Source organism: Argopecten irradians, unplaced genomic scaffold (genome assembly GCF_041381155.1).
Source record: "Argopecten irradians isolate NY unplaced genomic scaffold, Ai_NY scaffold_0478, whole genome shotgun sequence".
Classification (NCBI taxonomy): domain Eukaryota; kingdom Metazoa; phylum Mollusca; class Bivalvia; order Pectinida; family Pectinidae; genus Argopecten; species Argopecten irradians.
The window spans coordinates 1-55,184 of NW_027187945.1; the positions used below are offsets into that span (position 1 = coordinate 1).

A 55,184-nucleotide genomic window follows, 5' to 3' on the forward strand; every position below is an offset into this window, starting at 1 on the left:
ATTCCCTAACTCAGTACTAGATAAGCCAATTTTAGAATTACAATTTAAATGTTTCAAAGTATATCTTGTATAATGTGCAACCGATAAATAAATGAAAATAAATGTGATATTATAATGTATAAATTTCCTGTCGTTCGCTTTCGTCTGATCCAGATGAGATCCCATCAGTATACTTCCGACCTGCGTTTTGCATATGAAATATATATGGGAAAAAATAATACATTTTCTCTTATTTTGCTATAATTAATCGTTGTATGCTTTATTATAGTCTACAAATTTTGACCCCTTGTGGCCCCACACCTTAGGCCCCTTGAGGTCAGTCGTGGAAAAAGTTTTAATAGGATTCAGTGACCATCTCATACGGATATTTCTAACAAAATTTGATTCATTTCCAGTGAAAATTGAGCAAATAATGCTCATACATGTGCTTTTCCTATATAATCTGTAGTAAACTTGACCCCCTCCCCAGATGAAAATGTGAGACCCCAGCGTGATAAAATTCACTTTTTTGGAAAGAACTTTAAGACCTTTTAATCTATGAAGATACGCACCTCGCACTTCATACACACTACACTCCGCATACATGGGAGGCTGTCCTTACATGACCTTGTCTGTTAATAGGACATTAATTAATCAAACACTTTCCTGCGCCTATAGTTAAGGAGGAAATTTCCTTCCCCCCATGTCACTAAATGTCCTATATATTTAAATAAAAAATAATACATTTACTCTTATTTTGTTATTATTAATCATTAATCATCGTATGCTTTATCGTCTACAAAGTGTGTTGCTATGTTTTTAGCCTACCATCTGATGACGGTGGGCTATTCCAATCGCCTTTCGTCCGTCGTCCGTCCGTTTTAAATTCTTGTTACCGCTATTTCTCAGAAAGTACTGAAGGGATCTTTCTCAAATTTCATATGTAGGTTCCCCTAGGACCCAAGTTGTGCATATTGCATTTTGGGACTGATCGGTCAACAAGATGGCCGCCAGGTAGCCATCTTGGATTTTGATAGTTAAAGTTTGTTACCGCTATTTCTCAGAAAGTATTGAAGGGATTGCTCTCAAATTTCATATGTAGGTTCCCCAAGGACTTAGTTCTGCCTATTGCATTTTGGGACCAATTGGTCAACAAGATGGCCGACCACCATCTTGGGTTTTGATAGTTTAAAGTTTGAAAAGCAGAGGAAAGAAGTTTAAGTTTGGAAAGCAGAGAAAAGATCCCTCTTTCATTTGTCAGACATAGATCAATCTTTGGTGGGCGCCAAGATCCCTCTGGGATCTCTTGTTTAGCAATACCGATCTCTTTATCTGATGACAACTGATCTAGATGTAAACCGACCAGTATTATCGGTGACGTTCCTCCAGGATGTCCGGACTCTTTAATCGCATATGTTGCAATGTTTTTCATCCACTGCTCCTTGATATCAATTTTAACGTAAAAAAGTCATAACCCAGGATTATATCAGTTATACTAATGTCAAAACAATGTGACTGTTGTTTTTTGTTCTTCATTCATCTTCGTATGCTTTGTCGTAAGAGTGAGTTGTGAGAACTATATTTTTCCCCGTCACCCAAATATTAACATCAATACCCTATCTATTTAAATAAAAAAACAATGCATTTATAATTCAGTCATTTTTCTCTTTAATTATTGATATGCAATACACATCTGTTCTCTGTATCTGAAGTACCAGGTCCAGATGTGAACCGATCAGTATTATTGGTGGAGTTCTTTCACCATGTGCGTAGGTGGCTATGTTTTTCAACCACTGCTCAATGAGGTCCATCTTCACGTAAAAAATAGATTTCCTAACTCAGTACTAGATAAGCCAATTTTAGAATTACAATTAAAATGTTTCAAAGTATATCTTGTATAAAGTGCGACCGATAAATAAATGAAAATAAATGTGATATTATATAGTATAAATATCCTGTCGTTCGCTTCCGTCTGATCCAGATGAGATCCCATCAGTATACCGCCGACCTGCGTTTTGCATATGAAATATATATGAAAAAAATAATACTTTTTCTCTTATTTTGCTATAATTAGTCGTTGTATGCTTTATTATAGTCTACTCATTTTGACCCCTTGTGGCCCCATACCTTAGGCCCCTGGAGGTCGGTCGTGGAAAAAGTTTTAATAGGATTAAGTGACCATCTCATACGGATATTTCTATCAAAATTTGATTCATTTCCAGTGAAAATTGAGCAAATAATGCTCATACATGTGCTTTTCCTATATAATCTGTAGTAAACTTGACCCCCTCCCCAGATGAAAATGTGAGACCCCAGCGTGATAAATTCACTGTTTGGAAAGAACTTAAAAACCTTTTAATCTATGAAGATACGCACCTCGCACTTCATACACACTACACTCCGCATACATGGGAGGCTGTCCTTACATGACCTTGTCTGTTAATAGGACATTAATTAATCAAACACTTTCCTGCGCCTATAGTTAAGGAGGAAATTCCCCCTCCCTCCATGTCACTAAATGTCCTATATATTTAAATAAAAATAATACATTTACTCTTATTTTGTTATTATTAATCATTAATCATCGTATGCTTTATCGTCTACAAAGTGTGTTGCTACGTTTTTAGCCAACCATCATCAGATGGTGGGCTATTCCAATCGCCTTTCGTCCGTTGTCCGTCGTTCGTCCGTTATCAATTCTTGTTACCGCTATTTCTTAAAAAGTATAATAGGGATCTTTCTCAAATTTCATATGTAGGTTCCCCTAGGACCCTAGTAGTGCATATTGCATTTTGGGACTGATCGGTCAACAAGATGGCCGACCAGCCGCCATCTTGGATTTTGAAAAGTTTGTTACCGCAAATACTCGGAAAATACTGAAGGGATTGTTCTCAATTTTCATATGTAGGTTCCCCTAGGACCCTAGTAGTGCATATTGCATTTTGGGACTGATCGGTCATCAAGATGGGCGCCAGGTTGCCATGTTGGATTTTGATAGTTGAAGTTTGTTACCGCTATTTCTCAGAAAGTTTTGAAGGGGTTGTTCTCAAATTTCATATTTAGGTTCCCTTAAACCTAGTTCTGCCTATTGCATTTTGGGACCAATTGGTCAACAAGATGGCCGACCACCATCTTGGGTTTTGATAGTTTAAAGTTTGAAAAGCAGAGGAAAGAAGTTTAAGTTTGAAAAGTAGAAAAAAGAAGTGTAAGTTTGAAAAGCAGAGAAAAGATCCCTCTTTCATTTGTCAGACATAGATCAATCTTTGGTTGGCGCCAAGATCCTTCTGGGATCTCTTGTTTAGCAATACCGATCTCTTTATCTGATGACAACTGATCTAGATGTGAACCGACCAGTATTATCGATGGCGTTCCTCCAGAATGTCCGGACTCTTTAATCGCATATGTTGCGATGTTTCTCATCCACTGCTCCTTGATATAAATTTTAACGTAAAAAAGTCATAACCCAGGATTATATCAGTTATACTAATGTCAAAACAATGTGACTGTTGTTTTTTGTTCTTCATTCATCTTCGTATGCTTTGTCGTAAGAGTGAGTTGTGAGAACTATATTTTTCCCCGTCACCAACATATTAACATCAATACCCTATCTATTTAAATAAAGAACAATGGTTTTTCTCATTTTATTGATATGCAATACACATCTGTTCTCTGTATCTGAAGACACCAGGTCCAGATGTGAACCGATCAGTATTATTGGTGGCGTTCTTTCACCATGTGCGTAGGTGGCAATGTTTTTCAACCACTGCTCAATGATGTCCATCTTAACGTAAAAAATAGATTCCCTAACTCAGTACTAGATAAGCCAATTTTATAATTACAATTAAAATGTTTCAAAGTATATCTTGTATAAATGTGCGACCGATAAATAAATGAAAATAAATGTGATATTATAAAGTAAAAATATCCTGTCGTTCGCTTTTGTCTGATCCAGATATGATCCCATCAGTATACCTCCGACCTGCGTTTTGCATATGAAATATATATGAAAAAAATAATACATTTTCTCTTATTTTGCTATAATTAATCGTTGTATGCTTATTATAGTCTACAAATTTTGACTCCTTGTGGCCCCACACCTTAGGCCCCTGGAGGTCAGTCGTGGAAAAAGTTTTAATATGATTCAGTGACCATCTCCTACTGATATATCTAACAAAATTTGATTCATTGAGCAAATAATGCTCTTACATGTGCTTTTCCTATATAATCTAGTAAACTTGACCCCCTCCCAAGATGAAAATATGAGACCCCAGCGTGATATAATTCACTGTTTAGAAAGAACTTCAAGACCTTTTAATCTATGAAGATACACACCTCGAACTTCATACACGCTACACTCCGCATACATGGGAGGCTGTCCTTACATGACCTTGTCTGCTAATAGGACATTAATTAATCAGACAAACACTTTCCTGCGCCTATAGTTAAGGAGGAAATTCCCTCCCCCCCCATGTCACTTAATATGCTATATATTTAAATGAAAATAATACATTTACTCTTATTTTGTTATTATTAATCATTAATCATCGTATGCTTTATCGTCTACAGAGTGTGTTGCTTTGTTTTTTTAGCAATACCGATCTCTTTGTCTGATGACAACTGATCTAGATGTGAACCGACCAGTATTATCGGCGGCGTTCCTCCAGGATGTCCGGACTCTTTCATCGCATATGTTGCAATGTTTTTCATCCACTGCTCCTTGATATCAATTTTAACGTAAAAAAGTCATAACCCAGGATTATATCAGTTATATTAATGTCAAAACAATGTGACTGTTGTTTTTTGTTCTTCATTAATCGTCGTACTCTTTATCGTAAGAGTGAATTGTGAGAACTATATTTTCCCCTGTCACCTTAATATCACAATCAATACGCTATATTTTTAAATAAAAAAACAGTTTTATAATTCAGTCGTTTTTTCTCTTTAATTATTGATTTGCAATACACACCTGTTCTCTTTATCTGAAGACACCCGGTCTAGATGTGAACCGATCAGTATTATTGGTGGCGTTCTTTCACCATGTGCGTAGGTGGCTATGTTTTTCAACCACTGCTCAATGAGGTCCATCTTCACGTAAAAAATAGATTTCCTAACTCAGTACTAGATAAGCCAATTTTAGAATTACAATTAAAATGTTTCAAAGTATATCTTGTATAAAATGCGACAGTGCGACCGATAAATAAATGAAAATAAATGTGATATTATATAGTATAAATATCCTGTCGTTCGCTTCCGTCTGATCCAGATGAGATCCCATCAGTATACCGCCGACCTGCGTTTTGCATATGAAATATATATGAAAAAAATAATACTTTTTCTCTTATTTTGCTATAATTAGTCGTTGTATGCTTTATTATAGTCTACTCATTTTGACCCCTTGTGGCCCCATACCTTAGGCCCCTGGAGGTCGGTCGTGGAAAAAGTTTTAATAGGATTAAGTGACCATCTCATACGGATATTTCTATCAAAATTTGATTCATTTCCAGTGAAAATTGAGCAAATAATGCTCACATACATGTGCTTTTCCTATATAATCTGTAGTAAACTTGACCCCCTCCCCAGATGAAAATGTGAGACCCCAGCGTGATAAATTCACTGTTTGGAAAGAACTTAAAAACCTTTTAATCTATGAAGATACGCACCTCGCACTTCATACACACTACACTCCGCATACATGGGAGGCTGTCCTTACATGACCTTGTCTGTTAATAGGACATTAATTAATCAAACACTTTCCTGCGCCTATAGTTAAGGAGGAAATTCCCCCTCCCTCCATGTCACTAAATGTCCTATATATTTAATTAAAAATAATACATTTACTCTTATTTTGTTATTATTAATCATTAATCATCGTAGGCTTTATCGTCTACAAAGTGTGTTGCTACGTTTTTAGCCAACCATCATCAGATGGTGGGCTATTCCAATCGCCTTTCGTCCGTTGTCCGTCGTTCGTCCGTTATCAATTCTTGTTACCGCTATTTCTTAAAAAGTATTGAAGGGATCTTTCTCAAATTTCATATGTAGGTTCCCCTAGGACCCTAGTAGTGCATATTGCATTTTGGGACTGATCGGTCAACAAGATGGCCGCCAGGTTGCCATGTTGGATTTTGATAGTTAAAGTTTGTTACCGCTATTTCTCAGAAAGTTTTGAAGGGATTGTTCTCAAATTTCATATTTAGGTTCCCCTAGGACCTAGTTCTGCCAATTGCATTTTGGGACCAATTGGTCAACAAGATGGCCGACCACCATCTTGGTTTTGATAGTTTAAAGTTTGAAAAGCAGAAGAAAGAAGTTTAAGTTTAGAAGAAGCAGAAAAAAGAAGTGTAAGTTTGAAAAGCAGAGAAAAGATCCCTCTTTCATTTGTCAGACATAGATCAATCTTTGGTGGGCGCCAAGATCCCTCTGGGATCTCTTGTTAGCAATACCGATCTCTTTATCTGATGACAACTGATCTAGATGTGAACCGACCAGTATTATCGGTGGTGTTCCTCCAGAATGTCCGGACTCTTTAATCGCATATGTTGCGATGTTTTTCATCCACTGCTCCTTGATATCAATTTTAACGTAAAAAAGTCATAACCCAGGATTATATCAGTTAATTAATGTCAAAACAATGTAATTGTTGTTTTTTGTTCTTCATTCATCTTCGTATGCTTTATCGTAAGAGTGAATTGTGAGAACTATATTCTCCCCTGTCACCTGAATATTACAATCAATACCCTATCTATTTAAATAAAAAAAACCAATGCATTTATAATTCAGTCATTTTTATCTTTAATTATTGATATGCAATACAAACCTGTTCTCTGTATCTGAAGACACCAGGTCCAGATGTGAACCGATCAGTATTATTGGTGGCGTTCTTTCACCATGTGCGTAGGTGGCAATGTTTTTCAACCACTGCTCAATGATGTCCATCTTAACGTAAAAATAGATTTCCTAACTCAGTATTAGATAAGCCAATTTTAGAATTACAATTAAAATGTTTCAAATTATATCTTGTATAATGTGCGACCGATAAATGAATGAAAATAAATGTGATATTATAAAGTAAAATATCCTGTCGTTCGCTTTTGTCTGATCCAGATATGATCCCATCAGTATACCTCCGACCTGCGTTTTGCATATGAAATATATATGAAAAAAATAATACATTTTTTCTTATTTTGCTATAATTAATCGTTGTATGCTTTATTATAGTCTACAAATTTTGACCCCTTGTGGCCCCACACCTTAAGCCCCTGGAGGTCAGTCATGGAAAAAGTTTTAATAGGATTCAGTGACCATCTCATACGGATATTTCTAACAAAATCCGATTCATTTCCAGTGAAAATTGAGCAAATAATGCTCATACATGTACTTTTCCTATATAATCTGTAGTAAACTTGACCCCCTCCCCAAATGAAAATGTGAGACCCCAGCGTGATAAAATTCACTTTATGGAAAGAACTTTAAGACCTTTTAATCTATGAAGATACGCACCTCGCACTTCATACACGCTACACTCCGCATACATGGGAGGCTGTTCTTACATAACCTTGTCTGTTAATAGGACATTAATTAATCAAACACTTTCCTGCGCCTATAGTTAAGGAGGAAATTCCCCCTCCCTCCATGTCACTAAATGTCCTATGTATTTAATTAAAAATAATACATTTACTCTTATTTTGTTATTGTTAATCATTAATCATCGTATGCTTTATCGTCTACAAAAGTGTGTTGCTATGTTTTTAGCCCACCATCTGATGATGGTGGGCTATTCCAATCGCCTTTCGTCCGTGGTCCGTCGTCCGTCCGTTTTAAGTTCTTGTTACCGCTATTTCTCAAATTTCATATATAGGTTACCCTAGGACCCTAGTTGTGCATTTTGCATTTTGGGACTGATCGGTCAACAAGATGGCCGACCAGCCGCCATCTTGGATTTTGATAGTTAAAGTTTGTTACCGCTAATTCTCAGAAAGTACCGAAGGGATTGTTCTCAAATTTCATATGTAGGTTCCCCTAGGACCTTAGTAGTGCATATTGCATTTTGGGACTGATCGGGCAACAAGATGGCCGACCAGCCGCCATCATGGATTTTGATAGTTAAAGTTTGTTACCGCAAATTCTCAGAAAGTACTGAAGGGATTGTTATCAAATTTCATATATAGGTTCCCCTAGGACCATAGTAGTGCATATTGCATTTTGGGACTGATCGGTCAACAAGATGGCCGCCAGGTAGCCATCTTGGATTTTGATAGTTAAAGTTTGTTACCGCAAATTCTCAGAAAGTACTGAAGGGATCTTTCTCAAATTTCATATGTAGGTTCCCCTAGGACCCAAGTTGTGCATATTGCATTTTGGGACTGATCGGTCAACAAGATGGCCGCCAGGTAGCCATCTTGGATTTTGATAGTTAAAGTTTGTTACCGCTATTTCTCAGAAAGTATTGAAGGGATTGCTCTCAAATTTCATATGTATGTTCCCCAAGGACTTAGTTCTGCCAATTGCATTTTGGGACCAATTGGTCAACAAGATGGCCGACCACCATCTTGGGTTTTGATAGTTTAAAGTTTGAAAAGCAGAGGAAAGAAGTTTAAGTTTGAAAAGCAGAAAAAAGAAGTGTAAGTTTGAAAAGCAGAGAAAAGATCCCTCTTTCATTTGTCAGACATAGATCAATCTTTGGTGGGCGCCAAGATCCCTCTGGGATCTCTTGTTAGCAATACCGATCTCTTTATCTGATGACAACTGATTTAGATGTGAACCGACCAGGATTATCGGTGGAGTTTCTCCAGAATGTCCGGACTCTTTAATCGCATATGTTGCGATGTTTTTTATCCACGGATTCTTGATATAAATTTTAACGTAAAAAAGTCATAACCCAGGATTATATCAGTTATGTTTATGTCAAAACAATGTGACTGTTGTTTTTTGTTCTTCATTCATCTTCGTATGGTTTGTCGTAAGAGTGAGTTGTCAGAACTATATTTTTCCCCGTCACCTAAATATTAACATCAATACCCTATCTATTTAAATAAAGAACAATGCATTTATAATTCAGTCATTTTTATCTTTAATTATTGATATGCAATACACATCTGTTCTCTGTATCTGAAGACACCAGGTCCAGATGTGAACCGATCAGTATTATTGGTGGAGTTCTTTCACCATGTGCGTAGGTGGCAATGTTTTTCAACCACTGCTCCAATGATATCCATCTTAACGTAAAAAATAGATTTCCTAACTCAGTACTAGATAAGCCAATTTTAGAATTACAATTAAAATGTTTCAAAGTATATCTTGTATAATGTGCGACCGATAAATAAATGAAAATAAATGTGATATTATAAAGTATAAATATCCTGTCGTTCGCTTCCGTCTGATCCAGATATGATCCCATCAGTATACCTCCGACCTGCGTTTTGCATATGAAATATATATGAAAAAAATAATACATTTTCTCTTATTTTGCTATAATTAATCGTTATATGCTTTATTATAGTCTACAAATTTTGACATCTTGTGGCCCCACACCTTAGGCCCCTGGAGGTCAGCCTTGGAAAAGATTTTAATAGGATTCAGTGACCATCTCATACTGATATTTCTAACAAAATTTGATTCATTTCCTTTGAAAATTGAGCAAATAATGCTCATACATGTGCTTTTCCTATATAATCTGAAGTAAACTTGACCCCCTCCCCAGATGAAAATGTGAGACCCCAGCGTGATAAATTCACTGTTTGGAAAGAACTTAAAGACCTTTTAATCTATGAAGATACGCACCTCGCACTTCATACACACTACACCGCATACATGGGAGGCTGTCCGTACATGACCTTGTCTGTTAATAGGACATTAATTAATCAAACACTTTCCTGCGCCTATAGTTAAGGAGGAAATTTCCTTTCCCCTATGTCACTAAATGTCCTATATATTTAAATAAAAATAATACATTTACTCTTATTTTGTTAGCCCACCATCATCAGATGGTGGGCTATTCAAATCGCCTTTCGTCCGTGGTCCGTCGTCCGTCCGTCCTTCCGTCCGTCCGTCCGTCCGTCCGTTAACAATTCTTGTTACCGCTATTTCTCTAAAAGTACTGAAGGGATCTTTCTCAAATTTCATATGTAGGTTCCCCTAGGACCCTAGTTGTGCATATTGTATTTTGGGACTGATCGGTCAACAAGATGGCCGCCAGGCAGCAATCTTGGATTTTGATAGTTAAAGTTTGTTACCGCTATTTCTCAGAAAGTACTGAAGGGATCTTTATCAAATTTCATATGTAGGTTCCCCTAGGACCCTAGTTGTGCATATTGCATTTTGGGACTGATCGGTCAACAAGATGGCCGACCAGCCGCCATCTTGGATTTTGATAGTTAAAGTTTGTTACGGCTAATTCTCAGAAATTACTGAAGGGATCTTTCTCAAATTTCATATGTAGGTTCCCCTAGGACCCTAGTAGTGCATATTGCATTTTGGGACTGATCGGTCAACAAGATGGCCGCCAGGTAGCCATCTTGGATTTTGATAGTTAAAGTTTGTTACCGCTATTTCTCAGAAAGCACTGAAGGGATCTTTCTCAAATTTCATATGTAGGTTCCCCTAGGACCCTAGTTGTGCATATTGCATTTTGGGACTGATCAGTCAACAAGATGGCCGACCAGCCGCCATCTTGGATTTTGATAGTTAAAGTTTGTTACGGCTAATTCTCAGAAAGTACTGAAGGGATCTTTCTCAAATTTCATATGTAGGTTCCCCTAGGACCCTAGTAGTGCATATTGCATTTTTGGGACTGATCGGTCAACAAGATGGCCGCCAGGTAGCCATCTTGGATTTTGATAGTTAAAGTTTGTTACCGCTATTTCTCAGAAAGCACTGAAGGGATCTTTCTCAAATTTCATATGTAGGTTCCCCTAGGACCCTAGTTGTGCATATTGTATTTTGGGACTGATCGGTCAACAAGATGGCCACCAGGCAGCCATCTTGGATTTTGATAGTTAAAGTTTGTTACCGCTAATTCTCAGAAAGTACTGAAGGGATCTTTCTCAAATTTCATATGTAGGTTCCCCTAGGACCCCAGTTGTGCATATTGCATTTTGGGACTGATCGGTCAACAAGATGGCCGACCGGTGGCCATCTTGGATTTTGATAGTTAAAGTTTGTTACCGCTATTTCTCAGAAAGTATTGAAGGGATTGTTCTCAAATTTCATATGTAGGTTCCTCTTGGACCCTAGTTCTGCATATTGCATTTTGGGACTGATCGGTCAACAAGATGGCCGACAAGCAGCCATCTTGGATTTTAATAGTTAAAGTTTGTTACGGCTATTTCTCAGAAAGTATTGAAGGGATTGTTCTCAAATTTCATATGTAGGTTCCCCTAGGACCCTAGTAGTGCATATTGCATTTTGGGACTGATCAGTCAACAAGATGGCCGCCAGGTAGCCATCTTGGATTTTGATAGTTAAAGTTTGTTACCGCTATTTCTCAAAAAGCACTAAAGGGATCTTTCTCAAATTTCATATGTAGGTTCCCCTAGGACCCCAGTTGTGCATATTGCATTTTTGGACTGATCGGTCAACAAGATGGCCGCCAGGTAGCCACCTTGGATTTTGATAGTTAAAGTTTGTTACCGCTATTTCTCAGAAAGCACTGAAGGGATCTTTCTCAAATTTCATATGTAGGTTCCCCTAGGACCCCAGTTGTGCATATTGCATTTTGGGACTGATCGGTTAACAAGATGGCCGACCGGTGGCCATCTTGGATTTTGATAGTTAAAGTTTGTTTCCGCTATTTCTCAGAAAGTATTGAAGGGATTGTTCTCAAATATCATATGTAGGTTCCTCTAGGACCCTAGTTCTGCCTATTGCATTTTGCGACCTATCTTGGATTTTGATAGTTTAAAGTTTGAAAAGCAGAGAAAAGATCCCTCTTTCATTTGTCAGACATAGATCAATCTTTGGTGGGCGCCAAGATCCCTCTGGGATCTCTTGTTATTATTAATCATTAATCATCGTATGCTTTATCGTCTACAAAGTGTGTTGCTATGTTTTTAGCCAACCATCATCAGATGGTGGGCTATTCCAATCGCCTTTCGTCTGTTGTCCGTCGTTTGTCCGTTATCAATTCTTGTTACCGCTATTTCTTAAAAAGTATTGCAGGGATCTTTCTCAAATTTCATCTGTAGGTTCCCCTAGGACCGTAGTTGTGCATTTTACATTTTGGGACTGATCGGTCAACAAGATGGCCGACCAGTTAAAGTTCGTTACCGCTAATTCTCAGAAAGTACTGAAGGGATTGTTCCCCTAGGACCCTAGTAGTGCATATTGCATTTTGGGACTGATCGGTCAACAAGATGGCCGACCAGCCGCCATCATGGATTTTGAGAGTTTGTTACCGCAAATACTCGGAACGTACTGAAGGGATTGTTCTCAAATTTCATATGTAGGTTCCCCTAGGACCTAGTTCTGCCTATTGCATTTTGGGACCAATTGGTCAACAAGATGGCCGACCACCATCTTGGTTTTGATAGTTTAAAGTTTGAAAAGCAGAAGAAAGAAGTGTAAGTTTGAAAAGCAGAGAAAAGATCCATCTTTCATTTGTCAGACATAGATCAATCTTTGGTGGGCGCCAAGATCCCTCTGGGATCTCTTGTTTAGCAATACCGATCTCTATTTCTGATGACAACTGATCTAGATGTGAACCGACCAGTATTATCGGTGGTGTTCCTCCAGGATGTCCGGACTTTTTCCATCGCATATGTTGCAATGTTTTTCATCCACTGCTCCTTGATATCAATTTTAACGTAAAAAAAGTCATAACCCAGGATTATATCAGTTATATTAATGTCAAAACAATGTGACTGTTGTTTTTTTTGTTCTTCATTCATCTTCGTATGCTTTGTCGTAAGAGTGAATTGAGAGAACTATATTTTCCCCCGTCACCTAAATATTAACATCAATACCCTATCTATTTAGATAAAGAACAATGCATTTATAATTCAGTCGTTTTTCTCTTTTTATTGATATGCAATGCACATCTGTTCTCTGTATCTGAAGACACCAGGTCCAGATGTGAACCGATCGGTATTATTGGTGGAGGTCTTTCACCATGTGCGTAGGTGGCAATGTTTTTCAACCACTGCTCAATGATGTCCATCTTAACGTAAAAAATAGATTTCCTAACTCAGTACTAGATAAGCCAATTTTAGAATTACAATTAAAATGTTTCAAAGTATATCTTGTATAAATGTGCGACCGATAAATAAATGAAAATAAATGTGATATTATAAAGTATAAATATCCTGTCGTTCGCTTCCGTCTGATCCAGATATGATCCCATCAGTATACCTCCGACCTGCGTTTTGCATATGAAATATATATGAAAATAATAATACATTTTCTCTTATTTTGCTATAGTTAATATCTATCAGTTATATTTATGTCAAAACAATGTTATTGTTGTTTTTTGTTCTTCATTCATCTTCGTATGCTTTATCGTAAGAGTGAGTTGTGAGAACTATATACCCCCGTCACCTAAATATTAACATCAATACCCTATCTATTTAAATAAAGAACAATGCATTTATAATTCAGTCATTTTTATCTTTAATTATTGATATGCAATACACATCTGTTCTCTGTATCTGAAGACACCAGGTCTAGATGTGAACCGATCAGTATTATTGGTGGAGGTCTTTCACCATGTGCGTAGGTGGCAATGTTTTTCAACCACTGCTCAATGATGTCCATCTTAACGTAAAAATAGATTTCCCTAACTCAGTAATTAGATAAGCCAATTTTAGAATTACAATTAAAATGTTTTCAAGGATATCTCGTATAGTGTGTGAGCGACAAATGTAAAAAGGGCAACAGTTCCACTATACAAGAAGACACAACATGAATATACCACAGTCTCCCCAAAATACGCACCTCGCACAACATACACACAACACACAACATACATGGGAGGCCGTCCTTACATGACCAAAGCTGTTAATAGGATGTTAATTAATCAAACAAACATAACGAAAAAAAACGTAACTCAATATTTCTTTTAATTTTGGATTCGCAATGAAAAAGTTTCCACGTGTACTCCGTATAGTGTTCGACTGATAAATTTATACAGAACAATACATGTAAAGTAATAGAATATATAGTATAATTCCCTTTTCGTCTATGACGTCTGATCCAAATTGGATCCTACCAGTTTATTTGACCTCAGGGTTTCCCAAACTGCCAACACCTGCACTACATTACACGTATCACACCGCCATACATGGAAGGCCGTCCCGTCCTTACATGACCCTGGCTTTGTAAATAGGACATTAATTGAATCAAACAAACAAACGTATCATTGGTGGTTTTCTTTTGCTTTGCTAACCTGTAAATATAGTTAAGAGAGGAAATGCCTCTCCAGTGACCATAAATATTATATAAAATATGCATTTTAAGTTATTTTGCTCTTAACTCATTGTTATGCAAATACACATCTGTTCTCTTTATCTGATGACAACTTGTACCAGGTGTGAAACCCAACATGATTAATTGGTGGCGTTCGTTCACCATGTAAAAAAAAAATTAAGTGGCAAAATGTTTTTCAACCACTCTTAAGTGATGTCCATTTCAGTCAATTTTATAAAAGTCAATTTTATAATGCAATTAAAATGTTTCCGAGAATATTCGTATAGTGTGCGACGATAAATAAATAAAATATAAATGTAATATTATAAGTATAAATTTCCTGTCGTTCGCTTTCGTCTGATCCAGATGAGATACCACCCGTATACTTCGGACCTGCGTTTTTCATATGAAATATATATATATAAATTATACATTTACTCTTATTTTGCAATAATTAATCGTCGTGTGCTTTATCGTCTACAAATTATGTAGCTATGTTTTTAGCCAATATTCTGTAATGTATCGACTAATAAATATGCAGGATTTATTGTACTAAAGTACAAGAGGCCCAAGAGGCCTTGACGGTCACCTGAGTGCTGATACAGGGTAATGATTTAATTTGGTAATACATTGTCAGCCAGGAACATTTAGTTTGCCATTGCATAAGGAAAAGAGGTGTTTAGAATTTCAATAATTCTTAATCTTTTTAACACTCAATATACAACATACTGCCTTTTACACACTGTTTATAAATATTGTATTTAATGATCAGCATCAGTATTTGGTAGTGTTTACCAGTTTTGAAAAAAAAATTGGTACACAGACGTTTTCAAGAATATCTGGTTTTTCATTCTGTTTCGTAATTTATTGACACGTCACATTCGTAAAACTTTTAAGTTTGAAAAGCCAGCAACGGTAGGTGTTTTGAGCTGAAAACTATGTTATTTTATTATATTCCAAATTGCTTAGATTGGGTTTGTAGTTTTTTGTGAAACCGAGGTAAGTGCAAAAATTTTAAATGTCAAATGTGGCAACAATAACAACATGATAGTATTGTCTTCGTGACTAATCATCACAGCTGATACAAAAACACTATGTTCTGTCAAGAGGAAATGCGTATATAAAATTATTGTCTATTTTTTTCTTCTTTTAATGGTCTCTTGGAGTCAGTTTGAGAAATGACTAGAGGTTCTGTATTTCATCAAAATCAAGCATTGTTTAAATTATTAGTTTCCAGGAAACAACATGCACCATGAAGGTCATTACCATTCACATTGTTTTGTAAAGGAGTGATTCTATGAAACCTGCATGGAAGTTGGTATTTCTTATTTTACAAGTTTTTAGCATTTATGACGTTCCTTAGGGTAAGAGGGGTTGTGGACCACATAACATAGTATCATATGGTCAACTTTTAAAATTAATTTCTGCAAAATTTCATTTACCTGTGTTAATAGGTTTGAATTCAAAAATTTTGTTGACTCATGATGACAGGACAGAATGTGATTGGACTAAGTCAGTTTAGAGTTTTGTTTAATGATGAGCAGATTAAAAATAACAGAAAAAGGTATAGTAGTTAATTGGACTTTTTATTTGGTTGAAAAACAGGGACAAGCAAAATTTCAAAAATTGTATATGATGTTCAAGAGATAAATCGTAATCTAGAAAACATGTCAAAAGTGGCATTTCTTAAGGTTAAAGGTTTTTTCATAAAAATGATAAAACAAATATTGATTGTATAGTTTTACTTTTACAATGTTTAAAAAAATGTTTAGCTGCTGTATAGATATGTCATTTTGACAGTTTCATTATTTTATACATGTTATAAATTTATAACAAGGTTATCTTATGATCTAATAGATTCAGTCAACAAAACAATTTTTAACCTTAATTGTAGCCGCTAAACATGTTTTGGTCATATAATCGAAACGGTCTTTGAATTTATTACATTTTCCGAACAAATGTCGAAACAAAGTCTGATTTGTGTATGTAAACTGTTACAAACTTGACAGGGCATAATCAAAAGTACATCTTGTAGGTAAGTTACAACTAATAAATATACTCAGAACATTTTTGGACGTTGCAGCAACTAGTATAGGACCATATTGAAATAACACAATGTGTTATAGCTATATCTAGATTTTTACTGAACAAAAGTAAAAAAAAAAAAAAAAGTTTGACCCTGAAGGAGTTATTCAAAACTACCTTTTCTAGATTTACTGAGAAAAAACCCTCTCAGATTAAATATCAAGTTTAGATTTACAATCGCTGGTTGCATGGACAAGTCCATATTTAAAACTACTTTTTATAATCTCTTCTAAACCAAACTTTTAATTATAACAACTACTGAATCCTGTAGTGGCTTGTCAGGCCTTATTTAATAATTATTGGTTTTTGTTTAATTAACAAAAATTGCAACAATGTTTCATGTCACAGTAGCGACTTACTAGAAAGGCCGTATGTAAAACTACCTTTTCTAAACAAAACTTGCAACAATATCTCACTTCACAGTTGCGACTCGCTAGAAAGGCCGTATGTAAAACTACTTTTTCTAGGTTTTCTAAACAAAACTTGCAACAATTGTCTCACTTCACAGTTGCGACTCGCTAGAAAGGCCGTATGTAAAAAACTACTTTTTCTAGGTTTTCTAAACAAAACTTGCAACAATGTCTCACTTCACAGTTGCGACTTACTAAAAAAGGCATTATGTAAAACTACCTTTTCTAGGTTTTCTAAACAAAACTTGCAACAATATCTCACTTCACAGTTGCGACTTACTAAAAAGGCATTATGTTAAAAACTACCATTTTCTAGGTTTTCTCTACAAAAACTTGCACAACAATATCTCACTTCACAGTAGCGACTTACTAAAAAGGCATTATGTAAAACTACCTTTTCTAGGTTTTCTAAACAAAACTTGCAACAATATCTCACTTCACAGTTGCGACTTACTAGAAAGGCCATATGTAAAACTACTTTTCTAGGTTTTCTAAACAAAACTTGCAACAATGTCTCACTTCACAGTTGCGACTTACTAGAAAGGCATTATGTAAAACTACTTTTTCTAGGTTTTCTAAACAAAACTTGCAACAATGTCTCACTTCACAGTTGCGACTTACTAGAAAGGCCATATGTAAAACTACTTTTTTCTAGGTTTTCTAAACAAAACTTGCAACAATGTCTCACTTCACAGTTGCGACTTACTAGAAAGGCATTATGTAAAACTACCTTTTTAGGTTTTCTAAACAAAACTTGCAACAATATCTCACTTCACAGTTGCGACTTACTAGAAAGGCCATATGTAAAACTACTTTTTCTAGGTTTTCTAAACAAAACTTGCAACAATGTCTCACTTCACAGTTGCGACTTACTAGAAAGGCATTATGTAAAACTACTTTTTCTAGGTTTTCTAAACAAAACTTGCAACAATGTCTCACTTCACAGTTGCGACTTACTAGAAAGGCATTATGTAAAAACTACTTTTTCTAGGTTTTCTAAACAAAACTTGCAACAATGTCTCACTTCACAGTTGCGACTTACTAGAAAGGCATTATGTAAAACTACTTTTTCTAGGTTTTCTAAACAAAACTTGCAACAATGTCTCACTTCACAGTTGCGACTTACTAGAAAGGCATTATGTAAAACTACTTTTTCTAGGTTTTCTAAACAAAACTTGCAACAATGTCTCACTTCACAGTTGCGACTTACTAGAAAGGCATTATGTAAAACTACTTTTTCTAGGTTTTCTAAACAAAACTTGCAACAATGTCTCACTTCACAGTTGCGACTTACTAGAAAGGCATTATGTAAAACTACTTTTTCTAGGTTTTCTAAACAAAACTTGCAACAATGTCTCACTTCACAGTTGCGACTTACTAGAAAGGCATTATGTAAAACTACTTTTCTAGGTTTTCTAAACAAAACTTGCAACAATGTCTCACTTCACAGTTGCAACTCGCTAGACAGGCATTATGTAAAACTACCTTTTATAGACTAAGTAAAACTTGCAACAATATTTGACTTCAGTTACCAGTCATGACCACTAGACAAGACATATATTTAAAAACTACTTTTTAGATCTACTTAACAAAACTTAAAACATTATTTGATATTTGACTTCACCGTCGCCACATGCAGTAAAACACATATCTAAAACTACTTTTTAGATCTACTAAAAAACAAAACTTAAACAATGATGGACTTCAGTCACAACTCACTAGACATGCAATATTTAAAACTGCCTTTTATAGACTTGCTAAAACTTGCAATAATATTTGACTTCAGAGTCACCACTGGCTAGACAAGTCATATTTAAAACTACTTTTTAGGTACTAAACAAAAAGTTAAACAATGTTGGACTTTACATTCACGACTCACAAGGCAGGCCATATTTAATCAAAACAAAACTTTAACAAAGTTTCACTCCTCAGCTGCTAGCTATTATATATAGACAAGCCATTTTGAAAATGGATTTTTATAGATTTCCTTTAAAAAACTCGGAGCAAAGCTACGTTTAATCCTGCAGATGCTAGACAGGCCACATACTAAAAACTGTTTTAGATAATTATTATACATAGAACATTGTTTGAGTATATATGCAAATGGTAGATAATTATAAGTCATGTATATATCAAAATTCTTTGATTTACAAAATTATCAGCTGTTAAAATAAAATTTCTATTTGGATAGTGAGTCTAGAGGTAGATATTCTTATTTTTTGTATTAGCTTTATATATATAGCACAATCTGCATGAATGTATTATCCAATAATTTACATACTGTATTCAACCAAATAAGCGAACATGTCTCTAAAAGCGTCCCTCACCCATTTTGAGGCCTTGATTTCAATTGCGCAGTCTTTAATAAGACCAAAACTACACAAAACTGTATAAATTTGCAATTATTTTGTCTTATCCGCATCTTTTTCATTTGTTTTTTAAAATTTTTAACCGCCCTGGTCGCTTATTGTGTCAAATACGATATATATCCAATGACATGGTTGCATGGGTAAAAGGAAAGATACAACATTAGAAAAAACATTAAAAACCAAAGAGATCCCAGAGGGATCTTGGCGCCCATCAAAGAATGATCTATGTCTGAAAAACAAAAGAGGGATGTTTTCTCTGCTTTTCAAACTTTTACTACATATTACTACACATGAAATTTGAGAAAGATCCTTTGAGTACTTTCTGAGATATATAACGGTAACAAACTTCAATTATCAAAATCTAAGATGGTTACCTGTCAGCCATCTTATTCACCGATCGGTCCCAAAATGCAATGTGCACAACTAGACCCCTAGGGGAACCTGCACAAGCAATTTGAGACAGATCCCTTCATCTGTTTTTAAGACATAGTAGAAACAAACTTCAATTGTCATAATCCAAGATGGCGGCCTATCAGCCATCTTGTCCACTGATCAGTACCAAAATGCAATATGCATAACCAGGGACCTAGGCGAACATGCACATGAAATTTTAGATAGATATCTTCAGTACTTTTTGAGAAATAGTGCTAACAAGCTTCAACTATCAAAATCCAAGATGGCAGCCTGTTGGCCATCTTGTTCATGGATCGGTCCAAAAATGCAATATTAATATGCACAACAAAGGCTCTTTGGAAACCTGTACATGAAATTTGAGAAGAATTCCTTCGGTACTTTCTGAGAAATAGCGGTAACAAACTTTAACTATCAAAATCGAAGAATGGCGACCGACATGGCCATCTTTTAGACCAATTGGTCCCAAAATGCAATACGCACAACTAGACCCCTAGGGGAACCTACATATGAAATTTGACACAGATCCCTTCAGTACTTTCTTAGAAAGACATGTAGTGGTAACAAGAATTGTTAACGGACGGAAGGACAGACAGACCACGGACCAAAAAGCGATTTGAATAGCCCACCATCTACAAAAATTGGAAATGCAAAGGGAATCAAAAGTTCTACTAGGCTGTAGCTAGTGATCTAGAAAACATTTTGTAATAGATAGTAAAACTTGATGTTGTATGTAGTTTTGTTTGCCCTAGACAAATGGTATGCAAACATTCTATGTTTCACAATGGGTTTAATCAGTTTACAGTTTCAAGGTTTAAAACAGTTTTTGAATTTGGAGAAAGTTCCAAGCGGAAATTTCCTTTTTCCAGAAGAAAATCCTCCAGCCTATCAGGATCTCTGATAAGGTCCAAGCGGCTTTCATTGCCTAGGTATTTCTCAATGACATTATGAGAAATGTTATACAAGTCATCCTCTGCATACAATGTTGTTTTTAGTGTTTTTGTTAACATTTTGCTACTCATTTTGAAGTGACAGTGTGCGCATTTAAATATTGTTTCCGATATTTCTTCACTTACAGGAGCCTTGCATTTTTTATTTAGGCAATAAGCAGCTGATTTAATTTGCAGATGAGTAATTTCGATGTTTTTCTCTTCAGGCATTAGTAACTGGTGTAGATCAACCTCAGAGTTGATTTTGTGTTGCCGGCACAAAAGAAGTTGTTGATATTGTGCTGACTAACAGTTGTCCTTCAAACTTCTTTATACAGCCATTGATGATTTTGTAACTGCTGCCTTGTTCTAAAGATGTTGAAATATTGCCCCAAACAGTGAGCTGTATACTGTCATTGTTTGCATCTGCAATAAGGCCTGTTCGTTTGGTTCTTTCTCCAAATCTAGTGTGTACTACAGTAGAGTCTTCTGTAAATCCAAGAAATTTGGCATGAATAGTGACCTGAAAGGAAACAGAAATACCTTATTAGTTTTAAGGAAAAAGGTTTTTTATTGTTGAAGTGTGTGCAAACTTCATTAACAATTGTAGTATCAGCAACAAATTGGAAATGTTATTGCTCATTTTACAGATTCTAAAAACGTTTACAGTTAATGAACAGTTTTCAGATACTTGGTTCACTGACAAAATTAGTGTATATAAGAGATAAGAGATGTACTATAGACGTCTAATTAGTGTTTCCATAATCATAAATAAGAATGAAAGTTTGGTAGAAAATAATGTTATCGGCATGTTAATACATTTTTTTTTTAATTTCTGATTAAAGTGTCTCTAGGCGCCATGTTTAGTATGTGTGTAGTACATATGTTTGTTCTGTGGTGATTCCGCAAGTAATAATTTCGAGAGCCAAATTAATTTTTTGCAGATTGAATACTTTATGTGCGTATATACACAGATACACAATAGACTTGAATGATACCAATTGGAGTTATACAAGGTATAATTAATCATTTTATTGTAAAAACATCGGTTGAGATCCCCATTATAGTGTCACCGGCAATCTACAATCTAACTAAGTCGGTCTCTATCGCTTAATTTGTAAACAAAGTGTCAATTATGGTGTCAAACTCCTATCGCTCTATTAACTTATTAAGGTTATTTTGTTCATTTAGAGTGCTTGAATGCACAACAGATCGGTTTTCGAATATTAATAAGGTACTCTTTTGTTACCTAATTTTCTTAGAAATTATGTTAGGCATTTGTAACGATGTCATGAATTTTATTGGTATCTGCACTTATCAAAATACCCTTAACAGTCTTTTTTTAACCTTTTCTTTCAATATTGGCTTATGATGTTACCCAATAAAAGAACTACCGTATTTTCCCTATTAAGAGCGCCTCCTCTAATAAGGGCGCCCCCACGTTTTTTGCTGAAAAAAATCAACTAATTTCATACAATTTTTGTGCCAGATTGTGACGATTTGTCTCTGCAGACGCTAATGAAATATAGTTTTACAGCAATCTGATGCCTAACAGATATCTAATCAGCTTGTATAAACAATAAATTTATTGCACTGAATAACTTGCCAAGTATTTACACATAGAAATAGCTAGAACGCCATGTTCAAAACAAAACGTGTCACTTGAATGTCCCACACACGTGTATGGATGAAGACTAACTGGCATCAACATTTTAGCGATGTCTGTACAGGTTTTATGAATACTTACTGTATATCTATGATAAAGGTTCCTAACTAACAGTAATATTATCATTTATAAGCATTTTATTGTGTGCTCTTGTCGGTATTCCCCATCTGCCACAAAACGAAAGTAGCGATCGAAAGCACCGTCCGCCATTTTGTGTACGCAAGGTAAACAAACAGGCTAGCATGAAATACAAAAATTCCGTGAAACAGACATATTTAACCAATGTTTAATACTTCTAGTGCATACATTTCTTCATTATTATGTAATTTCAATACTTACTTGACTTCAAAACGAAAGTTGGTTTATCATAAGTTTCAGAGAAATACGAAACTAAAAGCAAGATGACTATAGTCTGTTTCAGAAAAAAACATCTAAAAATGGTCTCAAATAACCGCGCCCCCCCTCAGTCATTTACCCGCGCCCGGCGCCCTCATTAGGGAAAATATGGTATTAACAAAATTCTTGACAAAAAGGAAAAAATATAATAATTTTCAAAATCAATTCACGAACTTTGATAACGTTGACTTTTAAAATTCAATACGAAATAAACAATACAAATGTAGGCCTATATGAAATAAAAAGCTTCACAATATTGATGGCTGCCATTAAGGCATTTTGTTTTCATACTAGCTTTAATTTATTCTGCATAGTTTTGTATCCTAATTTATTATTAGATTGACTCAAGTCAGTGTAACAGTCTTTATTGATAAACTAATTAGGCCTATAATGTTTGTTTTGTTATCATATTTGTTTTAACTGCAGGTTAGGTAAGAAGTCATTGCTAAAGAGAAAAACGGCATAAAATTTCGGGATGCAATTAATCATTTTTCATATATTTAACTTGAAGTAAAATTAGAAGCTCAAACTTTTCAACGGTGGTAATGGTGTAAAGTAAGTAACTTTTGTAACTGAAGAAAAATACAAAATCGTCTGCTCCTGTTTTTGATAGTGAAAAAATACCATTTGTCAGCGGTGGAGCATCTTTAAGAATTATGTATGAATTCGAAATACATTTTATAAGAATCTTGAAATTGTTGAGGGTTGCTTACAGAGGTGAAATGTGGGGAGCACAATGCACCCTAGGAGTCTCAGAGATTGAAAAATCACAGCTGATGCTATTCAAAAATCACAGCTGATGGTATTGCATAACAGTTTAGAAAATAAATACAGTAAAGTGAAACACAGTATGTTCTTTCTTAAAACAAAAGGAGTTATATATTCAATACCATTTTTAAGTTCTCATGTTACAAGAAATAATACCAGTTATTTTAGATTTTATTGAAGAAAGAAAACAAACACACACACACAGAAAATTTCAAATTTTTTTGTGATTTTTTTTTTTTTTTTGGTTCATTATTAACAGAATTATGTTACATTTTGGTTGAAAATTTATTACCCAAACACAATATTTATTTGCCATAAATGTAATAATATTATTCAGATTCAGATTTGTAAATTGAAAATAAAAGCAATATTGGTGTGTGTTTTTTTTGAAAAATTATGGCTACATGGATTGCTTTTTTATATCTATTTTCTTTATCAAAATTCAATGCGTTTTTCAAGATATCATTAGGTTTTACTTCCATCCTGCTACACCAACTGATAACGATGCATGTATGTAAACCTGTATCGCTCTGCGATCAACTTGTATGATGTTTTGTACGAGTGCAGCCATGAACACTACCGCTCTGCGACTGACTTGTATAATGTATTGTACGAGTGCAGATGTGCTAGTTATAGACTCAAGTACTGTCGCCAAATCCACAGGTAAATTTGGTACTGAGCTGCTATAGTAGGGCCTCTCATCAAGCAGCTGCGATAGGTTGAACGAAACTGAAAATATGTGTGGGGTTTACATTTCATAACCAAAACCATCACGTTATCAGATGCTTCGATCTGGTTTTTTCTGACATTGAGTTAGTACAAGATGTGAATGAAGTTCATGAATGGCTAGTTAGCTTAACCGATCTATATATCATCAACAATGCGTCTGTATCTACTTATAAACAAAGCTTTTATTTTTCAAATTCATTGTATAAACATTGATTTGAGTAAAGTACTATTATGTCTTTATTTTAGATATTTAAACATACTTCATATTTCTAATAAAATTGCACATGAAAACTCCTAAAGCGTATCTAGCAATGCTCTTTACGTAGGGAACTTCCATGTCCTGGCTGCAGGCCGCGTGCAAAAACACATGTGGGGATTTATAAGATGCCTAAACTGACCTATATTTAGGATTTTCAATAAGGGGTTTGCAATAATATTACTGCAATATATATATATATTATATATATATATAAATCAACAAGGGTCAATGTTTGTTACAATTTTGACTGTACTGATATATACTAATTAGCCATCAGGTTGGATCTTGTACATAGTGAGTTCACTCATAGTATCTGCTATCCGATTGCTCTTCAAGTTTGTTTGATCTCAAACACATTAATTACTTATTGTCGCAATTTTGAGTAGCTAGATTCTAATTTATTTAATTAATTTCTAATAACTATTAATGTGTAATATCTCAAGAAATTGATATCTTCATGAGGACGGCGGACCGTCGATGTTTTGGGACATCTGCAAGATATCTCACAGTTTCAGGTTACGGTGGCCAATAAAAGAAAATAAACACAATGCAATTCAATATGTTATTTCTTCTAAATACAACACTTCTTTGTGCCAGTTGTCATGCATTTATAGGGAATGTTTTGCATTAAATTTGCCACCTTTGTAACACTGATTTTGAGGCTCACTGGACATTGTTTCTCCCAAATTTTTTCGATGCGCAAAATATACTGATATCAGATTTAGTAGTTATACTGTATATTAGAAGTACACTGGTGCACAAGTTACACAAGTTTTTACGGTGTTTGTAACAATAACGATTGTGTTTATAGAAATGTTAAGGTGTCACTCGTAGCAGTGGTGAGTTGCCATTTACCTGTGGATCAACCCCGTACTTATAGCAGAGTCTATACGGCCAAAAAATAAAAAATTAAAATATGTCTGTTTAAGGTCACATAAGGCCAAAAAAAATAGGGTAGGTAGGTCAGATTTTTATTTGTTTTTATTTATATTTTATATTAATTTTCATAGTCCACAGGATTATTGCCTATGTACTTGCATGATAAATTTTTAATAATACATTATAAAGGTCACGTTTATTATTGTTCATAATACCTTTAAATTGCTGCTTTACATAGTTCTCTTTCTCTTTCTATAAAAATAATTGTCTTATTTAATTTTGCTTTCAATTATTGTTTCAATTTTGTAATCGTCTATATGGTTAAATTCTAGAATATTTCATAATGGAAAACCTTGCCTTCTTTCATTTTCGCTTTATAGATCATACAGAAGTAATCTTCACGCAGGACTGCACTATGGTCAATGACTGTGATAGTTTGGAAATGATTATAAATATGCCCCACTAACTTTGGATTAACCCAGACAAAACCATTTACACTTAGCGATGTCATACTCACCGGCACCGCAGTACGGGACCACAACACGCTAGGCCATACCACGATGAAAGTGGGTCACCATGCCAAAAAATACCCACTGACAGGACCGATAATATTGTGCCTGAGGTGTTAATTAATTGGTGGTTGCCATTCATAGTCCAATTGTCATGTCTGGTTGGCGTTTAAACTTTTGCCTCTGTATCTCGGTTTGGTCAGCCGGCTCACCTGTCATGGCCGCTATTTTTCGGGTGCGTTCGATTGCAAATTCCCAAAAGTTGAGGGACCGCAAAACGAAAATGTTGCATCACAAGATTTTCAATTTTCATCATAAAAAGTTTAAGGTCGGGGGTTAAAATCTAGGTTAAATCGAGGGGACCTAAACAGACATATTTTTTTTGCCTAAATACCACGGATACACTCGCACAATACATACATATACGCGTGGTAGCACGGCAGTAGGGCCTAAGCATTAATTTTATTCTTCCCTTTTATAGGCCTAACATAATTATCAGACGTAAAACACGGAGCGCTGTCATGCCATTTTTACGTATTTTTACCAATGTGCCCTTTACCAATGTGCCCTTTTCTATGCCCGTTTATGCTGTTTGGAGGCAAGTTAAGTACCTATTACTCCCATAAACAACAGTCAACTGGTTAGACGATTTTTTTATCGGACGCTAACTTATTTGGTTGAATGTTAAAATCTTCTAACATTGTTGGAAGTAGCATTAAAAGTACCAGTCAGCAGTGTAGATATCTTGTACAAAGCTTGTACAAATTCAGACCATCTATAACGGTATAGCTTTGAAATGTCGTAATTCTGGTAGAGTTGGTGACAAGTAGGCCTTAGATGCGTAACGTTAGCTGGTGAAGTTAATAAAATCTACATTGTACATACCTTATATATCTTCGGACCCAATTTTCTTTTATTCTTTGATTTGTTACTTCGTTAGCCAGTCACAGTTTTTAGCACTTTGGTGATGTGTGAGAGGATTTATTGAAGGGTAGGTGGCTTTGCTGATACTGTTAACTCTGAATTCTTCTGTTACGATGACAGATACATTTCCGTCAGTTCCAGGAACCTGAGCTTGACATTTTTTAGCTTGACAGGACTTTCACTTTCGGCTGCAGTCTCACAAAATTGGATTGCTTTTCAGCCACGAAAGGAAAACCAATTTCTTGTAATATCTTTACTTTGTTTGAATTTGATTGTGAAAGTATTTCGCTTTGCACAGATTGACTGAGTGTTACATCTTGAAATGTCATAGATGTAACCGTCAGGGCTTGTCATTTCACTGGGGATCTTCGACACGGTAGCTTTCTCTTCGACCATCCTTGCTGCTGTAGAATAATGATCACCGTGATCTATTTTGGTCGGGCACAGGAAACAGGCAAGATTTATACCAATTTATAAAAATAATTGACCCAATTTTCTTTAGAAATCTAAATATTTACATTTTAACACACAGCGACTCTCATAACTCTAATGATATTTTCATGATCTGCATTATGAGCCAATAAATGCAGCCAGGAATTGGTGTGAGTAATCTATCTATTATTAATGGCATGCGAGTCTTGTTTAATGACACTCGTGTTAGTCCGCGCGGGAAAATTGGACATTGTAGTTGAATGATACCAATTTTGGTTATGAGCTATGAAAAAAAATTATCTTTTTTAAATTCTGGATAATTGAAGAGTAAACTGGGAAAAAAAAACTATTGAAAAACATTGAAATTTTGTATGTCCTTTCAATCTTTTATAAGAACAACTTTTTTGCATCATATTGAACTTGGCTGCTTAGCGGGAAATTCAAATGTTCACTCACATCTAAATTATGTTTAACTTTGAAATAGAAAGTAAAATGTCAATTGGTTAATGAAAAAAATATTTCAACAATTAGCAATCACACAGATATACTCACCTGGTCCGAAGGACATGTTCACGTCTGCAAATCTACTTGTAAAAAATCCTTGAGCAGATTCATTTATAATAACGTTATTTATTATATTATTAAGGTCCGAAGGACCAAGGTGAGCTTATGCCATACCGTGGGTCCGGCGTCCGGCGTCGTCGTCCGTCGTCCGTCGTCGTCCGCGTCCGTCCGTCCGTCCGTCCGTCCGTCAACAATCGACTTCTTCTCCATAACCGCTGGTCGGATTTCAACAAAATTTGGCTGGTAGCATCCTTATGGGCTACTAACTGAAAATTGTACAAATGATGGGGCTGACCCCCCAGGGGCCTGAGGGGCGGGGCCAAAAGGGGTCAATTTGGCTATTTCCATATAAACGACTTCTTCTCTGAAACCAAGCATGGGATAGCACCCATAATGCAATGGTAGCATCCTTATAGGGTGGGGATTCAAAATTGTACAAATGATGGGGCTGACCCCCCGGGGGGCCTGAGGGGCGGGGTCAAATGGGGTCCATTTGGCTATTTCCATATAAACGACTTCTTCTCTGAAACCAAGCATGGGATAGCACCCATAATGCAATGGTAGCATCCTTATAGGGTGGGGATTCTAAATTGTACAAATGATGGGGCTGACCCCCCGGGGGCCTGAGGGGCGGGGTCAAAAGGGGTCAATTTGGCTATTTCCATATAAACGACTTCTTCTCTGAAACCAAGCATGGGATAGCACCCATAATGCAATGGTAGCATCCTTATAGGGTGGGGATTCAAAATTGTACAAATGATGGGGCTGACCCCCCGGGGGCCTGAGGGGCGGGGTCAAATGGGGTCAATTTGGCTATTTCCATATAAACGACTTCTTCTCTGAAACTAAGCATGAGATAGCACTCATAATGCAATGGTAGTATCGTTAAAGGGTAGGAATTAAAAATTGTACAAATGATGTGGTTGACCCCCCGGGGGCCTGAGGGGCGGGGTCAAAAGGGGTCAATTTGGCTATTTCCATATAAACAACTTCTTCTCTGAAACCAAGCATGGGATAGCACCCATAATGCAATGGTAGCATCCTTATGGGCTACTAACTGAAAATTGTACAAATGATGGGGCTGACCCCCCAGGGGCCTGAGGGGCGGGGCCAAAAGGGGTCAATTTGGCTATTTCCATATAAACGACTTCTTCTCTGAAACCAAGCATGGGATAGCACCCATAATACAATGGTAGCATCCTTATAGGGTGGGGATTCAAAATTGTACAAATGATGGGGCTGACCTCCCGGGGGCCTGAGGGGCGGGGTCAAATGGGGTCCATTTGGCTATTTCCATATAAACGACTTCTTCTCTGAAACCAAGCATGGGATAGCACCCATAATGCAATGGTAGCATCCTTATAGGGTGGGGATTCAAAATTGTACAAATGATGGGGCTGACCCCCGGGGGCCTGAGGGGCGGGGTCAAATGGGGTCAATTTGGCTATTTCCATATAAACGACTTCTTCTCTGAAACAAGCATGGATAGCACCCATAATGCAATGGTAGCATCCTTATAGGGTGGGGATTCAAAATTGTACAAATGATGTGGCTGACCCCCGGGGGGCCTGAGGGGCGGGGTCAAAAGGGTTCAATTTGGCTATTTCCATATAAACGACTTCTTCTCTGAAACCAAGCATGGGATAGCACCCATAATGCAATGGTAGCATCCTTATAGGATGGGGATTCAAAATTTTACAAATGATGGGGCTGACCCCCAGGGGGCCTGAGGGGCGGGGTCAAAAGGGGCCAATTTGGCTATTTCCATATAAACGACTTCTTCTCTGAAACTAAGCATGGTATAGCACCCATAATGCAATGGTAGCATCTTTATAGGGTGGGGATTCAAAATTGTGCAAATGATGGGGCTGACCCCCAGGGGGCCTGAGGGGCGGGGTCGAAAGTGGCCAATTTGGCTATTTCGTTATAAACGACTTCTTCTCTGAAACTAAGCACGGTATAGCACCCATAATACAATGGTAGTATCCTTATAGTGTGGGAATTCAAAATTGTGCAAATGATAGGGCTGACCCCCCGGGGGCCTGAGGGGCAGGGTCAAAAGTGGTCAATTTCCATATAAATGACTTTTTCTCTGCAACTTAACATGGGATTACGCTCATAATGCAATGGTTACATCCTTATAGGGTTTGGATTCAAAATTTTGCAAATGATGGGGCTGACCCCCCGGGGGCCTGAAGGGTGGGGTCAAAAGGGGTCAATTTAGCTATTTCCATATAAACGACTTCTTCTCTGCAACTAAGAATGGAAGAGCACTTATAATGCAATGGTAGCATCCTTATAGGGTTGGGATTTGAAATTGTACAACTGATAGAGCTGACCCCCGGGGCCTTAGACGGCAATAGATGCGAGGTCAAAAGGTCAATTAGGCTACTATTTTCATATAAATTACTTTGTCTCTGAACCTATGTATTGGATAGCATATTTGTATGGTATCAATAGCATCATTGTATGGTTGTGATTCAAAATTAAACTTTGGGAGTCAATTTTGCTTATTTTTCTAATTGTCTGAGTCTTGTGATAATTACTAACAAAAAACCAGGTGAGCGATACAGGCCCTCTGGGCCTCTTGTATTTGTACCTCACAGCATTTGGTATGAAGTTTCGGATTAATTAATTATTCTATTAACGTATAAAGATTCAAGTATTTACATACCGTATTTGCGATAATTAGCACCCGTCCCCTTTTTTGGATAAGAATTGAAAGTTGTATAAACGGTCTGTGGATTTAACAATGTATTACAACATGTACTGCCTCTAACATCAGTTACATGTACATGTACATTGTACTTGTGAGTCTTTTACGTGTGAATCACAACATAATAATGTGTCTCAAAGGATAAAAGATATATACATGTTTACTGTAACAGATTAATGAATTAATGACCATGAGTACAGAAAGATTTAAAATATTGCTTACATTTTTCATCCACAACTTACATTTTGGTTCATTAATTAAGCACCCTCTTTGTTACGATAATTTAATCGCCTTGGGCGCTAATTACGACGAGTACAGTATTCATTTCATTTGGAATTCGAGTTACTTGGTGACCAGAAGAACTTTAAAACTTACATCATATTCACAAATGTACATATACATAATATGTGTAAAAGGTTTTTAACGATGTACATGTGTGTACAACCTTAATCAATGAATAAAATACTATCCAATTACTATAGTATATAAATTGAACAAACAAAAATAATGTCAACACATTTTTCTACTCATCAACAAAACAAATGAAAATAGTACAATACAATTGAAGATGATCAAATTTCAACAACACTTTTTCTCTAACTTTGTCTTCTTTTAGATAACAGATATGCATGCTAAGCCATCCTTTTGTGCCATTGTCACTCAACACACAGCATATTTCCTCAGGTTTCATTTTCTTTGTTTTAGAATGAAAGTCATTATCATAAGTTTTCAAATACTTTTCACCTCAAAAAAAGTTGAGACCTCTATATTTGTTCTAAACAAGCATATCAAAAGTATGATTCATGTATCAACACTGTGTTTAAAATGAAAAAAAAAAAATATAAAACAGTTTTAATACAACAAAATACTAGCAGAATAAATTATGAACATTCGCAATTAGAAACCTGTGTAATCTTTTTTGAGAGTTACTAGATACGTTATAACTTTAAGATGATTACATAGGTTTATAGTGGATTGAGTGGAAACCCTCTCTTATTTAAACCACTCTGTTCTCTACCAAGTATGTTTTGCACCATTCACTCAATGTGAATGGACCAAAAAACATGCCAGATTGAGAGTATAGTATAGGCGGGTTTTGTTCTTTACTGTAAGTTAATGGCACTGTAAATCATATTATGATCTGACCAGTATGCATCTAGAACACCATTTTGTATAAATAATGCATTTGTGTAGATATGATCTATTTGTGTGTGGGAGTTTGTGGGTGTTTCATCAAGAACCTGTTTGCATCTGAATGTGTTTTCCATGAAGTCAAGAAAGGACTTTGCTGGCTTTTGCAGATCAACATTGAAGTCTCCCATTATCATAATTGTCTTTTGGGGATCAATATTAGGCAGCAAGTTAGTCTCAACAAAACCTGAGAACATTGAGAATGAACAGCTACATACTGTAGAATTGTGGAAGACAATTTCACTACCAGAAAAGATAGCTCCACATTTTCAGAAGACAATGACAAGGACGTTAGCACTTCAAGGTTTCTTTTGACATACACAACAAGTCCATGGTGTGGCCTTGTACCTGAACAGTGAGAATCATTCCTGTAAATTTGGTAATCACTTAAAGCAAAAGTGTCATCAGTATCTCTGTTGCAAAGTCTGGATTCTGCTATTCCAATTATGTCTGCAGCACAGACATTCGGATCAGACTTAATGTCGGCAAAATGTTTGTGAAGAGATCGTGCATTGTTGAACAGACATTTTATTTCTGCTTCAATGTCATACAGTGGTCTGAAGCAAAGTTTTAACACATGTTCTCTGAGTCTTTGCATTTCTGAATCAACTGCTTCATCTTTGGCCAAGCTTAGCTCATTGAAATCAAGGGATATGTAGCTTATTCAAGGATTTTACTCTAGAAAGTGCAACATAATGGATATGTGGTATTTTTCGAACTCTTGTTTGATTCAAACTGACGACAACATCAGTCAGAGTGGCACCTTGAGCTTTGTGTACTGTTTTAGCTGCAGATGGTTGAAGAGGGAATTGAATTCTTTCATACGTTTTTCTGTTGTATACAAAAGTTCTTTTTGTTTCAAAGATTGGTGTCCAATTCTCATGAATACCTGATGTATAAAGGTGCTTGTATTGATTTCGTCGGCTCACTCCGACTTTGTGGTCATTAAACAGAACCCAGACAATCGCAGGTCGTGTATTGGAATCTTTGTATTCAATATGTTTAACAACACATGTTGCTCCATTGGTCAAACCATCACTCACTTCAAGATTCACAGATATATCATATATCATGTCGACAGCTATTGTGAGGCTAGTTTTGAGCTGTCCTGTAGTTGATTGTTTGTCAGGCAGGGCTTGAACTAGGGTTTTCTTCACTTCTGCTGACATTTTAGTTTGTGAAAGAATGTCTGTATCAGCCTTGACTGTCACTTTACTTGTATGAAGTTTCTGTATCAGGTTTGAATTGAAGTCATCTACAAATCTGTTTTCAATGAAGAGATGAGGAATAGAGCTGGGATAGCTTTCATGACCCTGGTCTACCTTACGTTCTGAAAGCAGTAACTTGTCCTGTGGAGATAATTCACCATGTCGAAGTCTGTTGAGAAGTTCAGTGAATGGAACATCTCCTTTCTGTCTCATGATTTCATCAAGTTCAAACACTTTGAAATGTTTTTTCCATAAATTTGTTGCCAAACCTTGACCAGGGCTTGAAAGATCTTTGAATATCCAAGAGTCAGCAACAGGTTGAAGCTGATACAAGTCACCTACAGCTATAACACTGATTCCTCCAAAGTCTGTCTTTTTGCCTTTCACTTGTTGGAGCCTTTCATTGATAAATGTTAGCAGCTTATTGCCAACCATAGAAATCTCATCTATAATAACAACTGACAAATTTCTGAACTTTGTTCTGAGAGAGTTCAATTCGTCAGCATGCATATGTTGCTGTGTTTGATACATTTTTTTGTGAAACGCTGAAGCAATGGTAGTGCCACCAATGTTGTATGCAGCCTTCCCTGTGTATGCACATAACATAATTCTGACATCCTCAGGGTCTTCCCCTTCTTCAGAGCACAATAATCTATGTAATGTCTGATACACTGCATCAATTACTACAGATTTCCCTGTTCCTGCTCCTCCAGTGAGAAAGGCAAACAATGGTTCATCTTCATCTCTTATGAATTTTGTGACATGATTGTGAAACTCTCTTTGTTTGGGGTTTAGAGACTGTAACAGTGTGTGGTACTCATTATCAGGCAAGCGAACTGCACTAGTTTCCACATCTGATGGTTTTGACCCTAGGCCAAGTTCAGGTCCAATGTCAACATGTTTATGCTGAACAGAATCAGGGTCAAAATGGATAAAATCCTCAGAAGGTGTACTACCAACATCTGCATCTTCAGCCTCAATGTGTTCGGTATTTGGGGCAACTTCATCAAAGTCACACGAGTCGTCTTCTGCCTGTTGTATAGCTTGTTCTAACTCTTCCATGAAGTGTTCATAAACCCTTTGCTTTACTTGAACTATATCAGCTTTGTTTCTGTAATGTTCCTCGTAAGTGTCATAGTTACCAAGAACATCTTTTTGCTCATTTCTCCATGGCAGATACAAAAGGAGTTTCTCTCTGTAATAGTTTTCAGCATTGGTTTTTTTGCTAAATCCAACAAATCTGATAACGCGGTCATTTTTACGTTTTCTAATTTTAATTCCATTTTTCAATGTTACAAGTACATCTGTTGCTCTGAATTCCTCAGCATCCATTTCACTATGTGATGTTTCTTGTTTGTCAATCTGATCATCACATGTTATTTCTTCTTCTTCATCATCATCATTTTTTCCTTCTTTTGAAACTGGCTTTTCGAGGTCTTTAGGAAATGTCACTTCTAGTTGAGAGACATAATCAGCCAAACACCATAGTTCTAACTGTTTTGGACGTTTTGAATACCTCTCAATCATACTTGTTGCGTGGATATCTGTTGAATGTTCTGGAAGTTCATTCAGTTCATTTTCTGTTTTGAGAAGGAAAACCCTTGCATCAGGGTGTGGAGGTGTTGATAAACGCCACCTCTCGAGAAGCTTGTGTCAAAGGCATCTGTAGTATCAGGTAACTAGCCTCTTGTGCACTGACCTCAACAAAATTAAGAAATTTGTTACCAATATGCCTCACTTGGTGTTTCAAATCCATATTTCCTTCTGTTGCTTCTTTTGATGCCTTGTCTAGCATAGCACTTATGCCTCTCTGTGATTTACTGATATATGACACAATGTAAGTTGCACAGGCATATGGGTCGAGCACAAACTGGATGTCCAAATTTGCAGTCCAAGCTTTGAGAACAGCTGGATTATAATAGTTCACTCTCATTTCTGATGGGCGTCTTTTGAGGAAAACTTTTGGACCTTTCAGTGACGCTCTTATACACTTGATGTATTCTTCAAGTGGCATGTCTGCAACATCACGGAGAAAAGTTTCAAATTTCAAGTCACAGCCATCTTTGTAATCATTCATCTTAAGTTGCAGAGCCTTGTACTTCTTTTTATACTCGTCAACGTCAGTTTCTAGAGGCTCAAGAAGCATAGTTTGTGGTAATGGTGGTAGAGGAAAACCAAACCTGCACACTGATTTACCACCTTTTTTACAGGTTTTTGAATGTTTGTGTACTTGGAGGTCAATAAGATTTTGAAGTTCAGGATCATCCGTTTGTAGTGAACAAGTGACATATTTGTCAACATATTCTACTATTGAACTCTCATCATCGTTTGGATACTTTGGTGCATCTTTTGTCCACAGAAGCATGTGTATGTGTGGTGAACCTCTATTTTGGAACTCAACTCTTCTAAAAACATCTGTTACAGTTCCGATAGGGTTGTGATCACTTTTCAAGAAAGATGTGATGAATTCGCGTACTCTGTTGTCAAAAACTCTGGCACAGGTCACGGGATCCTTTTTGACCAAGTTGGTTTTTCTGTTCCAGTCCATTGATTCAAGGTTTTCATCTGACAGAATAGTACCATCTAGTGTTGCCAGTGTTCTCAAAAGGTCTGGCCATCTTGTGTCAGCTGATGACAATGACATGAACCACGTAGGTAGACCTAGCTGTCGTATCATGGCAAATGCATCTTTTTTCTTAGATGACAGGTATGCAGGGGAGTTTCTCAATGTTCTAAAAATGTAGTAGCCTTCGTTTAGTCTGACAATTTCATTTGCAGATGATTGATTTCTAACTTGTCCAGCAGTTATCTTTTTTCCTTCTGATTTACATCTTCTAACAGCAAGATTGACCTTGTCACTAACTTGCTTGATCTGGATTTTCTTCAATTTGAAAAAGATATTTGGAACAGACTGAGCAGCTCTTCTGTCAACACTTCTCAATTCCCATTTTGCAATGTCACTGTAATGTACATTTTTGTGTCTCTTTTCATTGTCCAATCTTCGCTGTCCACAGAAAATTGAAGGAAAGCAAAGGTACTCTGCATCTTTGTCTTCATATAAGCTAATAGGTTTCTGGTTTTCTCCTGGAGCAAATACATATATTTTGTTTGTGTCAAAATCTGTGTCATCCACTAATGTATCTGTATTGCCCTGAGTTCCATCATCTGCAGACATTTCACAAAAATCATCAGATGCCTCCTCAGAATCTCTGTCATCTTTTGAACGAGAACGTCCTGTTAATTCTGTGATAAGCTCATCATTGGCTTCTGTGATTCTTTTCTCCCATGTTTCATCAATTTTGATGTTTTCATTTTTGTATAATTCACTGTTTTCCATCAACCATTTTAGAGCTTTGAGCACAACCTTGGGGCGAATGTTTTCAGAAAAAACATGATGACTTGTGAGATAACCGTTTCTTTAATTTCACTGCAATTGTTACATGCTCATCCACTTGTCTCGGAAGTGCGTTAACAGTAGGTTGTATGTCAACAGGTACATTAACAATATTTCCTTTCGCAGATAATTGACCTCCTCTGGGAAGTTCACGTATTTGCATAAAAGGTATCCGTTGTGATATCAACCTTTCTTCTAGTGGGTGCAAATTCAGAACCTCGGGCTTTTTTTGGGCCACAGCATCCCATTTTTTACTGACAATTTTGGTACCTTCTCTTCTTTTAATGATGCCAGACAAGTGGAACAAAGCCATGGTTTTCCATCAACAGATGTAAGATCAGTACATAGTTGTCTGCTCTCCAATGTAAATGTGGGCTTTGTCAAGTTGGACAACACTTTTGCGAAACCATGTTTGATGACAACAGGAGCAAGCATATATTGGGCCATTTGCTACTCTAGCATGAAACTTTACTATCGATTCATCAATTGTACAACCTATGTGTCTTTTTTTGTTTAGTAATCTTTCATGGTCTACCAATGCAAACGTTTTTCTTTTTGTAGCTTTAGAAAGTTTGTCTCTACTCCTCTCCATTTGTCGGTGAACTTTCCGATTTTCTTGCTTTTTTAATCTTTCTTTTTCCAACTGCAAAGGATTCTTCCTTAAAAGCCTTTTCATTTCTATTTCATGATCACAATATTCCTTTCGTTGTCTAGCCTTTATCTTGGCTTTAAGTGTGCTTTTTCTTTCTTTTTGTTTTGTTTCTACTTCTTCTCTTGATCTCTGTTTTGCTTTAAGTTTAGACTCTCTAAATTCCTTGTTTTGTCTGGCCTTTGTCTTAGCTTTAAGTGTGCTTTTTCTTTCTTTTTGTTTTGTTTCTATTTGTTCTCTGGATCTCTGTTTTGCTTTAAGTTCAGACTCTCTTAATGCCTTTTTTTTTGTCTGCCTTTTTGTCATAGCTCTAAGTGTGCTTTTTCTTTCTTTTTGTTTTGTATCTATTTATCTGGTTCTATTTGTTCTCTGGATCTCTGTTTTGCTTTAAGTTCAGACTCTCTAAATTCCTTGTTTTGTCTGGCCTTTGTCATAGCTTTAAGTGTGTGTTTTTTCTTTCTTTTTGTTTTGTTTCTATTTCTTCTCTTGATTTCTGTTTTTGCTTTAAGTTCAGACTCTCTAAATTCCTTGTTTTGTCTGGCCTTTGTCATAGCTTTAAGTGTGTTTTTTCTTTCTTTTTGTTTTGTTTCTATTTCTTCTCTTGATCTCTGTTTTGCTTTAAGTTCAGACTCTCTAAATTCCTTGTTTTGTCTGGCCTTTGTCTTAGCTTTAAGTGTGTTTTTTTCTTTCTTTTTGTTTTGTTTCTATTTCTTCTCTTGATCTCTGTTTTGCTTTAAGTTCAGATTCTCTAAACTCCTCACATTGTCTAGCCTTCTTAATTCTTTTGAGGTTGCTTTCTCGATCTTTCAATTTATATTCTGGGTTTTCTCTAGCTTTTTGTTTGCTCTCTACACAACAGCGATTTTGTCTTTCCCTAAAACTTGAACATTCCCATCTTTTCTGCATATAGTGTTTCATATACATTTTTCTCTTTGCTGATGATTGTTCCTCTTTCGATAATGCCTTTTCATTTTGAAAGTCAAAGTATTTGTCAAGCAATGATTTTCTCCCTGAAGTCTGTTTTCTCCCTGAAGTCTGTTTGGAAATAGTAACTGGCTGAATTTCAAACTGGCAGTGACTGTTCATGGAGATATTTGCACTTCGATAGTATGAAAACATGAAATCGACCAAATGTTGTGTATTTTGAAAATTCATTTCAACTGCTCTTCCATCAACACATGATAGGCCATCTGAACCATGGGAGTGTGAATCAAATATTGACGGGTTTTTGTTGCTATCTAGATACAAAGCTGAACAAATCCCTCCAACAATAATAAGACCTTCATTGTGATTAGAAAATAATCTGTCAACACCTTCCTGTAGGTTCAAGCTATCTTGTGAATCATTCCAATCAGAATGTGTAACACAGCCATATATCTGATCATGGTACTGAACTTTAAAGTTTTTACCTGACAGGGAAACAATCAAAGGTAGCTCTTTAAACTGAAGCATTTTTGAAACAAATGTGTTTGTTGATTTTAATTCTGCCATTCTTATTCTGAATAACTCATCACCAGCTAAGAGAATATCATCAACGTTTTGACGTTTTGATGTTTGGTAATGCTCAGTTTTTACAGAGATCAGTGAAACTAAACTGTTGCAAGTGCACTGCATTCCTCTTGAAACTGTTGGAAATATTTCACTTGCTTGGTGAACTGAACCAAAGTTCATTTTCGTGGTTAGTGAAGACTCATTTGGCATGTTAATTGTGCCTGAAGGCTCATTTAGCAAGTTCATGGCGCCCAAAGGCTCATTTAGCACGTTCATGGCGCCCGAAGGCAGTTCATACAAGTTTTTGGCGCCCGAAGGCAGTTTAGGCAAGTTTTTGGCGCCCGAAGGCAGTTTAGGCAAGTTTTTGGCGCCCGAAGGCAGTTCAGACAAGTTATAGGCGCCCGAAGGCAAACAAGGCAGCTCGGCGCCCGAAGGCAAACATGGTACCCTTTTTAAGGAGGCGGTATCCCCCCGTCTCATGGTCCTGTTTTTACTGTGGCCAGGATCCACAAGTCTAACAGGTCCGTCACTCGTCACACAGTCACTCGTAATGTCATAGGTACTATTTTTTACGTGGCCAGTATCCACGAGTCTATTTCTGTTGTTCTTCTTCGCCAGGGAAGTCTTCCATGTCTTTTTACGAGGCATCTTTCTGCAAAATATAAAAAGGGACCTTTTTATCAAATGCAATGTCCAAATTATCTTAATAACAAACTATATGTATTAGTCATAATCAGAAACCTCCCTTTTTAATAAGAGAAAACCTGGGAAATAAAATTCAGCCAGGAAAAGTGACAATTACATATTGACTCCTAGCGTTGGATACCGGTATTTGATACCGCTATCGCATCGCTACTCATTTTAAACAAGAAATATGTCTGTTAGATATCAAGTGCTTGCGAACTACTTCCTAAAACCCTCATTTCCCGTACATGTACATATATATATGGCCTTTGCCACAAGATATTTTGCACACAACAAATAAGATAGTTACATCTTACATGTAGGAACTTAACTGCTGGTAAAAATTCTATAAAAATGAAAAGGAAAGTATAACTATCTATAGCTGTTGATGTGCGATGTATAGTGCATATCACATTATATGTTGGTCTATAGCAAACACACATAGTAACATGCGGATATATCCACAACCCGGTATGAAATAAATCAAATATAAACCATTTAAATAATGCTGTAATTTTGTCCGCTGTCTTTGGCTAGTACTCAAAAGTCATCCGTTTCATTCCTTTCATTTAAATTTATTGGCTAAATAAAAAATTCAGGTTAACTTCAAGCTGCACATCATACAAATACTTGTATCGGTCTTGAAATTCTATGGACTTAGAATTGTAACAGAAGTTTATAAAGTCCACGAGATGCTTTGAATATCGTGACCAATACAGAAAATGTTAATACATAATGTATTGTTCATTCACAGTTGGTGTATCACTAAATCATCACAAAATCTATTAAACAGGATTGACTGGATTAGACAGTGACTTCCTGTATGGTGTATGCAATTTGAATTAGTGCATAGAAGAATTTACACAAGACTTCACAACAGACAGCGAAAAAAAATAGTATTGTGGTACATAATCATTTAAAAAAGTATTTAAAAATTTCTAAGGAAATCCACATGTAAAGTGACTAAATGAAGCCAGAAGATAATAACAGTGTATATAATAACACGACCTTTAAATGTATTACAATTCTGTTAAATAATTAAAACACATTGTCCGCACAATAACTAAATATGTATTTTCTTATATAATTGCAATGATGAAACATTTAATTGCAATGTTTAAGCAAATACAATCAGGGTTTGCGTTTATGGAGTCCCCATATCCTAACCATGGAACAAGGGATCCGAAAGGGATCTTAGCGACCACCGAAGAATGATTTATGTTTCACAATGAAAAGAGGGATCTTTTCCCCGCTTTTCAAACTTTTTCAAACATACTACACATAAATTTGAGACAAGATCGCTTCAGTACTTTCTAAGGAATAGTTGTAACAAACTTCAACGATGAAATCCAAGATGGCGGCCGGTTGGCCATCTTGTTGACCGATCAGTCTCAAAAGGCATTATGAACAAGCTAGGGCCCAAGGGGAACCCACGTATGGAATATGAGATCCCTTCAGTAATTTCTGAGAAATAGCGGTAACTATCCAAATCCAAGATGGCGACCGGGCGGCCATCTTGTTGACCAATCAATTACAATTCAAAATGCAATATGCATAACTAGGGCCCTATAGCTAGGGGAACCTACAAATGAAATTTGAGACAGATCCATTCAGTACTTTTTGAGAAATAGCGATAACAAACTTTAACTAATCAAAATCTAAGATGGCTTCCTGGCGGCCCTGAGAAATAGCGATAACAAACTTTAACAATCAAAATCAAAGATGGCTGTTTGACGGCCATCTTGTTGACCAATCAGTCCCAAAATGCAATATGCACAACAAGGGGCCCTAGGGCAACCTACATATGAAATTCGAGAATGATCACTTCAGTACTTTCTGAGAAATAGTGATAACAAGAATTGTTAACGGACGGACAGACGAATGGCATTTCTAAAACTACCTTTTAAAAAATAAATACAATTTTTTTTTATTTCTTTTGTGTTTCTTTTCCACGTCAATCCTCTTTTCATATTTGCCGCCAAAAACAAATAAGACGCGGTAACAGGAACTCCCAAGCTGATGGTTTGTGGGTAATGCACACGTAAGATTATTCTGGTTAACAACAAAATGGCTACTGCAGCATGCACCAAACTTGGCCTATCTACGATCTCAACTCTGTTGTATACCTGATTGCAAGTTATGTAGCTTTAATTTAGTGAAATGGGAATATAATAAAGCTTTGATTAAAAACGTGATTGCTGATAACAAAGTGCAGTATTAGCGGACTAGAGGTAGGTATAGGTACTCAGTAGAGGTTTGACTTCTTTACCTGTGCTCCAATTAGCAGATTATGGTCGGATTATGTCACAGTTGAGTGAATCTTTTATTTGGCGTGGGGTGTTCTACCAATTAGTGTCACTGACCCTAGCTAATACAGACTTTATTGAGGGCTTTCTTTGGTTTGATTAGTTTAACGTCCTATTAACAGCCAGGGTCATTTAAGGACGTGTCAGGTTTGTTGGTGGAGGAAAGCCGGAGTACCCGGAGAAAAACCACCGACCAGCGGTCAGTACCTGGCAACTGCCCCACATAGGATTCAAACTCGCGACCCAGAGGTGGAGGGCATGTGGTTATATGTCGGTACATCTTAACCACTCGGCCACCGCGGCCCCATTATTGAGGGCTGGCCATCAAATAATACACACACATACACAAGTCTGATGGGCAGTGGTAGTAAAAATATGAAGCGTCAGATTGACGCACGGCATGCAAAGATCGTGCGTCAGAATAAATTTTGCTGCGTCAATGACCCGAGGTCTCGGGTTAATGGATGCCCTGTATATGTAGAGTTGGAAAACATTCTCATAAACAGAAAACGGAAATCTCAACAAGATCCAGCATAAACCTTCCAATTTAATTCTTAAGTGAATCAAACATTTACATTTTGGCCTGAATCTTAACTTAAAAGCAGTTTTACGTGACCATTTGCTTCAGAAATTTCTGCCTGTTGACAGAGAATGACGTTGAGGTATACTTTGTAGCCGCCGTAAGTAGAAGTATTCTATGCTAAATATTGTTTTTTGTTATAAACTCAATATTAGTAATTCAGCAAGGCTATCATTCTAGTATAAAAATGGTTTCAAGCCATACAGTAAGTCAATAATGTGCACAATAAGCATTTTAAAAACATAAGTTAACACACGATATTGATAGCCTGTTGGGTCAGGGGAGATAACTCTTTCGCCGTTAAGATATCCTTTAATTATATACATGGCATCTAAACTGCATTCATAACAATCATATATTTCTATTTGGTAATAGTTAAAAAAAACCCAAACAAACAATGGATTAACTGCAGCGCTCTCAGAATAGCTTTGCCTAAATTTACATTATTCTAAAGGTAACTGATAGGGAAAGGTTGTAGTGTAAAATTATAGGCACTTAATCATGTAAAACATATTGCACATATGTGTATCCCTCCCTTTTCAAAAGTGTGAGTACAATATAAATGTAAATTTAATAGTTATCGGGAGCATAAACTAATAAATTGTTGAAACTATATTTGAAGATCCATGTGTTTGCCTATATGACTATTAATATATGATAGCATAACATTTTAATGGGAATTATCATGGGCTGTTCGAAGTAGGCTTTGCCCTGGACAAAGATCAACATTTCGTTTTTCACCAACTTGTCCACAAATTCCAACAGAATTATCATGCAGAATGACGTACAATATCAAAAAACTGTTGAAAATATATATCAATTCGAAAAAAAATACAATAAAACATCTAGAATTAAAGTTTTAGATGTTATTTGCACAGACTTATTCTTGAAAGCATGCCATCCCTGCCATGTTACCTTGTTGCATATATCCCACAATTCTATCAACTTCCGGTTTGTTAAGGATATTCTTAGCAGAGTTATCTCCCTTACCTTACAGAGATACATAGACAATATTTTGAGTTCAAATCCCAATCTGCCTAATTGATTTTTTAAAACTATTTTTAACTATTTTTTTCACCTGGTTTCTGTCTTAATAACTTTCAAATAAATATTTTTGTATTGAAAAGTTTAAAAAAAAAAAATTTAAAAAGAACAAATGACAATTCTACAAATAACTAAAAATATTTATTCAAATGTACATGCATAGCCAAATTGACCCCCTCCAACGGGAAACTTAAGTCTCATGAGTGACATATTGAATACACAAAATGAACAAAATATCTGTTTTTCTTTTCATCATAACTGAAGTAAATTTCATCCCCTCCCCAGGGAAAAATCGGAGACCCTGGGGTGATGAAATTCACGATTTTTGTACCAAACTAGAAGTCAGTCAGTGTCAGTGATTTAATAAATTTCACTTTTTAATCTATGGAGATTATTTGGTTCCATCAAACCTGTGAATTCAGAAGAAAATTTTTTGAAATTTTAGCCATTTTGACCCATTTTGGCCCCGCCCCTCTGGTCCCTGGGGGTCAACCAGGACCAACATGGATCTGGTGTTAAAATGCTATTTCAGGCTAGTAATTCTAACCCAGTTTGACTCATTTCCTATTAAAAACTAAGCAAATAATGTTCACAAATGTGTTTTATCTATATAGAATATAGTAAATTTGACCCCCTCCCCAGAGGAAAATCTGAGATCCCAGGGCCATGAAATTCACAATTTAAGTAAAGGGCCTTAACACCTTCCAATCTATGAAGAGTATTTAGTTCCATCAAATCTGTGAATTCAGAAGAAGATTTTTGAAGTTTTAGCATATTTGACCCCTTTTTGGCCCCGCCCCTAAGGCCCCTGGGAGTCGGCCAGGAGCAATATGGATATGAAGATTTTTGTTTGTTTGTTTGTTTGATTAATTAACGTCCTATTAACAGCCATGGTCATGTAAGGACGGCCTCCCATGTATGCGGTGTGCTGCGTGTATGTTGTGCGAGGTGCGTGTTTCGGGGGACTGCGGTATATTCATGTTGTGTCTTCTTGTATAGTGGAACTGTTGCCCTTTTTATAGTGCTATATCACTGGTGCATGCCGCCGAAGACACCAAGCAACACACCCCACCCGGTCACATTTTTGACCCCTTTTGGCCCCACCCCTAAGGCCCCTGGGAGTCAGCCATGGAAAATTTGTTAATAGGATTCAATGACCATTTCATAGGGATAATTCTGACAACATTTGACTCATTTCCTTTAACAAATGACCAAATAATGCTCAAAAATGTGTTTTCCCTATATAAACTATAGTAAACTTAACCCCCTCCCCAAGGGGAAACCTGAGACCCCAGGGTCATATAATTCACAATTTTTGTAAAGGACCTTTAGACCTCTCTATCTATGAAGAGTAATTGATTCCATCACATCTGTGAGTGGAGAAGAAGATTTTTGAAATTATAGTCAATTTTACCTCTTTTGGCCCCTCCCACAGCCCCCAGGGGGTTGGGGACCATATAATTCACAATTTTGATTGGCCTTATGCCTTAGAAGGTTTGTGCAAAATTTCATTGAATTTGCTTCAGTGGTTTTTGAGAAGAAGTCGAAAATGTAAATTGTTTACGGACATACGACGGACGACGGACGACGGACGACGACGGACAAAAGGCGATTAGAATAGGTCACTTGAGACTTCGTCTCAGGTGACCTAAAAATGCATATAATTGATCCTCGGGCGACGACTGTAAAGATGTCTGCCTACCAAGATTTGTTAAATTATAACTTTTTTCTCCTTTTGATCGTCTTTTCATATTTCGTAGATTTGTATGATAGATCTGTGTTTTAATCAGATTGAGTATAATGTGACCGGTGACTTCGGTGGCATGCTTTAATGATGAAACAGCATACTGCAGTCTCCAAAAACACGCAACAAACACTTCATACACACCGCATGCATGGGAGGCTATCCTTACATGACCCTGGCTGTTAATAGGACGTTAATTAATAATAATACAAAAAAGTTTGATGCAATCCGATTTAAATACCGATCCTGAGTATCACTAAGTTTAATAAGAGGACTTGACAACATCCCGGTGACTTTTGGAAATGGGCAATCAGATTTCTGCCTGCAGAATCTTGAAAGTGAATTATGATCGTGTACGTTGTCGTCTCGCCCAAAGAACACAACAAAGCTAATTCTCATTGTATACTGGGACGAAATGACGTTTTCAAATGATGTAACAAGGTGAAAAGAATGCATTTTATTTGAGTTATAAGTGGTATAAAGGTCATCCGAACATGACCTCTTATCGGCTTGTTTGATTAATTAACATAAGGCGACCTCTTTTGCAAGCAATGTGCTACGTGTACAATGTATATTCAATATTAGAGGTAGAAGCAGAGAATCCGTTAATATGAAGAGTGCTACGTGTACAATGTATATTCAATATTAGAGGTAGAAGCAGAGAATCCGTTAACATGAAGAGTGCTACGTGTACAATGTATATTCAATATTAGAGGTAGAAGCAGAGAATCCGTTAACATGAAGAGTGCTACGTGTACAATGTATATTCAATATTAGAGGTAGAAGCAGAGAATCCGTTAACATGAAGAGTGCTACGTGTACAATGTATATTCAATATTAGAGGTAGAAGCAGAGAATCCGTTAACATGAAGAGTGCTACGTGTACAATGTATATTCAATATTAGAGGTAGAAGCAGAGAATCCGTTAACATGAAGAGTGCTACGTGTACAATGTATATTCAATATTAGAGGTAGAAGCAGAGAATCCGTTAACATGAAGAGTGCTACATGTACAATGTATATTCAATATTAGAGGTAGAAGCAGAGAATCCGTTAATATGAAGAGTGCTACGTGTACCATGTATATTCAATATTAGAGGTAGAAGCAGAGAATCCGTTAACATGAAGATGAATCGTGCGTAAGGACGGACAATCGAACGTTGTTAGATCCTCCGTTGAACGAAGTGGTTTTAATGATCTGTATAACAGCTACTTAATTGTTGCTTATATACGAATTCCGACCGGTTTGACAATCCTAATATAATACTCTAACCACATCAAACATTTATCAAATAATTTAGAAAAAATTAAGCTTAAAGATGCTCCACCGCTGACAAATAGTAATTTTTCACTATTAAAAACAAGAGCAGACAGATTTAGTATTTTCTTCAGTTACAAATGTTTCTTACTTTACACCATTACCACCATTCAACAGTTTGAGCTTCTAATTTTACTTCAAGTTTAAAATATGAAAAATAATTAATTGCATCCCGAAAAAAATCCGTGCCTCTATATCCTATATGGAATGAAGTACTGATTGCGCTTGCACCAAAGGCAAAATATAGATATTTTATATCATTTGTGTGTTAATTAGACATATATATACACGATTAAACACCAATTACTGTTCAAATAATGAAAATCATTTATGCTCTGTCGGCGGTGGAGCATCTTTAATGAAAAGGCAAAGTCTTGTGGTGAAAGCATTTTTTTAAGATCTTATTTATAGCGTCCCTTGGGTGAAATCAATAATCACATATAATTTTGTATATTCAACAGGACATAATCCGATTCAAGGCTTACCATAATTATTATTATATGATAATTATCTATAGGATGGGACCAATGGTAGGTTCTCTGGTCCTGACGGTCCACTAGAGAATAAAGTCTCTTGGGCAGGAGATCCAGCTATGCAAATGGTAAAACATAAAAAAACAACCTTGTAACTAATAATGAATAACAAACAAACCAATATAATCTTATAAAAATTAGCAATAGATGTGTGTTACGGTGTAATATGTCAACAAAAATTACTGATTACAGTTTCGAAAAAAAGACCCGAGTTCTATTCATTTCTTTAACGCTTTCAGTTTCTCACAGTCCTTGATCTGGTGCCCCCATTGAATCACAAAAGTAACATGGTCCGACTTGCTTGGGTCCCCTGCTGCGGCAGATGCCCTTCCTCTATATGGCGTGACCTATGATACCCTCAACCTTGTGAACCGTGAACCTGCTGACCATACTGATACTAATAACCAAAATATGAGGGATACTGTGGGGTCATCATCATTCCACCAGGATACCCCGAGGGATAGGGATTTTTGGTACAAGTCTGCCAGAGGAGATTGAGTATCATTTGTGTTAGAAGTTTGCACTGTTCTCTGACTTTCTATCGGCTTTGCTAATGACTCTTCGACCTTCTTACATTTTAACAGCGCTTTTGAAAACAAGTCTGATGCCCCACCCCCCAAGACTGTCAACACAAGGGAGGGAATCTGCACTTTTTCCTTTGGTTTCTCTGTACTTGCCTTGAGAGTTCCTCGAATATATCCACAATCTCATGTGCGCCCACCATTCTTGACGTATACGCAATTTCATCAAGGGCTAATGGGATAGAATCTCGTTGGGTTCATTTTGTGATGATAAAAAACTTTACCCTCTCTTTGAAGGTGTTAATTACCTCTGCAGAAACATTGTCAGCACTAACAGGCGGCTCTGCCACTGTTCTTTGGTCCGCTAGAGTCCCATCCATGTAGCAGCAGAAATGGCCAAGCAAATTGCTGCTGGCTAAATTTTGACTGAATTTCAGGGGACGAAATAGTTTGAAAATCTGTCGGAAATATTTTCGTGTACGTAGTCATCTCGCCCAAAGAGCACAGTAAAGCTAATCGTATTTGTATGTTGGGGCGAAGTGGCGTTGTCAATTGACAGCAACGTGCAGACAGTTACAGCTTGCGTCTGTACCTATACAGTTTAATAGGATAATCTACTAGTAATTACACTTCAGTATATTAGGATAATCTCTTACAAATAACATTTACTGTACAATTAACTAGAGTCTTTAGCTAAATAGAATGTATTTTTGTTTCAGGCTTCCGAACAGGGCTTCCAGAAACTGAAACGTGTAGTAGACCGAGAAAGACTTTTCTTTACGCACAATCGATTATGTATCCAGCCAAACATTGCGGAGAAATTACATGTGGACACTGTGTCTAACACAATTGCAACATTATACACAACAGAACCGTCATATTAACCAGCAAGAACATCCGCCGATGGGGATTGCCTTTTTAATGCTATATCAATATCACTAATTGGAAATGAGCATCTATCAACACAGTTAAGATACAGAACGTGTTTGGAAATGATGAACAACAGAGAGGCCGTGCTGAGTCATCCACAGCGTAGCAGTTTTTCGCTGCTATCTCCAGACTACGAGGATGCATGCATGAGTTGTGCAGGTGACGGCAATTCGTGCTCCAGTACGTGGACTGTAATAGCATTAACAGACATCATTCCAATTCCAATTAAATCAGTTTACCCGTTTGTCAATGGCATTTAAGATTTTGCCGCGGTAAAATTTAACACCACTGTACAGCCATCCCAACCAAAACAATCCAAACCAGATCTCTTTAAAACATCTAACAAATCTAGCATTGGTAGAATATTCAGGATGTAGAGAATCAGAAGAGAAAATACTTCATGGAAATTCAAAGAAAAAGATGAAGAAAAAGTATGTCGGGACCGACCCTCAGGTATTGAAAGATTGTGCATCCCTAGCTCAAAAGAAAGATCCCACAGAAGTATGCTATGATTTCGCAAAAGACAATAGTGTTGATGGTCCAAAATCAAGTCGTCAAATTAGGGACAAGATGTATAGAGACAAAAAAAGAAATAAAACAAATCCAGAACTATCTACAAACAACGTAACTGATGAAATATTTTCTTTCATATCACAAAGACCATCATTTCCTTCAATTCGGAATATTGAGCTAGGGGTGCAAAATCTTCCAAATGTGATAATTTATTCAGAGGAGCAATTACTTGATCTAAAAGCAAACTGTATTGGGGAGGGTGCAAGTGTAATGGGTGTGGATAGGACTCTCAATCTTGGAAAATGTTACGTGACAACGATCACTTACAAAAACAAAGGGGTGGTGCATGAAACAACAAACGAAAACCCCATAATGTTAGGACCAATTCTTCTACATTGGGATGCTGATTATCACACCTATCATTATTTCTTTTCACATGTACGCAGTCGACTAGGCACGAGTGACGTAACTATAGGTATATATAGTGACGAGGAGCGTGCGATGACAAATGCACTACACGATGCCTTTCCAAATGGAAACTTTTTATTGTGCACCGGACACATTAAAGAAAACTTAAACAGATTCTTAGAGAAAAAAAGTACATCTTATACAGACAGACAGAGCATTCATAACATCATATTTGCTGAAGACGGCATTGTCCTCGGCAAAAATGATATGGAATATGCCAACAGAAAAGACGATTTGGAGCCATACTTAAAAATCACTTTGGACAATATTGGCAAAATTTTCTGGAACCCAAACTAAGGTCATTTGTCATCTCACCTCTCCGAAAGGAATTGATATCAGGGTTATGGACCAATAATAACTCTGAATCAATGAATAACAGGCTTAAGCAGGCAGCAAGTTTTAAGCAACATAAATTACCTGAACTGATAAACAAGATGTCTTTGGTGTCCAATATACAAATTTTAGACTTTCGAAGGGCTTTGCATGGAAGTGGCAACTACATAATAGACCCACAATTTCAATTATTCACAGTAACAGCAGATTGTTTGGGCAAAAAAAGTAGTAAGGAAAAAGACATTTTCGGGCATTCCTGCAAAAAAAGAAAACAACGAGATTACATGCAAAATTGATTCAATCATCTTGCAATACTTTTTCGTGTCAAGCTCCAAGATCAAACAGTGGCACAAAAAACCTGGTCAAAGACGACGTTGTAAATCAGAAAGAACAAGGAAGCGATAGTTTAGAAAAATGTACCACTTCCATGCACGTGTGATTCGATATTATGTAAATATAGTATCTGTCTCAGTTTCCGCTTGTCGGAGCCATATATATCTATGGTAATCTAGACAGATAAGTAGATTTCTTTTTTTCTGAATATTTTTCAGAAAATACTGTCTATGATTATCCATTTATCTTTTAACATTTACCATCCTTTTATCCCAAAATCATAACTTTATATACACTGTAGTATCTGTCTCAGTTTCCGCTTGTCGGAGCCATATATATCTATCTTTTAACGATTTAATCCTTGTATCCCAAAATCATAACCTTTATATACACTGTAGTATCAGTCTCATTTCCGTCTTGTCCATATTATATGTAATTTCGAGACAAGATAAGTATAATAACTTTTTTCTGAATATTTTTCAGCAAGATATTGTGTATGATATATCCCATATTATCCTTTTACATTTACCATCCTTTTACTCCCAAAAATCATGTTTATATACACTGTAGTATTCTGTCATCAGTTTTCCGCTTGTCGGAGCCATATTATATCTTGGGATAAGTCCACATATTACTTATCTATTAAGGTAGGGCGTTAGAATTGTACCTGCTGCCCCTATTGCATGATCGTAAAAGGCGACTAAATTTTGGAATCTTATCTTTTTTCTTCTTCCTAACTGACTTTATCTTTCCTAATGCCTCCCTTGGCACCGCCTCACTTTTGGCCTTGAGTTGAGCGTTCGCCACTGTGAGGAAGGCTCTGGGTTCTGTCCCCTGGCCGAGACACACCAAAGTCTATAAAAGTGGTAGTTTCTGCTCCTGCTTAGCGTTCAGCATACAGGGAGTGGGACGACTGGTTCGCCCGTTGTCAGTATAATGTGACCGGGTGGGGTGTGTTGCTTGGTGTCTTCGGCGGCATGCTTCAGTGATATAGCACTATAAAAAGGGCAACAGTTCCACTATACAAGAAGACACAACACGAACATACCGCAGTCTCCCAGTACACTCACCTCGCAAAACATACACGCAACACACCGCATACATGGGAGGCCGTCCTTACATGACCATAGCTGTTAATAGGACGTTAATAAATCAAACAAACAAACAAACAAAATTTAATTTTGTAACAAAATGTGATAAAACAAAAAAAACATAATACAGGTAGAAACAAATCTATTTTTAGTGGGCAATAGTGCTTTACTTTGCAAATACTGATAAAGAATCATATATGTATTTTATAGTGCCGGTGAATGAATTTCACATCTTAATTCGTCAAAACTTATATTTTTCAATAGATAAATGAAAAAACACTGTTCTGACAATATCACATTTTATGTTTTTTGATGTGTTTTTTGGTAAATCGTCGTTAGAGTTGTTCCCCTTTGAATGATATCAATATTAAAAAACCCAAAATTATCGCAAATTGGTTAATACACATTTTTAAGCAATATTCTGCGTTTTGAAAACAACATTTCAACAATTAACGGTGTTTTTGGGTCGTTTTTATGTGTTTTTGGGTATAAATCGTCGCGCCCCAGAAAATGAATTTGGTCTGAATTACACATGGTATAAAGGTCATCCGAACATGATACTTGATCGGATTTTCTCAGATCCTCTATTGAACGGAGTGGTTATAAGGATCTGTATTTCAATCAGATTGCTCAAAATCAAGCAAACTATCAAATCCTATTTTTTTTCATTTTCAACTTTGGTATTCGTATTTCCGAAAATCTGTATTAGTGTAGAAAAACAGGGAAAATACACATTCCTGCCGAGTGCCACGACCAGGAATCGAACCCGGGTCTCCTGCGTGGAAATCTACGGCTCTACCGACTGAGCCAAAGAAGCATGCTCCGTCAGCTGAGTGACAGAGACCTTATTTAACACTATGTACAAGTCACACCAACCCGCTCCTTTTACACTACTACTCCCCCTGTTTGAAAGCTTTAATACATGTACAACAAGTATGGTAGCTCTACCAAACCTTCCCATGCCATTTGTCGGTGTGAAGCGTTTTCGACTCCCCCTGTTTGAAAGCTTAATACATGTACAACAAGTATAGAGTAGCTCTACCAACCTTCCCATGCCATTTGTGTTGGTGTGAAGCGTTCGACCTCTCCTAAATGCAGGATCCTGGTCACAGCACCAATGTAAAAGTTTCAGTGTTCGTCACCGATCTGCAATTTAACCTCGTGTAGTAAATTTTTATAGGTTCTTCAACTCTGTGTTTCCGTCTCGATTTCTGCTTGCTAGGTCTACAGGTCAACGGACGACAACACAATTCATAAAGTTCAACATTTTATTATAGACAAGACACAATGGCTATACATGGAGATGAAATACAGAACATCACAGAATATTTACAAAAAACGCATTTTTCACCAGCGAGACAACATGGCCAAAACAGGCTCTGGGTTCTGTCCCCTGGCCGAGACACACCTAAAAAGTCTGCACCGAAGCGTTCAGCATACAGGGAGTGGGACGACTGGTTCGCCCGTTGTCAGTATAATGTGACCGGGTGGGGTGTGTTGCTTGGTGTCTTCGGCGGCATGCTTCAGTGATATAGCACTACAAAAAGGGCAACAGTTCCACTATACAAGAAGACACAACACGAACATACCGCAGTCTCCCAGTACACTCACCTCACTCACCTCGCACAACATACACGCAACACACCGCATACATGGGAGGCCGTCCTTACATGACCATAGCTGTTAATAGGACGTTAATAAATCAAACAAACAAACAAACAATACAGGCCTAAGCTGAGCAACTACAGCACACTATATTTTAATATTTCCGACTCCAACGACCACCCTTCTCCCGACCCTGGGGTCCACTATATTAACATTTACCACATTTTAAATGCTGTCTACATGGAATACAACCACCCAACCCGGAGTAATTTTGAGGTCTACGGCCGAAAAATCCTACAAAATATCGGGATAATTACCTTGAAGAGAGAGAGAGAATGGAGCTAACTAGCTATATGAAAGCTTCCGTCAGAACTCGCTATACTAAGCTAAAACACCTGGCTATATACCCAAATTTAATATGCCATGAACAGCACGTGTTCATGCTATACAGGTGAGTGGACTAGGTATCAAAAATAACAGCCAATCAAAATTTACATAAGTATGAACCGGAAACGGGATTCCCAATCGGGAAAATCCCCATAACAAATGGAGTCTCGATCACAACACATGATTTGTCACCTAGGACATAACAAACACACAGAGTGTAAGTACGGATAAATCCAATACTTTTACATTCGCCCTCCCTTAAAAAGACAAATGCCCACATTTGGTACACTGACAGTTCAAAACTTCATAACATGAATATAAACGTATTAACAAATCCATGCGTCCATGGTAGAAAAATACAAATAAAGGCCTTTATAAAAAACATACACCAGCCAACAATCATTGCTGGAACACACAATTTGAAAAATCAAAATCAAACTCCACAAGATGATAGAACTTAATATTTTAAGCTCAAAATTTATCATCTGAGATTATTTATCAATATATTCCATTATCATGTACCCGTATTCACTCTGACACAGTATGTTTTATAATTGTCATATCAACTGCTTCATAAATCCCCCTGATGTGTATTACCGATGCCAAATGCTGAAAATACCTTAGATCCAAATCTACAATGTGATTTCTTACAGGAATACCATCGGACCTTGTCACTTAAAAGACCCCGACGCTAATTGTATATTATGTTATACACAGCAGGTGAACTGTGATCAGCCCCAAATATTTAAATATTAGGCTGCTTACGCTAAAGTAACATTTTATACAACAACATCAATTCCGAACCCAGGATTTCTCATGGGAAAATACACATTCCACTATCGTGCATGATAGTGCACCACATTTCCAGGCAGAGTATAAGCACAATCTACCAGCTGCATGTGCTTTGGGTACAATGATATTTCATAAATGTGCACAGTTTAAACATTGAATAATACAAACATATGTACAAAAATTAAACATACAAGATGGTATTTTACAAAAATAACATATATATAAACACAAAACATGGTATTGAACAAGAACGGAAATCCTTTTACCCCCCCCCCCCCCTTAAAAAAAGTTTTTCAAACAGCTAGAAAGTTTTTTAGCTCGCCAATTCGAAATAGGGGGAGCTAATTTTGGCGTCCCATTTCACGTTAAAGTTTTTGAGCAAAGTTTCTGTTTCATCAATTGTTTAAGCTGAAGTCATCATAAATGTTTATGATTTTTTTTCCTATGTGTATTGATGCTGAACGTGATAATACAACCTATTTGGGGCCCTTTAGGTTTTTTTTGAGTCTGTTAATTTGTCATATTTCCATGTTAAAGTTTTTGAGCAAGTTTCTGTTTCATCAATTGTTTAAGCTGAAGTCATCATAAATGTTTATGATTTTTTTTCTAATGTTATTGATGCTGCGTGATAATACAACCTATTTGGGGCTTTAGGTTTTTTTTTTTGAGTCTATTAATTTGATATCATATTTCCATGTTAAAGTTTTTGAGCAAGTTTTCTATTTTGTCTATTGTTTAAGCTTAAGTCATCATAAATGTTTATGATTTTATTTTCCTAATGTGTATGGGATGCTGAACGTGATAATACAACCAATTTGGGGCCCTTTAGGGGGTTTTTGAGTCTGTTAATTTGTCATATTTTCATGTTAAAGTTTTTGAGCAAGTTTCTATTTTGTCAATTGTTTAAGCATAAGTCATCATAAATGTTTATGATTTTATTTTTCCTAATGTATTTGGATGCTGAACGTGATAATACAACCAATTTGGGGGGCCTTTAGGGGTTTTTTTGAGTCTGTTAATTTGTCATATTTTCATGTTTAAATAGTAAATACCTGAACATAAACTTCTTCTGAATAGGCGAGCTTTGCTGTTCTCCAACAGCTCTTGTTATAAATTAAGTTCTCTTAGTAATCCTGAAATTGGGAAAAGTCCTCGTCTACTGGAGCGTACGTGACTCTGGGTGCCACGTCATGATACCACGGGCTACTATTAGGCAGGAGTGTGTCGGCCACCTCCTGGTCCCGCGCCACCACATGAACGCACGAACAGACGTTCCCCACACATCGAAATAGTCTCCCGTTGCTGCTGCGTGTTCACTCTTACACTGTGAAGTCGGGTGGTTACGCCCCTCCTCGGCATCTTTACCCCTTCCGGTGGTATGTAGCCAACGTTCGGACTGGTGCATCCCCCATGGCTTACACCATAGAGCTGTAATGCATGCACTGGCGTCTTATGATGTCTTGAAACCAAGTGCCTCCTTATTTCATTCCTCTTATGGAGTCTAAATTTGCAAAGAGGACATGTATGTACCAAAGTTGTAGGTAGGTGTTTTAGAGCCCAGTGCCGGGCAAGCTGACTGAACGTCGGGTACACTATGTCCCCGCCAGGCGGCCCACTGACAGGCCAATCCCCCCTTCCAACCATGGG

The 55,184-nt window shown here is 36.7% G+C and overlaps 2 protein-coding genes across 2 annotated transcripts; both read right to left on the minus strand.

Annotated features, from left to right (window-relative positions):
* Nucleotides 1-20,833: 20,833 nt before the first annotated feature.
* On the minus strand, nt 20,834-34,348 carry LOC138312806 (ATP-dependent DNA helicase PIF1-like). Its single transcript, XM_069253564.1, has 2 exons — nt 32,354-34,348; nt 20,834-21,103 (listed from the first exon to the last, which is right to left on the minus strand). Exons 1-2 carry the CDS (start codon nt 34,346-34,348, stop codon nt 20,834-20,836), a joined length of 2,265 nt encoding a protein of 754 aa, XP_069109665.1.
* A 79-nt stretch (nt 34,349-34,427) lies between these two features.
* Nucleotides 34,428-36,158, minus strand: LOC138312807 (uncharacterized). Its single transcript, XM_069253565.1, has one exon. The coding sequence runs from the start codon at nt 36,156-36,158 to the stop codon at nt 34,428-34,430; it is 1,731 nt and encodes a 576-aa protein (XP_069109666.1).
* Between the last annotated feature and the right edge of the window lie 19,026 nt (nt 36,159-55,184).

Bases quoted from the DNA above. Each gene is read 5' to 3' on its own strand.
- LOC138312806 (XM_069253564.1), bottom strand. From the start codon at position 34,348: ATGATTGAGAGGTATTCAAAACGTCCAAAACAGTTAGAACTATGGTGT. The intron at 21,104-32,353 runs GTCAGTTTGAAT...GTTTCCTTTCAG, and splicing joins CCACTCTGACTGATGTTGTC to GTCACTATTCATGCCAAATT.
- LOC138312807 (XM_069253565.1), bottom strand. From the start codon at position 36,158: ATGGAAAACAGTGAATTATACAAAAATGAAAACATCAAAATTGATGAA.